The sequence below is a fragment of the Anser brachyrhynchus genome (genome assembly GCF_964034855.1).
Source record: "Anser brachyrhynchus genome assembly, chromosome: 17".
Taxonomy (NCBI): domain Eukaryota; kingdom Metazoa; phylum Chordata; class Aves; order Anseriformes; family Anatidae; genus Anser; species Anser brachyrhynchus.
The window spans coordinates 14,400,493-14,464,339 of NC_137710.1; the positions used below are offsets into that span (position 1 = coordinate 14,400,493).

At 50.2% G+C, this 63,847-nt stretch overlaps 1 protein-coding gene across 2 annotated transcripts; it reads left to right on the forward strand.

The window, feature by feature from the left end:
* Positions 1–43,668: 43,668 nt before the first annotated feature.
* LOC308179205 (uncharacterized protein) lies at positions 43,669–47,470 on the forward strand. 2 transcript variants are annotated; one of them, XM_080559023.1, is made up of 2 exons: positions 43,669–47,123; positions 47,364–47,470. In XM_080559023.1, exon 1 carries the CDS (start codon positions 43,673–43,675, stop codon positions 46,724–46,726), a length of 3,054 nt encoding a protein of 1,017 aa, XP_080415149.1. In that variant the 5' UTR covers positions 43,669–43,672; the 3' UTR covers positions 46,727–47,123; positions 47,364–47,470. The 2 variants fall into 2 exon arrangements, 1 of the variants encoding a protein (XP_080415149.1); XR_013940279.1 differs by lacking the exon at positions 43,669–47,123 and adding an exon at positions 47,190–47,227.
* The last annotated feature ends 16,377 nt before the right edge of the window (positions 47,471–63,847 follow it).

Here is a 63,847-nt window from a genome sequence, read left to right on the forward strand (position 1 = left end):
GATTTTTTCTTTGTGGATCCTAAACTCGGATCCCTCTAGGCTAGCTAACAGAGAATTTTGCCTAATTCAGAGGTTGCTACATGCCCGGTAGCTACCTTTGCCTCCACCACATTGTACTTATGCAAAATTCTGTGTTACCTGCACAAGTTCTGGAAAAGCAGGACACCCGTATGGGGGATCTACCTGAAGTCTGGCCAAATTGGGAAGTACGTGCATGCCCAGTAGCTACCCGTTCCTCCTCCCAGGCATACTTGGTGAAAGTTTTGGGGCTCTTCCAGAGAGAGAGGGACTTGTGGATTCGGTCCGCAGACCCCTTCAGGCTACGTACCCGACAACATTGGCCAATTTTGGAGGGAGGTGCATGCCAAGAGGCTTCTCTTGCCTCTGGCTCATCTTGGTTGCCAAAACTTTGTGGCTACCTCCACATACAGATTTAGTTTGGGATCCTCTCCTCAGATCGCTTCAGGGGAGGTACCTGACAACTTTGGCCAGTTTTCGAGGGAGATATCTGCCTGGGTACCTTCACTTCCCTTCGCTCATCTTGTTTTGCAAAACTTCTGGGCTAGCTCCAAATACACAACTGCTTGTCAATACCAGCTGAAGACCCCTCCGCGTTAAGTTCCTCACAATTTTGGCTCTACTTTGGAGGTAGCTGCATGCCTGCTGGCTACCATTGCCTCCTCCAGGGAAGCTTCTGCAAATGTTTGGGATTCTGCCTGAGAAACATTTAGCTCTGGGTACCGGCTGCAAAGCCCTTCAGGGTAGGGACACCACAAGTTCGGCCAAGTTTAGAGGGAAGTGTATGCCTGGTAGCTACCCTTGCCTTCTCACCTCGGCATGCTTCTAGAAAAAAGACTTGGCTTCCTCCAAGAGAGATTTTTTCTTTGTGGATCCTAAACTCGGATCCCTCTAGGCTAGCTAACAGAGAATTTTGCCTAATTCAGAGGTTGCTACATGCCCGGTAGCTACCTTTGCCTCCACCACATTGTACTTATGCAAAATTCTGTGTTACCTGCACAAGTTCTGGAAAAGCAGGACACCCGTATGGGGGATCTACCTGAAGTCTGGCCAAATTGGGAAGTACGTGCATGCCCAGTAGCTACCCGTTCCTCCTCCCAGGCATACTTGGTGAAAGTTTTGGGGCTCTTCCAGAGAGAGAGGGACTTGTGGATTCGGTCCGCAGACCCCTTCAGGCTACGTACCCGACAACATTGGCCAATTTTGGAGGGAGGTGCATGCCAAGAGGCTTCTCTTGCCTCTGGCTCATCTTGGTTGCCAAAACTTTGTGGCTACCTCCACATACAGATTTAGTTTGGGATCCTCTCCTCAGATCGCTTCAGGGGAGGTACCTGACAACTTTGGCCAGTTTTCGAGGGAGCTACCTGCCTGGGTACCTTCACTTCCCTTCGCTCATCTTGTTTTGCAAAACTTCTGGGCTAGCTCCAAATACACAACTGCTTGTCAATACCAGCTGAAGACCCCTCCGCGTTAAGTCCCTCACAATTTTGGCTCTACTTTGGAGGTAGCTGCATGCCTGCTGGCTACCATTGCCTCCTCCAGGGAAGCTTCTGCAAATGTTTGGGATTCTGCCTGAGAAACATTTAGCTGTGGGTACCGGCTGCAAAGCCCTTCAGGGTAGGGACACCACAAGTTCGGCCAAGTTTAGAGGGAAGTGTATGCCTGGTAGCTACCCTTGCCTTCTCACCTCGGCATGCTTCTAGAAAAAAGACTTGGCTTCCTCCAAGAGAGATTTTTTCTTTGTGGATCCTAAACTCGGATCCCTCTAGGCTAGCTAACAGAGAATTTTGCCTAATTCAGAGGTTGCTACATGCCCGGTAGCTACCTTTGCCTCCACCACATTGTACTTATGCAAAATTCTGTGTTACCTGCACAAGTTCTGGAAAAGCAGGACACCCGTATGGGGGATCTACCTGAAGTCTGGCCAAATTGGGAAGTACGTGCATGCCCAGTAGCTACCCGTTCCTCCTCCCAGGCATACTTGGTGAAAGTTTTGGGGCTCTTCCAGAGAGAGAGGGACTTGTGGATTCGGTCCGCAGACCCCTTCAGGCTACGTACCCGACAACATTGGCCAATTTTGGAGGGAGGTGCATGCCAAGAGGCTTCTCTTGCCTCTGGCTCATCTTGGTTGCCAAAACTTTGTGGCTACCTCCACATACAGATTTAGTTTGGGATCCTCTCCTCAGATCGCTTCAGGGGAGGTACCTGACAACTTTGGCCAGTTTTCGAGGGAGCTACCTGCCTGGGTACCTCCACTTCCCTTCGCTCATCTTGTTTTGCAAAACTTCTGGGCTAGCTCCAAATACACAACTGCTTGTCAATACCAGCTGAAGACCCCTCCGCGTTACGTCCCTCTCAACTTTGGCCCTACTTTGGACGTAGCTGCATGCCTGCTAGCAACCATCGCTTCCTCCACAAAAGTTTCTCAAAATGTATGGGATTCTGCCTGGGACACATTTAGCTCTGGGTACCAGCTGCAAAGCCCTTCAGGGTAGGGACACCACAAGCTTGGCCAAGTTTACAGGGAAGTGTATGCATGGTAGCTACCCTTGCCTTCTCACCTCGGCATGCTTCTAGAAAAAAGACTTGGCTTCCTCCAAGAGAGATTTTTTCTTTGTGGATCCTAAACTCGGATCCCTCTAGGCTAGCTAACAGAGAATTTTGCCTAATTCAGAGGTTGCTACATGCCCGGTAGCTACCTTTGCCTCCACCACATTGTACTTATGCAAAATTCTGTGTTACCTGCACAAGTTCTGGAAAAGCAGGACACCCGTATGGGGGATCTACCTGAAGTCCGGCCAAATTGGGAAGTACGTGCATGCCCAGTAGCTACCCGTTCCTCCTCCCAGGCATACTTGGTGAAAGTTTTGGGGCTCTTCCAGAGAGAGAGGGACTTGTGGATTCGGTCCGCAGACCCCTTCAGGCTACGTACCCGACAACATTGGCCAATTTTGGAGGGAGGTGCATGCCAAGAGGCTTCTCTTGCCTCTGGCTCATCTTGGTTGCCAAAACTTTGTGGCTACCTCCACATACAGATTTAGTTTGGGATCCTCTCCTCAGATCGCTTCAGGGGAGGTACCTGACAACTTTGGCCAGTTTTCGAGGGAGCTACCTGCCTGGGTACCTTCACTTCCCTTCGCTCATCTTGTTTTGCAAAACTTCTGGGCTAGCTCCAAATACACAACTGCTTGTCAATACCAGCTGAAGACCCCTCCGCGTTAAGTTCCTCACAATTTTGGCTCTACTTTGGAGGTAGCTGCATGCCTGCTGGCTACCATTGCCTCCTCCAGGGAAGCTTCTGCAAATGTTTGGGATTCTGCCTGAGAAACATTTAGCTCTGGGTACCGGCTGCAAAGCCCTTCAGGGTAGGGACACCACAAGTTCGGCCAAGTTTAGAGGGAAGTGTATGCCTGGTAGCTACCCTTGCCTTCTCACCTCGGCATGCTTCTAGAAAAAAGACTTGGCTTCCTCCAAGAGAGATTTTTTCTTTGTGGATCCTAAACTCGGATCCCTCTAGGCTAGCTAACAGAGAATTTTGCCTAATTCAGAGGTTGCTACATGCCCGGTAGCTACCTTTGCCTCCACCACATTGTACTTATGCAAAATTCTGTGTTACCTGCACAAGTTCTGGAAAAGCAGGACACCCGTATGGGGGATCTACCTGAAGTCTGGCCAAATTGGGAAGTACGTGCATGCCCAGTAGCTACCCGTTCCTCCTCCCAGGCATACTTGGTGAAAGTTTTGGGGCTCTTCCAGAGAGAGAGGGACTTGTGGATTCGGTCCGCAGACCCCTTCAGGCTACGTACCCGACAACATTGGCCAATTTTGGAGGGAGGTGCATGCCAAGAGGCTTCTCTTGCCTCTGGCTCATCTTGGTTGCCAAAACTTTGTGGCTACCTCCACATACAGATTTAGTTTGGGATCCTCTCCTCAGATCGCTTCAGGGGAGGTACCTGACAACTTTGGCCAGTTTTCGAGGGAGCTACCTGCCTGGGTACCTTCACTTCCCTTCGCTCATCTTGTTTTGCAAAACTTCTGGGCTAGCTCCAAATACACAACTGCTTGTCAATACCAGCTGAAGACCCCTCCGCGTTACGTCCCTCACAATTTTGGCTCTACTTTGGAGGTAGCTGCATGCCTGCTGGCTACCATTGCCTCCTCCAGGGAAGCTTCTACAAATGTTTGGGATTCTGCCTGAGAAACATTTAGCTCTGGGTACCGGCTGCAAAGCCCTTCAGGGTAGGGACACCACAAGGTTGGCCAAGTTTACAGGGAAGTGTATGCCTGGTAGCTACCCTTGCCTTCTCACCTCGGCATGCTTCTAGAAAAAAGATTTGGCTTCCTCCAAGAGAGATTTTTTCTTTGAGGATCCTAAACCCGGATCCCTCTAGGCTAGGTAACAGAGAATTCTGGCTAATTTGGACGTTGGTACATGCCCGCTAGCTACCTTTGCCTCCACCACATTTTACTTAGGGAAAATTTTTCCTTACCTGCATTACTTCTGGAAAAGCAGCTTACCTGTCTGGTATTTGTTACCTGCCTGTGTCTGCATGTCCTGTAGCTCTCACGGATTAGCTCAAATTGCACGGAGCTTCCCCAGGTTTTTCTCCATTTGTTGAGGTCTGGTCCTGTTTGCCCCTTAAGGCTCCTTCCAAGCATCTCATTGAGCCTTTCCTTTTCGCATTCTCTGAACACAGCTGAAACCTCGGCTTGCTGCCTCAAACTCCTCCAAGGCTGTTGCTCTAGTTCGTTTGTGTCCATTGGTGTAGGTTCCCAACCCTGCAACAATGGAATAGACAGTGTTTGTTTCCTTTTGTTTTGTTTGGGTGTTTCTTTGCATTACGACCTTTTCTTTCTTTGGTCTTTCCTTCAATCCTACCACTTTTGTTAGTTTGAATCCTCCTCTTAGTTTTGTTGTTTCTTTGCTTTTTTCAAACATCAGCACCCCACCCCATATTCCTTGTGCACCGCCTCCCTCATAGAATCCTACAATGCCTGGGGTTGGAAGGGACCTTAAAGACCATCCAGCTCGAGCCCACCTGCACTGGTGCCCCAGGACCCTGTTGGGAGCCGCACGTCTGGGCTGGGGCCAGCTCTGCCTTGGGGGTGACTGAGGCTGTGCCTGTCAGCCCTGCACTGGGACATGGCGGTTGCCTAGCACCACTCTGGGTCACAATATGCACTGCCCCTCACAGCACAGGGCTGCCATGTGGTCACGGTCCCTGTCCTTGGCTTCCCAAGGAGCTGCGTCCCCATGCTTGGTCCTGAGCGAGGTGCTGCATGTGCGAGTCCAGGAGTCCCCAAGTGCCACAGGGCGGACTTCTCTCTCTTTCCCCTGGAGATGAACACTCTCTTTTGGTTCCACCATACCTCTGCCCCTGAGAAGCTCCACAGCCAGGACGTCCATGGCCCAGCTCTCTCAAGCTCACGGCTGGGCTGTCCTGCCCCAGGGGGTCCTGACAGGTGCCTGGAGCACACTGGAAAAGTTGGGCCTACATGCCTTAGTCCTGAACAAAAGCAGCATACCCAGGCTGTGCCAAACCCTCTTTGGGCATCAGAACAGAATCTTGAAGTCTGCGGTGCCCAGAGTGAAACCTTTTTCTTCATTCTTTATAAAATGAACATTAAAGTTAACTCTTAAAAAGATAAGGAGCTTGAGGAAGTACATACTAAACATAGAAGATTATAATACTCAATTTTTTGCCCAAATTATGCTCATTGTCATCCCAGGGCGGGACAGATAAGCTTAGGATATAAAAGTGTTAGCAGGTAGTGGTAAAAAAATTCATGACAGCAAAACCCTAGAGTGAGGAAAAAGGGAGAGCTGGGGGGAGCGGGTGGGGAGAGGGCAGAAGGAATAATTGAAAACCTAGAAGAGGCAGTCGATGTTCTGTGCTCCTTCTCCACCAAGACAGGGACACCTCCTTGGTAAGCTCTGCACCTTCACCTTCACTTTGGTGAGGAATACCTGCGATAGCATTTATACGTTAAATAAACATATTAACTGCCTATAGGGTTAGTGGCATAGATTCATTTTAGCTGCCTATTGGGTCAGTGGAATAGACCCACAAGAAAGAGGACAATCCCTTCTCATGAAGACCTCAGGGTTCTCCCATTTGGCTGCATCTGTTCAAAAACCAGCCTGCATACAAGCGATGCAGGAGAAGGATCTCTTACGGAGATCCCCAAAGCTAGCCCTGATTCAGCTGGCAAGGTTAACTCCCCCTTATCTGTGGCCTCCCAGACACCATAAAGACACACGTAGCTAGTGTCCAAGACCACATACAAACTGCCTGTGCTAGGAATGCTGCCCTGGAATGCCACACAGCTGGCTGATCTTCTTTGCCAAACCTTTGTGGCTACCTCCACATACAGATTTAGTTTGGGATCCTCTCCTCAGATCGCTTCAGGGGAGGTACCTGACAACTTTGGCCAGTTTTCGAGGGAGCTACCTGCCTGGGTACCTTCACTTCCCTTCGCTCATCTTGTTTTGCAAAACTTCTGGGCTAGCTCCAAATACACAACTGCTTGTCAATACCAGCTGAAGACCCCCCCGCGTTAAGTCCCTCACAATTTTGGCTCTACTTTGGAGGTAGCTGCATGCCTGCTGGCTACCATTGCCTCCTCCAGGGAAGCTTCTGCAAATGTTTGGGATTCTGCCTGAGAAACATTTAGCTCTGGGTACCGGCTGCAAAGCCCTTCAGGGTAGGGACACCACAAGTTCGGCCAAGTTTAGAGGGAAGTGTATGCCTGGTAGCTACCCTTGCCTTCTCACCTCGGCATGCTTCTAGAAAAAAGACTTGGCTTCCTCCAAGAGAGATTTTTTCTTTGTGGATCCTAAACTCGGATCCCTCTAGGCTAGCTAACAGAGAATTTTGCCTAATTCAGAGGTTGCTACATGCCCGGTAGCTACCTTTGCCTCCACCACATTGTACTTATGCAAAATTCTGTGTTACCTGCACAAGTTCTGGAAAAGCAGGACACCCGTATGGGGGATCTACCTGAAGTCTGGCCAAATTGGGAAGTACGTGCATGCCCAGTAGCTACCCGTTCCTCCTCCCAGGCATACTTGGTGAAAGTTTTGGGGCTCTTCCAGAGAGAGAGGGACTTGTGGATTCGGTCCGCAGACCCCTTCAGGCTACGTACCCGACAACATTGGCCAATTTTGGAGGGACGTGCATGCCAAGAGGCTTCTCTTGCCTCTGGCTCATCTTGGTTGCCAAAACTTTGTGGCTACCTCCACATACAGATTTAGTTTGGGATCCTCTCCTCAGATCGCTTCAGGGGAGGTACCTGACAACTTTGGCCAGTTTTCGAGGGAGATATCTGCCTGGGTACCTTCACTTCCCTTCGCTCATCTTGTTTTGCAAAACTTCTGGGCTAGCTCCAAATACACAACTGCTTGTCAATACCAGCTGAAGACCCCTCCGCGTTAAGTTCCTCACAATTTTGGCTCTACTTTGGAGGTAGCTGCATGCCTGCTGGCTACCATTGCCTCCTCCAGGGAAGCTTCTGCAAATGTTTGGGATTCTGCCTGAGAAACATTTAGCTGTGGGTACCGGCTGCAAAGCCCTTCAGGGTAGGGACACCACAAGTTCGGCCAAGTTTAGAGGGAAGTGTATGCCTGGTAGCTACCCTTGCCTTCTCACCTCGGCATGCTTCTAGAAAAAAGACTTGGCTTCCTCCAAGAGAGATTTTTTCTTTGTGGATCCTAAACTCGGATCCCTCTAGGCTAGCTAACAGAGAATTTTGCCTAATTCAGAGGTTGCTACATGCCCGGTAGCTACCTTTGCCTCCACCACATTGTACTTATGCAAAATTCTGTGTTACCTGCACAAGTTCTGGAAAAGCAGGACACCCGTATGGGGGATCTACCTGAAGTCTGGCCAAATTGGGAAGTACGTGCATGCCCAGTAGCTACCCGTTCCTCCTCCCAGGCATACTTGGTGAAAGTTTTGGGGCTCTTCCAGAGAGAGAGGGACTTGTGGATTCGGTCCGCAGACCCCTTCAGGCTACGTACCCGACAACATTGGCCAATTTTGGAGGGAGGTGCATGCCAAGAGGCTTCTCTTGCCTCTGGCTCATCTTGGTTGCCAAAACTTTGTGGCTACCTCCACATACAGATTTAGTTTGGGATCCTCTCCTCAGATCGCTTCAGGGGAGGTACCTGACAACTTTGGCCAGTTTTCGAGGGAGCTACCTGCCTGGGTACCTTCACTTCCCTTCGCTCATCTTGTTTTGCAAAACTTCTGGGCTAGCTCCAAATACACAACTGCTTGTCAATACCAGCTGAAGACCCCTCCGCGTTAAGTCCCTCACAATTTTGGCTCTACTTTGGAGGTAGCTGCATGCCTGCTGGCTACCATTGCCTCCTCCAGGGAAGCTTCTGCAAATGTTTGGGATTCTGCCTGAGAAACATTTAGCTCTGGGTACCGGCTGCAAAGCCCTTCAGGGTAGGGACACCACAAGTTCGGCCAAGTTTAGAGGGAAGTGTATGCCTGGTAGCTACCCTTGCCTTCTCACCTCGGCATGCTTCTAGAAAAAAGACTTGGCTTCCTCCAAGAGAGATTTTTTCTTTGTGGATCCTAAACTCGGATCCCTCTAGGCTAGCTAACAGAGAATTTTGCCTAATTCAGAGGTTGCTACATGCCCGGTAGCTACCTTTGCCTCCACCACATTGTACTTATGCAAAATTCTGTGTTACCTGCACAAGTTCTGGAAAAGCAGGACACCCGTATGGGGGATCTACCTGAAGTCTGGCCAAATTGGGAAGTACGTGCATGCCCAGTAGCTACCCGTTCCTCCTCCCAGGCATACTTGGTGAAAGTTTTGGGGCTCTTCCAGAGAGAGAGGGACTTGTGGATTCGGTCCGCAGACCCCTTCAGGCTACGTACCCGACAACATTGGCCAATTTTGGAGGGAGGTGCATGCCAAGAGGCTTCTCTTGCCTCTGGCTCATCTTGGTTGCCAAAACTTTGTGGCTACCTCCACATACAGATTTAGTTTGGGATCCTCTCCTCAGATCGCTTCAGGGGAGGTACCTGACAACTTTGGCCAGTTTTCGAGGGAGCTACCTGCCTGGGTACCTCCACTTCCCTTCGCTCATCTTGTTTTGCAAAACTTCTGGGCTAGCTCCAAATACACAACTGCTTGTCAATACCAGCTGAAGACCCCTCCGCGTTACGTCCCTCTCAACTTTGGCCCTACTTTGGACGTAGCTGCATGCCTGCTAGCAACCATCGCTTCCTCCACAAAAGTTTCTCAAAATGTATGGGATTCTGCCTGGGACACATTTAGCTCTGGGTACCAGCTGCAAAGCCCTTCAGGGTAGGGACACCACAAGCTTGGCCAAGTTTACAGGGAAGTGTATGCATGGTAGCTACCCTTGCCTTCTCACCTCGGCATGCTTCTAGAAAAAAGACTTGGCTTCCTCCAAGAGAGATTTTTTCTTTGTGGATCCTAAACTCGGATCCCTCTAGGCTAGCTAACAGAGAATTTTGCCTAATTCAGAGGTTGCTACATGCCCGGTAGCTACCTTTGCCTCCACCACATTGTACTTATGCAAAATTCTGTGTTACCTGCACAAGTTCTGGAATAGCAGGACACCCGTATGGGGGATCTACCTGAAGTCCGGCCAAATTGGGAAGTACGTGCATGCCCAGTAGCTACCCGTTCCTCCTCCCAGGCATACTTGGTGAAAGTTTTGGGGCTCTTCCAGAGAGAGAGGGACTTGTGGATTCGGTCCGCAGACCCCTTCAGGCTACGTACCCGACAACATTGGCCAATTTTGGAGGGAGGTGCATGCCAAGAGGCTTCTCTTGCCTCTGGCTCATCTTGGTTGCCAAAACTTTGTGGCTACCTCCACATACAGATTTAGTTTGGGATCCTCTCCTCAGATCGCTTCAGGGGAGGTACCTGACAACTTTGGCCAGTTTTCGAGGGAGCTACCTGCCTGGGTACCTTCACTTCCCTTCGCTCATCTTGTTTTGCAAAACTTCTGGGCTAGCTCCAAATACACAACTGCTTGTCAATACCAGCTGAAGACCCCTCCGCGTTAAGTTCCTCACAATTTTGGCTCTACTTTGGAGGTAGCTGCATGCCTGCTGGCTACCATTGCCTCCTCCAGGGAAGCTTCTGCAAATGTTTGGGATTCTGCCTGAGAAACATTTAGCTCTGGGTACCGGCTGCAAAGCCCTTCAGGGTAGGGACACCACAAGTTCGGCCAAGTTTAGAGGGAAGTGTATGCCTGGTAGCTACCCTTGCCTTCTCACCTCGGCATGCTTCTAGAAAAAAGACTTGGCTTCCTCCAAGAGAGATTTTTTCTTTGTGGATCCTAAACTCGGATCCCTCTAGGCTAGCTAACAGAGAATTTTGCCTAATTCAGAGGTTGCTACATGCCCGGTAGCTACCTTTGCCTCCACCACATTGTACTTATGCAAAATTCTGTGTTACCTGCACAAGTTCTGGAAAAGCAGGACACCCGTATGGGGGATCTACCTGAAGTCTGGCCAAATTGGGAAGTACGTGCATGCCCAGTAGCTACCCGTTCCTCCTCCCAGGCATACTTGGTGAAAGTTTTGGGGCTCTTCCAGAGAGAGAGGGACTTGTGGATTCGGTCCGCAGACCCCTTCAGGCTACGTACCCGACAACATTGGCCAATTTTGGAGGGAGGTGCATGCCAAGAGGCTTCTCTTGCCTCTGGCTCATCTTGGTTGCCAAAACTTTGTGGCTACCTCCACATACAGATTTAGTTTGGGATCCTCTCCTCAGATCGCTTCAGGGGAGGTACCTGACAACTTTGGCCAGTTTTCGAGGGAGCTACCTGCCTGGGTACCTTCACTTCCCTTCGCTCATCTTGTTTTGCAAAACTTCTGGGCTACTCCAAATACACAACTGCTTGTCAATACCAGCTGAAGACCCCTCCGCGTTACGTCCCTCACAATTTTGGCTCTACTTTGGAGGTAGCTGCATGCCTGCTGGCTACCATTGCCTCCTCCAGGGAAGCTTCTACAAATGTTTGGGATTCTGCCTGAGAAACATTTAGCTCTGGGTACCGGCTGCAAAGCCCTTCAGGGTAGGGACACCACAAGGTTGGCCAAGTTTAGAGGGAAGTGTATGCCTGGTAGCTACCCTTGCCTTCTCACCTCGGCATGCTTCTAGAAAAAAGATTTGGCTTCCTCCAAGAGAGATTTTTTCTTTGAGGATCCTAAACCCGGATCCCTCTAGGCTAGGTAACAGAGAATTCTGGCTAATTTGGACGTTGGTACATGCCCGCTAGCTACCTTTGCCTCCACCACATTTTACTTAGGGAAAATTTTTCCTTACCTGCATTACTTCTGGAAAAGCAGCTTACCTGTCTGGTATTTGTTACCTGCCTGTGTCTGCATGTCCTGTAGCTCTCACGGATTAGCTCAAATTGCATGGAGCTTCCCCAGGTTTTTCTCCATTTGTTGAGGTCTGGTCCTGTTTGCCCCTTAAGGCTCCTTCCAAGCATCTCATTGAGCCTTTCCTTTTTGCATTCTCTGAACACAGCTGAAACCTCGGGTTGCTGCCTCAAACTCCTCCAAGGCTGTTGCTCTAGTTCGTTTGTGTCCATTGGTGTAGGTTCCCAACCCTGCAACAATGGAATAGACAGTGTTTGTTTCCTTTTGTTTTGTTTGGGTGTTTCTTTGCATTACGACCTTTTCTTTCTTTGGTCTTTCCTTCAATCCTACCACTTTTGTTACTTTGAATCTCCTCTTAGTTTTGTTGTTTCTTTGCTTTTTCCAAACATCAGCACCCCACCCCATATTCCTTGTGCACCGCCTCCCTCATAGAATCCTACAATGCCTGGGGTTGGAAGGGACCTTAAAGACCATCCAGCTCGAGCCCACCTGCACTGGTGCCCCAGGACCCTGTTGGGAGCCGCACGTCTGGGCTGGGGCCAGCTCTGCCTTGGGGGTGACTGAGGCTGTGCCTGTCAGCCCTGCACTGGGACATGGCGGTTGCCTAGCACCACTCTGGGTCACAATATGCACTGCCCCTCACAGCACAGGGCTGCCATGTGGTCACGGTCCCTGTCCTTGGCTTCCCAAGGAGCTGCGTCCCCATGCTTGGTCCTGAGCGAGGTGCTGCATGTGCGAGTCCAGGAGTCCCCAAGTGCCACAGGGCGGACTTCTCTCTCTTTCCCCTGGAGATGAACACTCTCTTTTGGTTCCACCATACCTCTGCCCCTGAGAAGCTCCACAGCCAGGACGTCCATGGCCCAGCTCTCTCAAGCTCACGGCTGGGCTGTCCTGCCCCAGGGGGTCCTGACAGGTGCCTGGAGCACACTGGAAAAGTTGGGCCTACATGCCTTAGTTCTGAACAAAAGCAGCGTACCCAGGCTGTGCCAAACCCTCTTTGGGCATCAGAACAGAATCTTGAAGTCTGCGGTGCCCAGAGTGAAACCTTTTTCTTCATTCTTTATAAAATGAACATTAAAGTTAACTCTTAAAAAGATAAGGAGCTTGAGGAAGTACATACTAAACATAGAAGATTATAATACTCAATTTTTTGCCCAAATTATGCTCATTGTCATCCCAGGGTGGGACAGATAAGCTTAGGATATAAAAGTGTTAGCAGGTAGTGGTAAAAAAATTCATGACAGCAAAACCCTAGAGTGAGGAAAAAGGGAGAGCTGGGGGGAGCGGGTGGGGAGAGGGCAGAAGGAATAATTGAAAACCTAGAAGAGGCAGTCGATGTTCTGTGCTCCTTCTCCACCAAGACAGGGACACCTCCTTGGTAAGCTCTGCACCTTCACCTTCACTTTGGTGAGGAATACCTGCGATAGCATTTATACGTTAAATAAACATATTAACTGCCTATAGGGTTAGTGGCATAGATTCATTTTAGCTGCCTATTGGGTCAGTGGAATAGACCCACAAGAAAGAGGACAATCCCTTCTCATGAAGACCTCAGGGTTCTCCCATTTGGCTGCATCTGTTCAAAAACCAGCCTGCATACAAGCGATGCAGGAGAAGGATCTCTTACGGAGATCCCCAAAGCAAGCCCTGATTCAGCTGGCAAGGTTAACTCCCCCTTACCTGTGGCCTCCCAGACACCATAAAGACACACGTAGCTAGTGTCCAAGACCACATACAAACTGCCTGTGCTAGGAATGCTGCCCTGGAATGCCACACAGCTGGCTGATCTTCTTTGCCAAACCTTTGTGGCTACCTCCACATACAGATTTAGTTTGGGATCCTCTCCTCAGATCGCTTCAGGGGAGGTACCTGACAACTTTGGCCAGTTTTCGAGGGAGCTACCTGCCTGGGTACCTTCACTTCCCTTCGCTCATCTTGTTTTGCAAAACTTCTGGGCTAGCTCCAAATACACAACTGCTTGTCAATACCAGCTGAAGACCCCCCCGCGTTAAGTCCCTCACAATTTTGGCTCTACTTTGGAGGTAGCTGCATGCCTGCTGGCTACCATTGCCTCCTCCAGGGAAGCTTCTGCAAATGTTTGGGATTCTGCCTGAGAAACATTTAGCTCTGGGTACCGGCTGCAAAGCCCTTCAGGGTAGGGACACCACAAGTTCGGCCAAGTTTAGAGGGAAGTGTATGCCTGGTAGCTACCCTTGCCTTCTCACCTCGGCATGCTTCTAGAAAAAAGACTTGGCTTCCTCCAAGAGAGATTTTTTCTTTGTGGATCCTAAACTCGGATCCCTCTAGGCTAGCTAACAGAGAATTTTGCCTAATTCAGAGGTTGCTACATGCCCGGTAGCTACCTTTGCCTCCACCACATTGTACTTATGCAAAATTCTGTGTTACCTGCACAAGTTCTGGAAAAGCAGGACACCCGTATGGGGGATCTACCTGAAGTCTGGCCAAATTGGGAAGTACGTGCATGCCCAGTAGCTACCCGTTCCTCCTCCCAGGCATACTTGGTGAAAGTTTTGGGGCTCTTCCAGAGAGAGAGGGACTTGTGGATTCGGTCCGCAGACCCCTTCAGGCTACGTACCCGACAACATTGGCCAATTTTGGAGGGAGGTGCATGCCAAGAGGCTTCTCTTGCCTCTGGCTCATCTTGGTTGCCAAAACTTTGTGGCTACCTCCACATACAGATTTAGTTTGGGATCCTCTCCTCAGATCGCTTCAGGGGAGGTACCTGACAACTTTGGCCAGTTTTTGAGGGAGCTACCTGCCTGGGTACCTTCACTTCCCTTCGCTCATCTTGTTTTGCAAAACTTCTGGGCTAGCTCCAAATACACAACTGCTTGTCAATACCAGCTGAAGACCCCTCCGCGTTACGTCCCTCTCAACTTTGGCCCTACTTTGGACGTAGCTGCATGCCTGCTAGCAACCATCGCTTCCTCCACAAAAGTTTCTCAAAATGTATGGGATTCTGCCTGAGACACATTTAGCTCTGGGTACCAGCTGCAAAGCCCTTCAGGGTAGGGACACCACAAGCTTGGCCAAGTTTACAGGGAAGTGTATGCCTGGTAGCTACCCTTGCCTTCTCACCTCGGCATGCTTCTAGAAAAAAGATTTGGCTTCCTCCAAGAGAGATTTTTTCTTTGAGGATCCTAAACCCGGATCCCTCTAGGCTAGGTAACAGAGAATTCTGGCTAATTTGGACGTTGGTACAGGCCCGCTAGCTACCTTTGCCTCCACCACATTTTACTTACGGAAAATTTTTCCTTACCTGCGTTAGTTCTGGAAAAGCAGCTTACCTGTCTGGTATTTGTTACCTGCCTGTGTCTGCATGTCCTGTAGCTCTCACGGATTAGCTCAAATTGCACGGAGCTTCCCCAGGTTTTTCTCCATTTGTTGAGGTCTGGTCCTGTTTGCCCCTTAAGGCTCCTTCCAAGCATCTCATTGAGCCTTTCCTTTTCGCATTCTCTGAACACAGCTGAAACCTCGGCTTGCTGCCTCAAACTCCTCCAAGGCTGTTGCTCTAGTTCGTTTGTGTCCATTGGTGTAGGTTCCCAACCCTGCAACAATGGAATAGACAGTGTTTGTTTCCTTTTGTTTTGTTTGGGTGTTTCTTTGCATTACGACCTTTTCTTTCTTTGGTCTTTCCTTCAATCCTACCACTTTTGTTACTTTGAATCTCCTCTTAGTTTTGTTGTTTCTTTGCTTTTTCCAAACATCAGCACCCCACCCCATATTCCTTGTGCATCGCCTCCCTCATAGAATCCTACAATGCCTGGGGTTGGAAGGGACCTTAAAGACCATCCAGCTCGAGCCCACCTGCACTGGTGCCCCAGGACCCTGTTGGGAGCCGCATGTCTGGGCTGGGGCCAGCTCTGCCTTGGGGGTGACTGAGGCTGTGCCTGTCAGCCCTGCACTGGGACATGGCGGTTGCCTAGCACCACTCTGGGTCACAATATGCACTGCCCCTCACAGCACAGGGCTGCCATGTGGTCACGGTCCCTGTCCTTGGCTTCCCAAGGAGCTGCGTCCCCATGCTTGGTCCTGAGCGAGGTGCTGCATGTGCGAGTCCAGGAGTCCCCAAGTGCCACAGGGCGGACTTCTCTCTCTTTCCCCTGGAGATGAACACTCTCTTTTGGTTCCACCATACCTCTGCCCCTGAGAAGCTCCACAGCCAGGACGTCCATGGCCCAGCTCTCTCAAGCTCACGGCTGGGCTGTCCTGCCCCAGGGGGTCCTGACAGGTGCCTGGAGCACACTGGAAAAGTTGGGCCTACATGCCTTAGTTCTGAACAAAAGCAGCATACCCAGGCTGTGCCAAACCCTCTTTGGGCATCAGAACAGAATCTTGAAGTCTGCGGTGCCCAGAGTGAAACCTTTTTCTTCATTCTTTATAAAATGAACATTAAAGTTAACTCTCAAAAAGATAAGGAGGTTGAGGAAGTACATACTAAACATAGAAGATTATAATACTCAATTTTTAGCCCAAATTATGCTCATTGTCATCCCAGGGCGGGACAGATAAGCTTAGGATATAAAAGTGTTAGCAGGTAGTGGTAAAAAAATTCATGACAGCAAAACCCTAGAGTGAGGAAAAAGGGAGAGCTGGGGGGAGCGGGTGGGGAGAGGGCAGAAGGAATAATTGAAAACCTAGAAGAGGCAGTCGATGTTCTGTGCTCCTTCTCCACCAAGACAGGGACACCTCCTTGGTAAGCTCTGCACCTTCACCTTCACTTTGGTGAGGAATACCTGCGATAGCATTTATACGTTAAATAAACATATTAACTGCCTATAGGGTTAGTGGCATAGATTCATTTTAGCTGCCTATTGGGTCAGTGGAATAGACCCACAAGAAAGAGGACAATCCCTTCTCATGAAGACCTCAGGGTTCTCCCATTTGGCTGCATCTGTTCAAAAACCAGCCTGCATACAAGCGATGCAGGAGAAGGATCTCTTACGGAGATCCCCAAAGCTAGCCCTGATTCAGCTGGCAAGGTTAACTCCCCCTTACCTGTGGCCTCCCAGACACCATAAAGACACACGTAGCTAGTGTCCAAGACCACATACAAACTGCCTGTGCTAGGAATGCTGCCCTGGAATGCCACACAGCTGGCTGATCTTCTTTGCCAAACCTTTGTGGCTACCTCCACATACAGATTTAGTTTGGGATCCTCTCCTCAGATCGCTTCAGGGGAGGTACCTGACAACTTTGGCCAGTTTTCGAGGGAGCTACCTGCCTGGGTACCTTCACTTCCCTTCGCTCATCTTGTTTTGCAAAACTTCTGGGCTAGCTCCAAATACACAACTGCTTGTCAATACCAGCTGAAGACCCCTCCGCGTTAAGTCCCTCACAATTTTGGCTCTACTTTGGAGGTAGCTGCATGCCTGCTGGCTACCATTGCCTCCTCCAGGGAAGCTTCTGCAAATGTTTGGGATTCTGCCTGAGAAACATTTAGCTCTGGGTACCGGCTGCAAAGCCCTTCAGGGTAGGGACACCACAAGTTCGGCCAAGTTTAGAGGGAAGTGTATGCCTGGTAGCTACCCTTGCCTTCTCACCTCGGCATGCTTCTAGAAAAAAGACTTGGCTTCCTCCAAGAGAGATTTTTTCTTTGTGGATCCTAAACTCGGATCCCTCTAGGCTAGCTAACAGAGAATTTTGCCTAATTCAGAGGTTGCTACATGCCCGGTAGCTACCTTTGCCTCCACCACATTGTACTTATGCAAAATTCTGAGTTACCTGCACAAGTTCTGGAAAAGCAGGACACCCGTATGGGGGATCTACCTGAAGTCTGGCCAAATTGGGAAGTACGTGCATGCCCAGTAGCTACCCGTTCCTCCTCCCAGGCATACTTGGTGAAAGTTTTGGGGCTCTTCCAGAGAGAGAGGGACTTGTGGATTCGGTCCGCAGACCCCTTCAGGCTACGTACCCGACAACATTGGCCAATTTTGGAGGGAGGTGCATGCCAAGAGGCTTCTCTTGCCTCTGGCTCATCTTGGTTGCCAAAACTTTGTGGCTACCTCCACATACAGATTTAGTTTGGGATCCTCTCCTCAGATCGCTTCAGGGGAGGTACCTGACAACTTTGGCCAGTTTTTGAGGGAGCTACCTGCCTGGGTACCTTCACTTCCCTTCGCTCATCTTGTTTTGCAAAACTTTTGGGCTAGCTCCAAATACACAACTGCTTGTCAATACCAGCTGAAGACCCCCCCGCGTTAAGTCCCTCACAAGTTTGGCTCTACTTTGGAGGTAGCTGCATGCCTGCTGGCTACCATTGCCTCCTCCAGGGAAGCTTCTGCAAATGTTTGGGATTCTGCCTGAGAAACATTTAGCTCTGGGTACCGGCTGCAAAGCCCTTCAGGGTAGGGACACCACAAGTTCGGCCAAGTTTAGAGGGAAGTGTATGCCTGGTAGCTACCCTTGCCTTCTCACCTCGGCATGCTTCTAGAAAAAAGACTTGGCTTCCTCCAAGAGAGATTTTTTCTTTGTGGATCCTAAACTCGGATCCCTCTAGGCTAGCTAACAGAGAATTTTGCCTAATTCAGAGGTTGCTACATGCCCGGTAGCTACCTTTGCCTCCACCACATTGTACTTATGCAAAATTCTGTGTTACCTGCACAAGTTCTGGAAAAGCAGGACACCCGTATGGGGGATCTACCTGAAGTCTGGCCAAACTGGGAAGTACGTGCATGCCCAGTAGCTACCCGTTCCTCCTCCCAGGCATACTTGGTGAAAGTTTTGGGGCTCTTCCAGAGAGAGAGGGACTTGTGGATTCGGTCCGCAGACCCCTTCAGGCTACGTACCCGACAACATTGGCCAATTTTGGAGGGAGGTGCATGCCAAGAGGCTTCTCTTGCCTCTGGCTCATCTTGGTTGCCAAAACTTTGTGGCTACCTCCACATACAGATTTAGTTTGGGATCCTCTCCTCAGATCGCTTCAGGGGAGGTACCTGACAACTTTGGCCAGTTTTCGAGGGAGCTACCTGCCTGGGTACCTTCACTTCCCTTCGCTCATCTTGTTTTGCAAAACTTCTGGGCTAGCTCCAAATACACAACTGCTTGTCAATACCAGCTGAAGACCCCTCCGCGTTAAGTTCCTCACAATTTTGGCTCTACTTTGGAGGTAGCTGCATGCCTGCTGGCTACCATTGCCTCCTCCAGGGAAGCTTCTGCAAATGTTTGGGATTCTGCCTGAGAAACATTTAGCTCTGGGTACCGGCTGCAAAGCCCTTCAGGGTAGGGACACCACAAGTTCGGCCAAGTTTAGAGGGAAGTGTATGCCTGGTAGCTACCCTTGCCTTCTCACCTCGGCATGCTTCTAGAAAAAAAGACTTGGCTTCCTCCAAGAGAGATTTTTTCTTTGTGGATCCTAAACTCGGATCCCTCTAGGCTAGCTAACAGAGAATTTTGCCTAATTCAGAGGTTGCTACATGCCCGGTAGCTACCTTTGCCTCCACCACATTGTACTTATGCAAAATTCTGTGTTACCTGCACAAGTTCTGGAAAAGCAGGACACCCGTATGGGGGATCTACCTGAAGTCTGGCCAAATTGGGAAGTACGTGCATGCCCAGTAGCTACCCGTTCCTCCTCCCAGGCATACTTGGTGAAAGTTTTGGGGCTCTTCCAGAGAGAGAGGGACTTGTGGATTCGGTCCGCAGACCCCTTCAGGCTACGTACCCGACAACATTGGCCAATTTTGGAGGGAGGTGCATGCCAAGAGGCTTCTCTTGCCTCTGGCTCATCTTGGTTGCCAAAACTTTGTGGCTACCTCCACATACAGATTTAGTTTGGGATCCTCTCCTCAGATCGCTTCAGGGGAGGTACCTGACAACTTTGGCCAGTTTTCGAGGGAGCTACCTGCCTGGGTACCTTCACTTCCCTTCGCTCATCTTGTTTTGCAAAACTTTTGGGCTAGCTCCAAATACACAACTGCTTGTCAATACCAGCTGAAGACCCCCCCGCGTTAAGTCCCTCACAAGTTTGGCTCTACTTTGGAGGTAGCTGCATGCCTGCTGGCTACCATTGCCTCCTCCAGGGAAGCTTCTGCAAATGTTTGGGATTCTGCCTGAGAAACATTTAGCTCTGGGTACCGGCTGCAAAGCCCTTCAGGGTAGGGACACCACAAGTTCGGCCAAGTTTAGAGGGAAGTGTATGCCTGGTAGCTACCCTTGCCTTATCACCTCGGCATGCTTCTAGAAAAAAGACTTGGCTTCCTCCAAGAGAGATTTTTTCTTTGTGGATCCTAAACTCGGATCCCTCTAGGCTAGCTAACAGAGAATTTTGCCTAATTCAGAGGTTGCTACATGCCCGGTAGCTACCTTTGCCTCCACCACATTGTACTTATGCAAAATTCTGTGTTACCTGCACAAGTTCTGGAAAAGCAGGACACCCGTATGGGGGATCTACCTGAAGTCTGGCCAAATTGGGAAGTACGTGCATGCCCAGTAGCTACCCGTTCCTCCTCCCAGGCATACTTGGTGAAAGTTTTGGGGCTCTTCCAGAGAGAGAGGGACTTGTGGATTCGGTCCGCAGACCCCTTCAGGCTACGTACCCGACAACATTGGCCAATTTTGGAGGGAGGTGCATGCCAAGAGGCTTCTCTTGCCTCTGGCTCATCTTGGTTGCCAAAACTTTGTGGCTACCTCCACATACAGATTTAGTTTGGGATCCTCTCCTCAGATCGCTTCAGGGGAGGTACCTGACAACTTTGGCCAGTTTTCGAGGGAGCTACCTGCCTGGGTACCTTCACTTCCCTTCGCTCATCTTGTTTTGCAAAACTTTTGGGCTAGCTCCAAATACACAACTGCTTGTCAATACCAGCTGAAGACCCCCCCGCGTTAAGTCCCTCACAATTTTGGCTCTACTTTGGAGGTAGCTGCATGCCTGCTGGCTACCATTGCCTCCTCCAGGGAAGCTTCTGCAAATGTTTGGGATTCTGCCTGAGAAACATTTAGCTCTGGGTACCGGCTGCAAAGCCCTTCAGGGTAGGGACACCACAAGTTCGGCCAAGTTTAGAGGGAAGTGTATGCCTGGTAGCTACCCTTGCCTTCTCACCTCGGCATGCTTCTAGAAAAAAGACTTGGCTTCCTCCAAGAGAGATTTTTTCTTTGTGGATCCTAAACTCGGATCCCTCTAGGCTAGCTAACAGAGAATTTTGCCTAATTCAGAGGTTGCTACATGCCCGGTAGCTACCTTTGCCTCCACCACATTGTACTTATGCAAAATTCTGTGTTACCTGCACAAGTTCTGGAAAAGCAGGACACCCGTATGGGGGATCTACCTGAAGTCTGGCCAAATTGGGAAGTACGTGCATGCCCAGTAGCTACCCGTTCCTCCTCCCAGGCATACTTGGTGAAAGTTTTGGGGCTCTTCCAGAGAGAGAGGGACTTGTGGATTCGGTCCGCAGACCCCTTCAGGCTACGTACCCGACAACATTGGCCAATTTTGGAGGGAGGTGCATGCCAAGAGGCTTCTCTTGCCTCTGGCTCATCTTGGTTGCCAAAACTTTGTGGCTACCTCCACATACAGATTTAGTTTGGGATCCTCTCCTCAGATCGCTTCAGGGGAGGTACCTGAAACTTTGGCCAGTTTTTGAGGGAGCTACCTGCCTGGGTACCTTCACTTCCCTTCGCTCATCTTGTTTTGCAAAACTTTTGGGCTAGCTCCAAATACACAACTGCTTGTCAATACCAGCTGAAGACCCCCCCGCGTTAAGTCCCTCACAATTTTGGCTCTACTTTGGAGGTAGCTGCATGCCTGCTGGCTACCATTGCCTCCTCCAGGGAAGCTTCTGCAAATGTTTGGGATTCTGCCTGAGAAACATTTAGCTCTGGGTACCGGCTGCAAAGCCCTTCAGGGTAGGGACACCACAAGTTCGGCCAAGTTTAGAGGGAAGTGTATGCCTGGTAGCTACCCTTGCCTTCTCACCTCGGCATGCTTCTAGAAAAAAGACTTGGCTTCCTCCAAGAGAGATTTTTTCTTTGTGGATCCTCAACTCGGATCCCTCTAGGCTAGCTAACAGAGAATTTTGCCTAATTCAGAGGTTGCTACATGCCCGGTAGCTACCTTTGCCTCCACCACATTGTACTTATGCAAAATTCTGTGTTACCTGCACAAGTTCTGGAAAAGCAGGACACCCGTATGGGGGATCTACCTGAAGTCTGGCCAAATTGGGAAGTACGTGCATGCCCAGTAGCTACCCGTTCCTCCTCCCAGGCATACTTGGTGAAAGTTTTGGGGCTCTTCCAGAGAGAGAGGGACTTGTGGATTCGGTCCGCAGACCCCTTCAGGCTACGTACCCGACAACATTGGCCAATTTTGGAGGGAGGTGCATGCCAAGAGGCTTCTCTTGCCTCTGGCTCATCTTGGTTGCCAAAACTTTGTGGCTACCTCCACATACAGATTTAGTTTGGGATCCTCTCCTCAGATCGCTTCAGGGGAGGTACCTGACAACTTTGGCCAGTTTTCGAGGGAGCTACCTGCCTGGGTACCTTCACTTCCCTTCGCTCATCTTGTTTTGCAAAACTTTTGGGCTAGCTCCAAATACACAACTGCTTGTCAATACCAGCTGAAGACCCCCCCGCGTTAAGTCCCTCACAAGTTTGGCTCTACTTTGGAGGTAGCTGCATGCCTGCTGGCTACCATTGCCTCCTCCAGGGAAGCTTCTGCAAATGTTTGGGATTCTGCCTGAGAAACATTTAGCTCTGGGTACCGGCTGCAAAGCCCTTCAGGGTAGGGACACCACAAGTTCGGCCAAGTTTAGAGGGAAGTGTATGCCTGGTAGCTACCCTTGCCTTCTCACCTCGGCATGCTTCTAGAAAAAAGACTTGGCTTCCTCCAAGAGAGATTTTTTCTTTGTGGATCCTAAACTCGGATCCCTCTAGGCTAGCTAACAGAGAATTTTGCCTAATTCAGAGGTTGCTACATGCCCGGTAGCTACCTTTGCCTCCACCACATTGTACTTATGCAAAATTCTGTGTTACCTGCACAAGTTCTGGAAAAGCAGGACACCCGTATGGGGGATCTACCTGAAGTCTGGCCAAACTGGGAAGTACGTGCATGCCCAGTAGCTACCCGTTCCTCCTCCCAGGCATACTTGGTGAAAGTTTTGGGGCTCTTCCAGAGAGAGAGGGACTTGTGGATTCGGTCCGCAGACCCCTTCAGGCTACGTACCCGACAACATTGGCCAATTTTGGAGGGAGGTGCATGCCAAGAGGCTTCTCTTGCCTCTGGCTCATCTTGGTTGCCAAAACTTTGTGGCTACCTCCACATACAGATTTAGTTTGGGATCCTCTCCTCAGATCACTTCAGGGGAGGTACCTGACAACTTTGGCCAGTTTTCGAGGGAGCTACCTGCCTGGGTACCTTCACTTCCCTTCGCTCATCTTGTTTTGCAAAACTTCTGGGCTAGCTCCAAATACACAACTGCTTGTCAATACCAGCTGAAGACCCCTCCGCGTTAAGTTCCTCACAATTTTGGCTCTACTTTGGAGGTAGCTGCATGCCTGCTGGCTACCATTGCCTCCTCCAGGGAAGCTTCTGCAAATGTTTGGGATTCTGCCTGAGAAACATTTAGCTCTGGGTACCGGCTGCAAAGCCCTTCAGGGTAGGGACACCACAAGTTCGGCCAAGTTTAGAGGGAAGTGTATGCCTGGTAGCTACCCTTGCCTTCTCACCTCGGCATGCTTCTAGAAAAAAAGACTTGGCTTCCTCCAAGAGAGATTTTTTCTTTGTGGATCCTCAACTCGGATCCCTCTAGGCTAGCTAACAGAGAATTTTGCCTAATTCAGAGGTTGCTACATGCCCGGTAGCTACCTTTGCCTCCACCACATTGTACTTATGCAAAATTCTGTGTTACCTGCACAAGTTCTGGAAAAGCAGGACACCCGTATGGGGGATCTACCTGAAGTCTGGCCAAATTGGGAAGTACGTGCATGCCCAGTAGCTACCCGTTCCTCCTCCCAGGCATACTTGGTGAAAGTTTTGGGGCTCTTCCAGAGAGAGAGGGACTTGTGGATTCGGTCCACAGACCCCTTCAGGCTACGTACCCGACAACATTGGCCAATTTTGGAGGGAGGTGCATGCCAAGAGGCTTCTCTTGCCTCTGGCTCATCTTGGTTGCCAAAACTTTGTGGCTACCTCCACATACAGATTTAGCTTGGGATCCTCTCCTCAGATCGCTTCAGGGGAGGTACCTGACAACTTTGGCCAGTTTTCGAGGGAGCTACCTGCCTGGGTACCTTCACTTCCCTTCGCTCATCTTGTTTTGCAAAACTTCTGGGCTAGCTCCAAATACACAACTGCTTGTCAATACCAGCTGAAGACCCCTCCGCGTTAAGTCCCTCACAATTTTGGCTCTACTTTGGAGGTAGCTGCATGCCTGCTGGCTACCATTGCCTCCTCCAGGGAAGCTTCTGCAAATGTTTGGGATTCTGCCTGAGAAACATTTAGCTCTGGGTACCGGCTGCAAAGCCCTTCAGGGTAGGGACACCACAAGTTCGGCCAAGTTTAGAGGGAAGTGTATGCCTGGTAGCTACCCTTGCCTTCTCACCTCGGCATGCTTCTAGAAAAAAGACTTGGCTTCCTCCAAGAGAGATTTTTTCTTTGTGGATCCTCAACTCGGATCCCTCTAGGCTAGCTAACAGAGAATTTTGCCTAATTCAGAGGTTGCTACATGCCCGGTAGCTACCTTTGCCTCCACCACATTGTACTTATGCAAAATTCTGTGTTGCCTGCACCAGTTCTGGAAAAGCAGGACACCCGTATGGGGGATCTACCTGAAGTCTGGCCAAATTGGGAAGTACGTGCATGCCCAGTAGCTACCCGTTCCTCCTCCCAGGCATACTTGGTGAAAGTTTTGGGGCTCTTCCAGAGAGAGAGGGACTTGTGGATTCGGTCCGCAGACCCCTTCAGGCTACGTACCCGACAACATTGGCCAATTTTGGAGGGAGGTGCATGCCAAGAGGCTTCTCTTGCCTCTGGCTCATCTTGGTTGCCAAAACTTTGTGGCTACCTCCACATACAGATTTAGTTTGGGATCCTCTCCTCAGATCGCTTCAGGGGAGGTACCTGACAACTTTGGCCAGTTTTTGAGGGAGCTACCTGCCTGGGTACCTTCACTTCCCTTCGCTCATCTTGTTTTGCAAAACTTCAGGGCTAGCTCCAAATACACAACTGCTTGTCAATACCAGCTGAAGACCCCCCCGCGTTAAGTCCCTCACAAGTTTGGCTCTACTTTGGAGGTAGCTGCATGCCTGCTGGCTACCATTGCCTCCTCCAGGGAAGCTTCTGCAAATGTTTGGGATTCTGCCTGAGAAACATTTAGCTCTGGGTACCGGCTGCAAAGCCCTTCAGGGTAGGGACACCACAAGTTCGGCCAAGTTTAGAGGGAAGTGTATGCCTGGTAGCTACCCTTGCCTTCTCACCTCGGCATGCTTCTAGAAAAAAGACTTGGCTTCCTCCAAGAGAGATTTTTTCTTTGTGGATCCTAAACTCGGATCCCTCTAGGCTAGCTAACAGAGAATTTTGCCTAATTCAGAGGTTGCTACATGCCCGGTAGCTACCTTTGCCTCCACCACATTGTACTTATGCAAAATTCTGTGTTACCTGCACAAGTTCTGGAAAAGCAGGACACCCGTATGGGGGATCTACCTGAAGTCTGGCCAAATTGGGAAGTACGTGCATGCCCAGTAGCTACCCGTTCCTCCTCCCAGGCATACTTGGTGAAAGTTTTGGGGCTCTTCCAGAGAGAGAGGGACTTGTGGATTCGGTCCGCAGACCCCTTCAGGCTACGTACCCGACAACATTGGCCAATTTTGGAGGGAGGTGCATGCCAAGAGGCTTCTCTTGCCTCTGGCTCATCTTGGTTGCCAAAACTTTGTGGCTACCTCCACATACAGATTTAGTTCGGGATCCTCTCCTCAGATCGCTTCAGGGGAGGTACCTGACAACTTTGGCCAGTTTTCGAGGGAGCTACCTGCCTGGGTACCTTCACTTCCCTTCGCTCATCTTGTTTTGCAAAACTTTTGGGCTAGCTCCAAATACACAACTGCTTGTCAATACCAGCTGAAGACCCCTCCGCGTTAAGTCCCTCACAATTTTGGCTCTACTTTGGAGGTAGCTGCATGCCTGCTGGCTACCATTGCCTCCTCCAGGGAAGCTTCTGCAAATGTTTGGGATTCTGCCTGAGAAACATTTAGCTCTGGGTACCGGCTGCAAAGCCCTTCAGGGTAGGGTCACCACAAGTTCGGCCAAGTTTAGAGGGAAGTGTATGCCTGGTAGCTACCCTTGCCTTCTCACCTCGGCATGCTTCTAGAAAAAAGACTTGGCTTCCTCCAAGAGAGATTTTTTCTTTGTGGATCCTAAACTCGGATCCCTCTAGGCTAGCTAACAGAGAATTTTGCCTAATTCAGAGGTTGCTACATGCCCGGTAGCTACCTTTGCCTCCACCACATTGTACTTATGCAAAATTCTGTGTTACCTGCACAAGTTCTGGAAAAGCAGGACACCCGTATGGGGGATCTACCTGAAGTCTGGCCAAATTGGGAAGTACGTGCATGCCCAGTAGCTACCCGTTCCTCCTCCCAGGCATACTTGGTGAAAGTTTTGGGGCTCTTCCAGAGAGAGAGGGACTTGTGGATTCGGTCCGCAGACCCCTTCAGGCTACGTACCCAACAACATTGGCCAATTTTGGAGGGAGGTGCATGCCAAGAGGCTTCTCTTGCCTCTGGCTCATCTTGGTTGCCAAAACTTTGTGGCTACCTCCACATACAGATTTAGCTTGGGATCCTCTCCTCAGATCGCTTCAGGGGAGGTACCTGACAACTTTGGCCAGTTTTCGAGGGAGCTACCTGCCTGGGTACCTTCACTTCCCTTCGCTCATCTTGTTTTGCAAAACTTTTGGGCTAGCTCCAAATACACAACTGCTTGTCAATACCAGCTGAAGACCCCCCCGCGTTAAGTTCCTCACAAGTTTGGCTCTACTTTGGAGGTAGCTGCATGCCTGCTGGCTACCATTGGCTCCTCCAGGGAAGCTTCTGCAAATGTTTGGGATTCTGCCTGAGAAACATTTAGCTCTGGGTACCGGCTGCAAAGCCCTTCAGGGTAGGGACACCACAAGTTCGGCCAAGTTTAGAGGGAAGTGTATGCCTGGTAGCTACCCTTGCCTTCTCACCTCGGCATGCTTCTAGAAAAAAGACTTGGCTTCCTCCAAGAGAGATTTTTTCTTTGTGGATCCTAAACTCGGATCCCTCTAGGCTAGCTAACAGAGAATTTTGCCTAATTCAGAGGTTGCTACATGCCCGGTAGCTACCTTTGCCTCCACCACATTGTACTTATGCAAAATTCTGTGTTACCTGCACAAGTTCTGGAAAAGCAGGACACCCGTATGGGGGATCTACCTGAAGTCTGGCCAAATTGGGAAGTACGTGCATGCCCAGTAGCTACCCGTTCCTCCTCCCAGGCATACTTGGTGAAAGTTTTGGGGCTCTTCCAGAGAGAGAGGGACTTGTGGATTCGGTCCGCAGACCCCTTCAGGCTACGTACCCGACAACATTGGCCAATTTTGGAGGGAGGTGCATGCCAAGAGGCTTCTCTTGCCTCTGGCTCATCTTGGTTGCCAAAACTTTGTGGCTACCTCCACATACAGATTTAGTTTGGGATCCTCTCCTCAGATCGCTTCAGGGGAGGTACCTGACAACTTTGGCCAGTTTTCGAGGGAGCTACCTGCCTGGATACCTTCACTTCCCTTCGCTCATCTTGTTTTGCAAAGCTTTTGGGCTAGCTCCAAATACACAACTGCTTGTCAATACCAGCTGAAGACCCCTCCGCGTTAAGTTCCTCACAAGTTTGGCTCTACTTTGGAGGTAGCTGCATGCCTGCTGGCTACCATTGCCTCCTCCAGGGAAGCTTCTGCAAATGTTTGGGATTCTGCCTGAGAAACATTTAGCTCTGGGTACCGGCTGCAAAGCCCTTCAGGGTAGGGACACCACAAGTTCGGCCAAGTTTAGAGGGAAGTGTATGCCTGGTAGCTACCCTTGCCTTCTCACCTCGGCATGCTTCTAGAAAAAAGACTTGGCTTCCTCCAAGAGAGATTTTTTCTTTGTGGATCCTCAACTCGGATCCCTCTAGGCTAGCTAACAGAGAATTTTGCCTAATTCAGAGGTTGCTACATGCCCGGTAGCTACCTTTGCCTCCACCACATTGTACTTATGCAAAATTCTGTGTTACCTGCACAAGTTCTGGAAAAGCAGGACACCCGTATGGGGGATCTACCTGAAGTCTGGCCAAATTGGGAAGTACGTGCATGCCCAGTAGCTACCCGTTCCTCCTCCCAGGCATACTTGGTGAAAGTTTTGGGGCTCTTCCAGAGAGAGAGGGACTTGTGGATTCGGTCCGCAGACCCCTTCAGGCTACGTACCCGACAACATTGGCCAATTTTGGAGGGAGGTGCATGCCAAGAGGCTTCTCTTGCCTCTGGCTCATCTTGGTTGCCAAAACTTTGTGGCTACCTCCACATACAGATTTAGTTTGGGATCCTCTCCTCAGATCGCTTCAGGGGAGGTACCTGACAACTTTGGCCAGTTTTCGAGGGAGCTACCTGCCTGGATACCTTCACTTCCCTTCGCTCATCTTGTTTTGCAAAACTTCTGGGCTAGCTCCAAATACACAACTGCTTGTCAATACCAGCTGAAGACCCCTCCGCGTTAAGTTCCTCACAAGTTTGGCTCTACTTTGGAGGTAGCTGCATGCCTGCTGGCTACCATTGCCTCCTCCAGGGAAGCTTCTGCAAATGTTTGGGATTCTGCCTGAGAAACATTTAGCTCTGGGTACCGGCTGCAAAGCCCTTCAGGGTAGGGACACCACAAGTTCGGCCAAGTTTAGAGGGAAGTGTATGCCTGGTAGCTACCCTTGCCTTCTCACCTCGGCATGCTTCTAGAAAAAAGACTTGGCTTCCTCCAAGAGAGATTTTTTCTTTGTGGATCCTCAACTCGGATCCCTCTAGGCTAGCTAACAGAGAATTTTGCCTAATTCAGAGGTTGCTACATGCCCGGTAGCTACCTTTGCCTCCACCACATTGTACTTATGCAAAATTCTGTGTTACCTGCACAAGTTCTGGAAAAGCAGGACACCCGTATGGGGGATCTACCTGAAGTCTGGCCAAATTGGGAAGTACGTGCATGCCCAGTAGCTACCCGTTCCTCCTCCCAGGCATACTTGGTGAAAGTTTTGGGGCTCTTCCAGAGAGAGAGGGACTTGTGGATTCGGTCCGCAGACCCCTTCAGGCTACGTACCCGACAACATTGGCCAATTTTGGAGGGAGGTGCATGCCAAGAGGCTTCTCTTGCCTCTGGCTCATCTTGGTTGCCAAAACTTTGTGGCTACCTCCACATACAGATTTAGTTTGGGATCCTCTCCTCAGATCGCTTCAGGGGAGGTACCTGACAACTTTGGCCAGTTTTCGAGGGAGCTACCTGCCTGGGTACCTTCACTTCCCTTCGCTCATCTTGTTTTGCAAAACTTCTGGGCTAGCTCCAAATACACAACTGCTTGTCAATACCAGCTGAAGACCCCTCCGCGTTAAGTTCCTCACAAGTTTGGCTCTACTTTGGAGGTAGCTGCATGCCTGCTGGCTACCATTGCCTCCTCCAGGGAAGCTTCTGCAAATGTTTGGGATTCTGCCTGAGAAACATTTAGCTCTGGGTACCGGCTGCAAAGCCCTTCAGGGTAGGGACACCACAAGTTCGGCCAAGTTTAGAGGGAAGTGTATGCCTGGTAGCTACCCTTGCCTTCTCACCTCGGCATGCTTCTAGAAAAAAGACTTGGCTTCCTCCAAGAGAGATTTTTTCTTTGTGGATCCTCAACTCGGATCCCTCTAGGCTAGCTAACAGAGAATTTTGCCTAATTCAGAGGTTGCTACATGCCCGGTAGCTACCTTTGCCTCCACCACATTGTACTTATGCAAAATTCTGTGTTACCTGCACAAGTTCTGGAAAAGCAGGACACCCGTATGGGGGATCTACCTGAAGTCTGGCCAAATTGGGAAGTACGTGCATGCCCAGTAGCTACCCGTTCCTCCTCCCAGGCATACTTGGTGAAAGTTTTGGGGCTCTTCCAGAGAGAGAGGGACTTGTGGATTCGGTCCGCAGACCCCTTCAGGCTACGTACCCGACAACATTGGCCAATTTTGGAGGGAGGTGCATGCCAAGAGGCTTCTCTTGCCTCTGGCTCATCTTGGTTGCCAAAACTTTGTGGCTACCTCCACATACAGATTTAGTTTGGGATCCTCTCCTCAGATCGCTTCAGGGGAGGTACCTGACAACTTTGGCCAGTTTTCGAGGGAGCTACCTGCCTGGATACCTTCACTTCCCTTCGCTCATCTTGTTTTGCAAAACTTCTGGGCTAGCTCCAAATACACAACTGCTTGTCAATACCAGCTGAAGACCCCTCCGCGTTAAGTTCCTCACAAGTTTGGCTCTACTTTGGAGGTAGCTGCATGCCTGCTGGCTACCATTGCCTCCTCCAGGGAAGCTTCTGCAAATGTTTGGGATTCTGCCTGAGAAACATTTAGCTCTGGGTACCGGCTGCAAAGCCCTTCAGGGTAGGGACACCACAAGTTCGGCCAAGTTTAGAGGGAAGTGTATGCCTGGTAGCTACCCTTGCCTTCTCACCTCGGCATGCTTCTAGAAAAAAGACTTGGCTTCCTCCAAGAGAGATTTTTTCTTTGTGGATCCTCAACTCGGATCCCTCTAGGCTAGCTAACAGAGAATTTTGCCTAATTCAGAGGTTGCTACATGCCCGGTAGCTACCTTTGCCTCCACCACATTGTACTTATGCAAAATTCTGTGTTACCTGCACAAGTTCTGGAAAAGCAGGACACCCGTATGGGGGATCTACCTGAAGTCTGGCCAAATTGGGAAGTACGTGCATGCCCAGTAGCTACCCGTTCCTCCTCCCAGGCATACTTGGTGAAAGTTTTGGGGCTCTTCCAGAGAGAGAGGGACTTGTGGATTCGGTCCGCAGACCCCTTCAGGCTACGTACCCGACAACATTGGCCAATTTTGGAGGGAGGTGCATGCCAAGAGGCTTCTCTTGCCTCTGGCTCATCTTGGTTGCCAAAACTTTGTGGCTACCTCCACATACAGATTTAGTTTGGGATCCTCTCCTCAGATCGCTTCAGGGGAGGTACCTGACAACTTTGGCCAGTTTTCGAGGGAGCTACCTGCCTGGGTACCTTCACTTCCCTTCGCTCATCTTGTTTTGCAAAACTTCTGGGCTAGCTCCAAATACACAACTGCTTGTCAATACCAGCTGAAGACCCCTCCGCGTTAAGTTCCTCACAAGTTTGGCTCTACTTTGGAGGTAGCTGCATGCCTGCTGGCTACCATTGCCTCCTCCAGGGAAGCTTCTGCAAATGTTTGGGATTCTGCCTGAGAAACATTTAGCTCTGGGTACCGGCTGCAAAGCCCTTCAGGGTAGGGACACCACAAGTTCGGCCAAGTTTAGAGGGAAGTGTATGCCTGGTAGCTACCCTTGCCTTCTCACCTCGGCATGCTTCTAGAAAAAAGACTTGGCTTCCTCCAAGAGAGATTTTTTCTTTGTGGATCCTCAACTCGGATCCCTCTAGGCTAGCTAACAGAGAATTTTGCCTAATTCAGAGGTTGCTACATGCCAGGTAGCTACCTTTGCCTCCACCACATTGTACTTATGCAAAATTCTGTGTTACCTGCACAAGTTCTGGAAAAGCAGGACACCCGGATGGGGGATCTACCTGAAGTCTGGCCAAATTGGGAAGTACGTGCATGCCCAGTAGCTACCCGTTCCTCCTCCCAGGCATACTTGGTGAAAGTTTTGGGGCTCTTCCAGAGAGAGAGGGACTTGTGGATTCGGTCCGCAGACCCCTTCAGGCTACGTACCCGACAACATTGGCCAATTTTGGAGGGACGTGCATGCCAAGAGGCTTCTCTTGCCTCTGGCTCATCTAGGTTGCCAAAACTTTGTGGCTACCTCCACATACAGATTTAGTTTGGGATCCTCTCCTCAGATCGCTTCAGGGGAGGTACCTGACAACTTTGGCCAGTTTTCGAGGGAGCTACCTGCCTGGGTACCTTCACTTCCCTTCGCTCATCTTGTTTTGCAAAACTTTTGGGCTAGCTCCAAATACACAACTGCTTGTCAATACCAGCTGAAGACCCCCCCGCGTTAAGTCCCTCACAAGTTTGGCTCTACTTTGGAGGTAGCTGCATGCCTGCTGGCTACCATTGCCTCCTCCAGGGAAGCTTCTGCAAATGTTTGGGATTCTGCCTGAGAAACATTTAGCTCTGGGTACCGGCTGCAAAGCCCTTCAGGGTAGGGACACCACAAGTTCGGCCAAGTTTAGAGGGAAGTGTATGCCTGGTAGCTACTCTTGCCTTCTCACCTCGGCATGCTTCTAGAAAATAGACTTGGCTTCCTCCAAGAGAGATTTTTTCTTTGTGGATCCTAAACTCGGATCCCTCTAGGCTAGCTAACAGAGAATTTTGCCTAATTCAGAGGTTGCTACATGCCCGGTAGCTACCTTTGCCTCCACCACATTGTACTTATGCAAAATTCTGTGTTACCTGCACAAGTTCTGGAAAAGCAGGACACCCGTATGGGGGATCTACCTGAAGTCTGGCCAAATTGGGAAGTACGTGCATGCCCAGTAGCTACCCGTTCCTCCTCCCAGGCATACTTGGTGAAAGTTTTGGGGCTCTTCCAGGGAGAGAGGGACTTGTGGATTCGGTCCGCAGACCCCTTCAGGCTACGTACCCGACAACATTGGCCAATTTTGGAGGGAGGTGCATGCCAAGAGGCTTCTCTTGCCTCTGGCTCATCTTGGTTGCCAAAACTTTGTGGCTACCTCCACATACAGATTTAGTTTGGGATCCTCTCCTCAGATCGCTTCAGGGGAGGTACCTGACAACTTTGGCCAGTTTTCGAGGGAGCTACCTGCCTGGGTACCTTCACTTCCCTTTGCTCATCTTGTTTTGCAAAACTTTTGGGCTAGCTCCAAATACACAACTGCTTGTCAATACCAGCTGAAGACCCCTCCGCGTTACGTCCCTCTCAACTTTGGCCCTACTTTGGACGTAGCTGCATGCCTGCTAGCAACCATCGCTTCCTCCACAAAAGTTTCTCAAAATGTATGGGATTCTGCCTGAGACACATTTAGCTCTGGGTACCAGCTGCAAAGCCCTTCAGGGTAGGGACACCACAAGTTCGGCCAAGTTTACAGGGAAGTGTATGCATGGTAGCTACCCTTGCCTTCTCACCTCGGCATGCTTCTAGAAAAAAGATTTGGCTTCCTCCAAGAGAGATTTTTTCTTTGAGGATCCTAAACCCGGATCCCTCTAGGCTAGGTAACAGAGAATTCTGGCTAATTTGGACGTTGGTACAGGCCCGCTAGCTACCTTTGCCTCCACCACATTTTACTTAGGGAAAATTTTTCCTTACCTGCGTTAGTTCTGGAAAAGCAGCTTACCTGTCTGGTATTTGTTACCTGCCTGTGTCTGCATGTCCTGTAGCTCTCACGGATTAGCTCAAATTGCACGGAGCTTCCCCAGGTTTTTCTCCATTTGTTGAGGTCTGGTCCTGTTTGCCCCTTAAGGCTCCTTCCAAGCATCTCATTGAGCCTTTCCTTTTCGCATTCTCTGAACACAGCTGAAACCTCGGCTTGCTGCCTCAAACTCCTCCAAGGCTGTTGCTCTAGTTCGTTTGTGTCCATTGGTGTAGGTTCCCAACCCTGCAACAATGGAATAGACAGTGTTTGTTTCCTTTTGTTTTGTTTGGGTGTTTCTTTGCATTACGACCTTTTCTTTCTTTGGTCTTTCCTTCAATCCTACCACTTTTGTTAGTTTGAATCCTCCTCTTAGTTTTGTTGTTTCTTTGCTTTTTTCAAACATCAGCACCCCACCCCATATTCCTTGTGCACCGCCTCCCTCATAGAATCCTACAATGCCTGGGGTTGGAAGGGACCTTAAAGACCATCCAGCTCGAGCCCACCTGCACTGGTGCCCCAGGACCCTGTTGGGAGCCGCACGTCTGGGCTGGGGCCAGCTCTGCCTTGGGGGTGACTGAGGCTGTGCCTGTCAGCCCTGCACTGGGACATGGCGGTTGCCTAGCACCACTCCGGGTCACAATATGCACTGCACCTCACAGCACAGGGCTGCCATGTGGTCACGGTCCCTGTCCTTGGCTTCCCAAGGAGCTGCGTCCCCATGCTTGGTCCTGAGCGAGGTGCTGCATGTGCGAGTCCAGGAGTCCCCAAGTGCCACAGGGCGGACTTCTCTCTCTTTCCCCTGGAGATGAACACTCTCTTTTGGTTCCACCATACCTCTGCCCCTGAGAAGCTCCACAGCCAGGACGTCCATGGCCCAGCTCTCTCAAGCTCACGGCTGGGCTGTCCTGCCCCAGGGGGTCCTGACAGGTGCCTGGAGCACACTGGAAAAGTTGGGCCTACATGCCTTAGTTCTGAACAAAAGCAGCATACCCAGGCTGTGCCAAACCCTCTCTGGGCATCAGAACAGAATCTTGAAGTCTGCGGTGCCCAGAGTGAAACCTTTTTCTTCATTCTTTATAAAATGAACATTAAAGTTAACTCTTAAAAAGATAAGGAGCTTGAGGAAGTACATACTAAACATAGAAGATTATAATACTCAATTTTTTGCCCAAATTATGCTCATTGTCATCCCAGGGTGGGACAGATAAGCTTAGGATATAAAAGTGTTAGCAGGTAGTGGTAAAAAAATTCATGACAGCAAAACCCTAGAGTGAGGAAAAAGGGAGAGCTGGGGGGAGCGGGTGGGGAGAGGGCAGAAGGAATAATTGAAAACCTAGAAGAGGCAGTCGATGTTCTGTGCTCCTTCTCCACCAAGACAGGGACACCTCCTTGGTAAGCTCTGCACCTTCACCTTCACTTTGGTGAGGAATACCTGCGATAGCATTTATACGTTAAATAAACATATTAACTGCCTATAGGGTTAGTGGCATAGATTCATTTTAGCTGCCTATTGGGTCAGTGGAATAGACCCACAAGAAAGAGGACAATCCCTTCTCATGAAGACCTCAGGGTTCTCCCATTTGGCTGCATCTGTTCAAAAACCAGCCTGCATACAAGCGATGCAGGAGAAGGATCTCTTACGGAGATCCCCAAAGCAAGCCCTGATTCAGCTGGCAAGGTTAACTCCCCCTTACCTGTGGCCTCCCAGACACCATAAAGACACACGTAGCTAGTGTCCAAGACCACATACAAACTGCCTGTGCTAGGAATGCTGCCCTGGATGCCACACAGCTGGCTGATCTTCTTTGCCAAAACTTTGTGGCTACCTCCACATACAGATTTAGTTTGGGATCCTCTCCTCAGATCGCTTCAGGGGAGGTACCTGACAACTTTGGCCAGTTTTCGAGGGAGCTACCTGCCTGGGTACCTTCACTTCCCTTCGCTCATCTTGTTTTGCAAAACTTCTGGGCTAGCTCCAAATACACAACTGCTTGTCAATACCAGCTGAAGACCCCCCCGCGTTAAGTCCCTCACAAGTTTGGCTCTACTTTGGAGGTAGCTGCATGCCTGCTGGCTACCATTGCCTCCTCCAGGGAAGCTTCTGCAAATGTTTGGGATTCTGCCTGAGAAACATTTAGCTCTGGGTACCGGCTGCAAAGCCCTTCAGGGTAGGGACACCACAAGTTCGGCCAAGTTTAGAGGGAAGTGTATGCCTGGTAGCTACCCTTGCCTTCTCACCTCGGCATGCTTCTAGAAAAAAGACTTGGCTTCCTCCAAGAGAGATTTTTTCTTTGTGGATCCTCAACTCGGATCCCTCTAGGCTAGCTAACAGAGAATTTTGCCTAATTCAGAGGTTGCTACATGCCCGGTAGCTACCTTTGCCTCCACCACATTGTACTTATGCAAAATTCTGTGTTGCCTGCACAAGTTCTGGAAAAGCAGGACACCCGTATGGGGGATCTACCTGAAGTCTGGCCAAATTGGGAAGTACGTGCATGCCCAGTAGCTACCCGTTCCTCCTCCCAGGCATACTTGGTGAAAGTTTTGGGGCTCTTCCAGAGAGAGAGGGACTTGTGGATTCGGTCCGCAGACCCCTTCAGGCTACGTACCCGACAACATTGGCCAATTTTGGAGGGAGGTGCATGCCAAGAGGCTTCTCTTGCCTCTGGCTCATCTTGGTTGCCAAAACTTTGTGGCTACCTCCACATACAGATTTAGTTTGGGATCCTCTCCTCAGATCGCTTCAGGGGAGGTACCTGACAACTTTGGCCAGTTTTCGAGGGAGCTACCTGCCTGGGTACCTTCACTTCCCTTCGCTCATCTTGTTTTGCAAAACTTTTGGGCTAGCTCCAAATACACAACTGCTTGTCAATACCAGCTGAAGACCCCCCCGTGTTAAGTCCCTCACAATTTTGGCTCTACTTTGGAGGTAGCTGCATGCCTGCTGGCTACCATTGCCTCCTCCAGGGAAGCTTCTGCAAATGTTTGGGATTCTGCCTGAGAAACATTTAGCTCTGGGTACCGGCTGCAAAGCCCTTCAGGGTAGGGACACCACAAGTTCGGCCAAGTTTAGAGGGAAGTGTATGCCTGGTAGCTACCCTTGCCTTCTCACCTCGGCATGCTTCTAGAAAATAGACTTGGCTTCCTCCAAGAGAGATTTTTTCTTTGTGGATCCTAAACTCGGATCCCTCTAGGCTAGCTAACAGAGAATTTTGCCTAATTCAGAGGTTGCTACATGCCAGGTAGCTACCTTTGCCTCCACCACATTGTACTTATGCAAAATTCTGTGTTACCTGCACAAGTTCTGGAAAAGCAGGACACCCGTATGGGGGATCTACCTGAAGTCTGGCCAAATTGGGAAGTACGTGCATGCCCAGTAGCTACCTGTTCCTCCTCCCAGGCATACTTGGTGAAAGTTTTGGGGCTCTTCCAGAGAGAGAGGGACTTGTGGATTCGGTCCGCAGACCCCTTCAGGCTACGTACCCGACAACATTGGCCAATTTTGGAGGGAGGTGCATGCCAAGAGGCTTCTCTTGCCTCTGGCTCATCTTGGTTGCCAAAACTTTGTGGCTACCTCCACATACAGATTTAGTTTGGGATCCTCTCCTCAGATCGCTTCCGGGGAGGTACCTGACAACTTTGGCCAGTTTTCGAGGGAGCTACCTGCCTGGGTACCTTCACTTCCCTTCGCTCATCTTGTTTTGCAAAACTTTTGGGCTAGCTCCAAATACACAACTGCTTGTCAATACCAGCTGAAGACCCCCCCGCGTTAAGTCCCTCACAAGTTTGGCTCTACTTTGGAGGTAGCTGCATGCCTGCTGGCTACCATTGCCTCCTCCAGGGAAGCTTCTGCAAATGTTTGGGATTCTGCCTGAGAAACATTTAGCTCTGGGTACCGGCTGCAAAGCCCTTCAGGGTAGGGACACCACAAGTTCGGCCAAGTTTAGAGGGAAGTGTATGCCTGGTAGCTACCCTTGCCTTCTCACCTCGGCATGCTTCTAGAAAAAAGACTTGGCTTCCTCCAAGAGAGATTTTTTCTTTGTGGATCCTAAACTCGGATCCCTCTAGGCTAGCTAACAGAGAATTTTGCCTAATGCAGAGGTTGCTACATGCCCGGTAGCTACCTTTGCCTCCACCACATTGTACTTATGAAAAATTCTGTGTTGCCTGCACCAGTTCTGGAAAAGCAGGACACCCGTATGGGGGATCTACCTGAAGTCTGGCCAAATTGGGAAGTACGTGCATGCCCAGTAGCTACCCGTTCCTCCTCCCAGGCATACTTGGTGAAAGTTTTGGGGCTCTTCCAGAGAGAGAGGGACTTGTGGATTCGGTCCGCAGACCCCTTCAGGCTACGTACCCGACAACATTGGCCAATTTTGGAGGGAGGTGCATGCCAAGAGGCTTCTCTTGCCTCTGGCTCATCTTGGTTGCCAAAACTTTGTGGCTACCTCCACATACAGATTTAGTTTGGGATCCTCTCCTCAGATCGCTTCAGGGGAGGTACCTGACAACTTTGGCCAGTTTTCGAGGGAGCTACCTGCCTGGGTACCTTCACTTCCCTTCGCTCATCTTGTTTTGCAAAACTTCTGGGCTAGCTCCAAATACACAACTGCTTGTCAATACCAGCTGAAGACCCCTCCGCGTTAAGTTCCTCACAATTTTGGCTCTACTTTGGAAGTAGCTGCATGCCTGCTGGCTACCATTGCCTCCTCCAGGGAAGCTTCTGCAAATGTTTGGGATTCTGCCTGAGAAACATTTAGCTCTGGGTACCGGCTGCAAAGCCCTTCAGGGTAGGGACAACACAAGTTCGGCCAAGTTTAGAGGGAAGTGTATGCCTGGTAGCTACCCTTGCCTTCTCACCTCGGCATGCTTCTAGAAAAAAGACTTGGCTTCCTCCAAGAGAGATTTTTTCTTTGTGGATCCTCAACTCGGATCCCTCTAGGCTAGCTAACAGAGAATTTTGCCTAATTCAGAGGTTGCTACATGCCCGGTAGCTACCTTTGCCTCCACTACATTGTACTTATGCAAAATTCTGTGTTACCTGCACAAGTTCTGGAAAAGCAGGACACCCGTATGGGGGATCTACCTGAAGTCTGGCCAAATTGGGAAGTACGTGCATGCCCAGTAGCTACCCGTTCCTCCTCCCAGGCATACTTGGTGAAAGTTTTGGGGCTCTTCCAGAGAGAGAGGGACTTGTGGATTCGGTCCGCAGACCCCTTCAGGCTACGTACCCGACAACATTGGCCAATTTTGGAGGGAGGTGCATGCCAAGAGGCTTCTCTTGCCTCTGGCTCATCTTGGTTGCCAAAACTTTGTGGCTACCTCCACATACAGATTTAGTTTGGGATCCTCTCCTCAGATCGCTTCAGGGGAGGTACCTGACAACTTTGGCCAGTTTTCGAGGGAGCTACCTGCCTGGGTACCTTCACTTCCCTTCGCTCATCTTGTTTTGCAAAACTTCTGGGCTAGCTCCAAATACACAACTGCTTGTCAATACCAGCTGAAGACCCCTCCGCGTTAAGTCCCTCACAATTTTTGCTCTACTTTGGAGGTAGCTGCATGCCTGCTGGCTACCATTGCCTCCTGCAGGGAAGCTTCTGCAAATGTTTGGGATTCTGCCTGAGAAACATTTAGCTCTGGGTACCGGCTGCAAAGCCCTTCAGGGTAGGGACACCACAAGTTCGGCCAAGTTTAGAGGGAAGTGTATGCCTGGTAGCTACCCTTGCCTTCTCACCTCGGCATGCTTCTAGAAAAAAAGACTTGGCTTCCTCCAAGAGAGATTTTTTCTTTGTGGATCCTAAACTCGGATCCCTCTAGGCTAGCTAACAGAGAATTTTGCCTAATTCAGAGGTTGCTACATGCCCGGTAGCTACCTTTGCCTCCACCACATTGTACTTATGCAAAATTCTGTGTTACCTGCACAAGTTCTGGAAAAGCAGGACACCCGTATGGGGGATCTACCTGAAGTCTGGCCAAACTGGGAAGTACGTGCATGCCCAGTAGCTACCCGTTCCTCCTCCCAGGCATACTTGGTGAAAGTTTTGGGGCTCTTCCAGAGAGAGAGGGACTTGTGGATTCGGTCCGCAGACCCCTTCAGGCTACGTACCCGACAACATTGGCCAATTTTGGAGGGAGGTGCATGCCAAGAGGCTTCTCTTGCCTCTGGCTCATCTTGGTTGCCAAAACTTTGTGGCTACCTCCACATACAGATTTAGTTTGGGATCCTCTCCTCAGATCGCTTCCGGGGAGGTACCTGACAACTTTGGCCAGTTTTCGAGGGAGCTACCTGCCTGGGTACCTTCACTTCCCTTCGCTCATCTTGTTTTGCAAAACTTTTGGGCTAGCTCCAAATACACAACTGCTTGTCAACACCAGCTGAAGACCCCCCCGCGTTAAGTCCCTCACAATTTTGGCTCTACTTTGGAGGTAGCTGCATGCCTGCTGGCTACCATTGCCTCCTCCAGGGAAGCTTCTGCAAATGTTTGGGATTCTGCCTGAGAAACATTTAGCTCTGGGTACCGGCTGCAAAGCCCTTCAGGGTAGGGACACCACAAGTTCGGCCAAGTTTAGAGGGAAGTGTATGCCTGGTAGCTACCCTTGCCTTCTCACCTCGGCATGCTTCTAGAAAAAAGACTTGGCTTCCTCCAAGAGAGATTTTTTCTTTGTGGATCCTAAACTCGGATCCCTCTAGGCTAGCTAACAGAGAATTTTGCCTAATTCAGAGGTTGCTACATGCCCGGTAGCTACCTTTGCCTCCACCACATTGTACTTATGCAAAATTCTGTGTTGCCTGCTGTCCTGGTTCCAGTTAGGACAGAGTTAAGTAGCTCATAGTAGCTGGTAGGGTGCTATGTTTTGGATTAGGATGAGAAGAGCGCTGATAACATGCTGATGTTTTAATTGTTGCAGAGCAGTGTTTACACCAGGCCAAGGACTTTTCGGCTTCTTGCTCTGTCCTGCCAGCGAGCAGGCTGGGGGTGCAGCAGGAGCTGGGAGGGGACAGACCCAGGACAGCTGACCCAAACTGGCCAAAGGGGTATTCCACACCATCTGACGTCATGCTAAACAATATATAGGGGTGGCTGGCCGGGGTGGGGGGGCCGGCTGCTCGGGAATAGGCTGGGCATCGGTCAGCGGGTGGTGAGCAATTGCATTGTGCATCACTTGTTTTCTTACACATTATTATTGTTAATACTATTACCATTATCACTATTATTATTATTATTGTTATTATTATTTTCCTGTCTTAATAAACTGTCTTTATCTCAACTCACAGGCTTCACTTTCCCGTTTCTCTCCCCCCATCCCAGAGAGGGAGGGGGGAGGGTGAGCGAACGGCTGTGTGGTGTTTAGCTGCCAGCCGGGTTAAACCACAACAGTCTTTTTGGCGCCCAACGTGGGGCACGAAGGGTTGAGATATCGACAAATCTGACCAGAGTGTGTTAAACTAAAATTGGTATAAGTATTGGACCTGCTTAATAGTTGCTAGTCACGATGTTGATTGCCTTAATCTCCAGTCTGCTGTACCTGTATTCCAAATTGAGTTTTATAGCGCGTTACTTTCTGTATGTGCTCCCTGTTGCACTGTTTATCCTTTCCGGGCCCTGGTTTAAGATTGTTATGGTACTGTGCGGTGTAGCAATGGCTTATGAAATGATGAAATATCTGGTCACGACTTTAACCTGGTATTTGTACTCAGCACTGACATCGACTCTATACTTTGGAACCCATATCTCGGAAACTATTAGCAATTACACCTATTGCCTGTTTTCGTTAGGGAGCCAATCTGTGAAGGGGACAGGGGAAGACATGTTTCCCTACCTGTTCACTCTCCCTTTCTCCTTCACCACCACCCTCTTATCCCCCGAGTTAGTTACGGTGGTTCTCCGAGATGTTGAATATCCTTGGGATACTCAGACCAGCCTGCTCTTGTTGTTATGTCTCCTGAATGCGCTTCAGATTTTGTGGAGGGTTAAACAACTACTTAGGAATCTCATCCGGAGATCTGTCTTGAGGCGGGATAGTTGCGAGTGGCAGGGAGTGTGGGAGGATATGGGCAGGTTTCTAGAGCAGTGGTCACCTCCAGTGTTTTGGACATTCACCCCTGAACAACTGCAAAATCCTAAAAAGCTGGCAGAATGCTTGAAAAAAAGGTGTCATGACTCTGGCAGTTCCAAAGTGACACAAATCACTGTAGCGTGCTGGGGTCTGGCTTGTGCCTATCGAGCTGCAATTGATGTTATTAGCAACCTAGCTCCAGCTCCTGCAGCCGCTCCAGCTGCAGCTCCTGCAGCCGCTCCAGTTCCAGCTCCTGCAGCTACTCCAGCTGCAGCTCCTGCAGCCGCTCCAGTTCCAGCTCCTGCAGCTACTCCAGCTCCAGCTCCTGCAGCCGCTCCAGCTCCAGCTCCTGCAGCCGCTCCAGTTCCAGCTCCTGCAGCTACTCCAGCTCCAGCTCCTGCAGCCGCTCCAGCTCCTGCAGCCGCTCCAGTTCCAGCTCCTGCAGCTACTCCAGCTCCAGCTCCTGCAGCCGTTCCAGTTCCAGCTCCTGCAGCCGCTCCAGCTCCTGCAGCCGCTCCAGCTCCAGCTCCTGCAGCTACTCCAGCTCCAGCTCCTGCAGCCGCTCCAGCTCCTGCAGCTGCTCCAGCTCCAGCTCCTGCAGCCGTTCCGGCTCCTGCAGCCGCTCCAGCTCCAGCTCCTGCAGCCGCTCCAGCTCCAGCCCCTGCAGCCGCTCCAGCTCCTGCAGCTGCCCCAGCTCCTGCAGCTGCCCCAGCTCCTGCAGCTGCCCCAGCTCGTGCAGCTGCTCCCACTCCTGTGGCTGGGTCAGAGAAACGAGCTGTAGCAGTGCAAGTTGACCCCGCAGAGGGTATCCCAACCCCTGTGGCAGACCCTGTGTCTGGGTCAGAGAAACGAGCTGTAGCAGTGCAAGTTGACCCCGCAGAGTGTATTCCAAGCCCTGTGGCAGACCCTGTGTCTGGGTCAGAGAAACGAGCTGTAGCAGTGCAAGTTGACCCCGCAGAGGGTATTCCAACCCCTGTGGCAGACCCTGTGGCTGGGTCAGAGAAACGAGCTGTAGCAGTGCAAGTTGCCCCTGTAGACAAGGTGAAAAAATGGTATAGAGGCTCAGGTCGTTTAAAACGCAGACAGTCTTCTGCTAAGTCTGGGCGAAGTGAAGACGAGGCTGGGCCATCAAAGGTGCAGGAGACTGAAGATGAGGATGAGGATGGCGAAAAATCAACAGTAACTACCCGGACTCCATACCAGCCATCAAAGGTGCAGGAGACTGAAGATGAGGATGAGGATGTCGGAAAATCAACAGTAACTACCCGGACTCTATACCAGCGTGAGCTACGAGATGTGCGAAAAGATTTTGGTCGCTGTATAGGCGAGCAGCTTGTCACCTGGCTGCTCCGGTGCTGGGACACGGGAGCCAATTATGTGGAATTGGAGGGCAAGGAAGCCAGGCGGCTGGGATCCCTTGCTAGGGACGCATGCATTGACAAAGCAATTGGAGATGGAGCACAATCTCGCAGCCTCTGGAGGCGTCTCCTGTCAGCTGTGAAGGAAAGGTATCTCTTCAAGGAAGAACTTGTATGTTTACCAAGCAAATGGACCACCATGGAGAAGGGAATTCAGTACCTGAGGGAATTGGCCGTACGGGAAGTAATTTATAAGGACCTAGATGACGCACAAACATCCACAGATCCAGATGCAGTCCAGTGTACACCACCCATGTGGCGGAAGTTTGTACGGAGTGCCCCATCATCATATGCCAACTCATTGGCAATACTAACCTGGAAAACGGAGGAGAATCCCACAGTGAATGAAGTGACTAAAATACTCCGGCAGTACGAAGGAAATCTCTCCTCTTCCCTAAAGGCCTGTGTCTCAGCTGTGGAGAAACTCTCTGAAGAGGTCCACCAACTTAAAGAGAATTTATCTTCCCCTCCACCTGAACGAACCAGTGTCCACCAGCTAAAAGAGAATGCTTTAGAGAAACTTTCTGAAAAGATCCACCAACTTGAAGAAAGATTATCTTCCCCTTCACCTGAACGAACCAGTGTCCACCAGCTAAAAGAGAATGCTTTGGAGAAACTTTCTGAAAAGATCCACCAACTTGAAGAAAGATTATCTTCCCCTTCACCTGAACGAACCAGTGTCCACCAGCTAAAAGAGAATGCTTTGGAGAAACTTTCTGAAAAGATCCACCAACTTGAAGAAAGATTATCTTCCCCTTCACCTGAACGAACTAGTGTTCACCAGCTAAAAGAGAATACCTTGGAGAAACTTTCTGAAGAGATCCACCAACTTAAAGAGAGTTTATTTTCCTCCCCACCTGTACAAACCAGTGTCTCAGCTATTAGGGGTAAACGTTCATCTATGCAAGGAAGACAATATGGTGGGCACACACACCGCGCCACCCTGTGGTTTTACTTACGTGACCATGGAGAGGACATGAGAAAATGGGATGGAAAATCTACTGCGACCCTAGAGGCACGGGTACGTGAATTGCAAAGGAAAACAATTGGGAAAAAGGAGTTCTCTGAAAGGTTTGCTGCTCCAACTTCCAGCAGGCAGTCCTTTAAACACAGAAATGAAGATTCTGACCAGGACTAGAGGGGCCCTGCCTCCAGCCAGGGGGAGGAAAGGGACAATCGAGTTTATTGGACTGTGTGGATTCGATGGCCTGGCACGTCAGACGCACAGAAGTATAAGGCTTTGGTAGACACCGGTGCACAATGTACTCTAATGCCATCAAGCTATAAAGGGCCAGAGCCCATCTGTATTTATGGTGTGACGGGGGGATCCCAGCAGTTAACTGTATTGGAGGCTGAAGTGAGTCTAACCGGTAATGAGTGGCAAAAGCACCGTATTGTGACTGGCCCAGATGCTCCGTGCATCCTTGGCATAGACTATCTTAGAAGAGGATATTTCAAGGACCCAAAAGGGTTCCGCTGGGCTTTTGGCATAGCTGCTTTGGAGACAGAGGACATTAAACAGTTGTCTACCTTGCCTGGTCTCTCAGAGGACCCTTCTGTTGTGGGGTTGCTGAGGGTTGAAGAACAGCAAGTGCCGATCGCTACCACAACTGTGCACCGGCGGCAATATCGCACCAACCGAGACTCCCTGAGTCCCATCCATAAGCTAATTCGTCAACTGGAGAGCCAAGGAGTGATCAGCAAGACTCATTCACCTTTTAATAGTCCCATATGGCCAGTGCGAAAGTCTAATGGTGAGTGGAGACTAACAGTGGACTATCGTGGCCTGAACGAAGTCACGCCACCACTGAGTGCTGCAGTGCCGGACATGCTAGAACTCCAGTATGAACTGGAATCAAAGGCAGCCAAGTGGTATGCCACAATTGATATCGCTAATGCATTTTTCTCCATCCCTCTAGCAGCACAGTGCAGGCCACAGTTTGCTTTCACTTGGAGGGGAGTCCAATATACTTGGAATCGGCTGCCCCAGGGGTGGAAACACAGCCCTACCATTTGCCATGGACTGATCCAGTCTGCGCTGGAGCAGGGGGAAGCTCCTGAACACCTGCAGTACATCGATGACATCATTGTGTGGGGTGACACTGCAGAAGAAGTTTTCGAGAAAGGGAAGAAAATAGTCCAAATCCTTCTGAAGGCCGGTTTTGCCATAAAACAGAATAAAGTTAAAGGACCTGCACGAGAGATCCAGTTTTTAGGAATAAAATGGCAAGATGGACGCCGTCAAATCCCAATGGATGTGATCAACAAAATAACAGCTATGTCTCCACCAACTAGCAAAAAAGAAACACAAACTTTCCTAGGTGTCGTGGGGTTTTGGAGAATGCATATTCCAAATTACAGTCTGATTGTAAACCCGCTCTACCAAGTAACCCGTAAGAAGAATGCTTTTGAATGGGGCCCTGAGCAACGACAAGCCTTTGAACAAATTAAGCAGGAAATAGTTCATGCAGTAGCCCTCGGGCCAGTCCGAACAGGACCAGATGTAAAGAATGTGCTCTACACCGCAGCCGGAGAGAATGGTCCCACCTGGAGCCTCTGGCAGAAAGAACCTGGGGAAACTCGAGGTCGACCCCTGGGGTTTTGGAGTCGGGGATACAGAGGATCTGAAGCCCGCTATACTCCAACTGAAAAGGAGATATTGGCAGCATATGAAGGAGTTCGATCTGCTTCGGAAGTGGTCGGTACTGAAGCGCAGCTCCTCCTGGCACCCCGACTGCCGGTACTAGGCTGGATGTTCAAAGGAAGGGTCCCCTCTACGCATCATGCAACTGATGCTACATGGAGCAAGTGGGTTGCACTGATTACTCAGCGGGCTCGAATAGGAAACCCCAGTCGCCCAGGAATCTTGGAGGTGATTATGGACTGGCCAGAAGGCAAATACTTTGGGATATCACCAGAGGAGGAGGTGGTTCGTGCTGAAGAAGCCCCCCTGTACAACAAGCTACCGGAAAATGAGAAGAAATATGCCTTGTTCACTGACGGGTCCTGTCGTATTGTGGGAAAGCATCGGAGATGGAAAGCTGCTGTATGGAGTCCTACACGACGAGTTGCAGAAGCTGCTGAGGGAGAAGGTGAATCGAGTCAGTTTGCAGAAGTAAAAGCCATTCAGCTGGCTTTAGATATTGCTGAACGAGAAAAGTGGCCAGTTCTCTATCTCTATACTGATTCATGGATGGTAGCAAATGCCCTGTGGGGGTGGTTACAGCAATGGAAGCAGAACAACTGGCAGCGCAGGGGCAAGCCCATCTGGGCTGCGGCATTGTGGCAAGATATTGCTGCCCGGGTAGAGAACCTGGTTGTAAAGGTACGCCATGTAGATGCTCATGTGCCCAAGAATCGGGCTACTGAAGAACACCAAAACAACCAGCAGGTGGATCAGGCTGCTAAGATTGAAGTGGCTCAGGTGGACCTGGACTGGCAACATAAAGGTGAATTATTTATAGCCCGATGGGCCCATGACACCTCAGGCCATCAAGGTAGAGATGCAACCTACAGATGGGCTCGTGATCGAGGGGTGGACCTGACCATGGACACTATAGCACAGGTTATTCATGACTGTGAAACATGTGCTGCAATCAAGCAAGCCAAACGGTCAAAACCTCTTTGGTATGGAGGACGATGGCTGAAATATAAATATGGAGAGGCCTGGCAGATTGATTACATCACACTCCCTCAAACCCGCAACGGCAAGCGCCACGTACTTACAATGGTGGAAGCAACCACCGGATGGCTGGAAACATATCCTGTGCCCCATGCCACCGCCCGGAACACTATCCTGGGCCTTGAAAAGCAAGTCTTATGGCGACATGGCACCCCAGAGAGAATTGAGTCAGACAACGGGACTCATTTCCGAAACAACCTTATAGACACTTGGGCCAAAGAACATGGTATTGAGTGGGTGTATCACATCCCCTATCATGCACCAGCCTCTGGAAAAGTTGAACGATACAATGGACTGTTGAAGACTACACTGAAAGCAATGGGTGCTGGGACATTCAAAAATTGGGATACACATTTGGCAAAGGCCACCTGGTTAGTCAATACCAGGGGATCTGCCAACCGAGCTGGACCTGCCCAATCAAACCTGTTACGCACTGTAGAAGGGGATAAAGTTCCTGTAGTGCACGTAAGAAACATGCTGGGTAAAACAGTCTGGGCTACTCCTGCCTCAGGAAAAGGCAAACCCATTCGTGGAATTGCTTTTGCTCAGGGACCTGGATGCACTTGGTGGGTAATGCAAAAGAATGGGGAGGTCCGGTGTGTACCTCAAGGGGATTTGATACTGGGTGAGAATAGCCCATGAGTTGAATTGTAGTATGTTAATTATTATATAATAATGTATGTCATCACTACCATGATTGCTATATATCATAGATGAAAATGGTGATTAATTAGAATGTATTGGACAGAGTGTAACCTGAGCATGACATAAATGGTATGGAATAAGGGGTGGATATCTGTCCTGGTTCCAGTTAGGACAGAGTTAAGTAGCTCATAGTAGCTGGTAGGGTGCTATGTTTTGGATTAGGATGAGAAGAGCGCTGATAACATGCTGATGTTTTAATTGTTGCAGAGCAGTGTTTACACCAGGCCAAGGACTTTTCGGCTTCTTGCTCTGTCCTGCCAGCGAGCAGGCTGGGGGTGCAGCAGGAGCTGGGAGGGGACAGACCCAGGACAGCTGACCCAAACTGGCCAAAGGGGTATTCCATACCATCTGACGTCATGCTAAACAATATATAGGGGTGGCTGGCCGGGGTGGGGGGGCCGGCTGCTCGGGAATAGGCTGGGCATCGGTCAGCGGGTGGTGAGCAATTGCATTGTGCATCACTTGTTTTCTTACACATTATTATTGTTAATACTATTACCATTATCACTATTATTATTATTATTGTTATTATTATTTTCCTGTCTTAATAAACTGTCTTTATCTCAACTCACAGGCTTCACTTTCCCGTTTCTCTCCCCCCATCCCAGAGAGGGAGGGGGGAGGGTGAGCGAACGGCTGTGTGGTGTTTAGCTGCCAGCCGGGTTAAACCACAACACCTGCACAAGTTCTGGAAAAGCAGGACACCCGTATGGGGGATCTACCTGAAGTCTGGCCAAATTGGGAAGTACGTGCATGCCCAGTAGCTACCCGTTCCTCCTCCCAGGCATACTTGGTGAAAGTTTTGGGGCTCTTCCAGAGAGAGAGGGACTTGTGGATTCGGTCCGCAGACCCCTTCAGGCTACGTACCCGACAACATTGGCCAATTTTGGAGGGAGGTGCATGCCAAGAGGCTTCTCTTGCCTCTGGCTCATCTTGGTTGCCAAAACTTTGTGGCTACCTCCACATACAGATTTAGTTTGGGATCCTCTCCTCAGATCGCTTCAGGGGAGGTACCTGACAACTTTGGCCAGTTTTCGAGGGAGCTACCTGCCTGGGTACCTTCACTTCCCTTCGCTCATCTTGTTTTGCAAAACTTCTGGGCTAGCTCCAAATACACAACTGCTTGTCAATACCAGCTGAAGACCCCCCCGCGTTAAGTCCCTCACAATTTTGGCTCTACTTTGGACGTAGCTGCATGCCTGCTGGCTACCATTGCCTCCTCCAGGGAAGCTTCTGCAAATGTTTGGGATTCTGCCTGAGAAACATTTAGCTCTGGGTACCGGCTGCAAAGCCCTTCAGGGTAGGGACACCACAAGTTCGGCCAAGTTTAGAGGGAAGTGTATGCCTGGTAGCTACCCTTGCCTTCTCACCTCGGCATGCTTCTAGAAAAAAGACTTGGCTTCCTCCAAGAGAGATTTTTTCTTTGTGGATCCTAAACTCGGATCCCTCTAGGCTAGCTAACAGAGAATTTTGCCTAATTCAGAGGTTGCTACATGCCCGGTAGCTACCTTTGCCTCCACTACATTGTACTTATGCAAAATTCTGTGTTACCTGCACAAGTTCTGGAAAAGCAGGACACCCGTATGGGGGATCTACCTGAAGTCTGGCCAAATTGGGAAGTACGTGCATGCCCAGTAGCTACCCGTTCCTCCTCCCAGGCATACTTGGTGAAAGTTTTGGGGCTCTTCCAGAGAGAGAGGGACTTGTGGATTCGGTCCGCAGACCCCTTCAGGCTACGTACCCGACAACATTGGCCAATTTTGGAGGGACGTGCATGCCAAGAGGCTTCTCTTGCCTCTGGCTCATCTTGGTTGCCAAAACTTTGTGGCTACCTCCACATACAGATTTAGTTTGGGATCCTCTCCTCAGATCGCTTCCGGGGAGGTACCTGACAACTTTGGCCAGTTTTCGAGGGAGCTACCTGCCTGGGTACCTTCACTTCCCTTCGCTCATCTTGTTTTGCAAAACTTTTGGGCTAGCTCCAAATACACAACTGCTTGTCAATACCAGCTGAAGACCCCCCCGCGTTAAGTCCCTCACAAGTTTGGCTCTACTTTGGAGGTAGCTGCATGCCTGCTGGCTACCATTGCCTCCTCCAGGGAAGCTTCTGCAAATGTTTGGGATTCTGCCTGAGAAACATTTAGCTCTGGGTACCGGCTGCAAAGCCCTTCAGGGTAGGGACACCACAAGTTCGGCCAAGTTTAGAGGGAAGTGTATGCCTGGTAGCTACCCTTGCCTTCTCACCTCGGCATGCTTCTAGAAAAAAGACTTGGCTTCCTCCAAGAGAGATTTTTTCTTTGTGGATCCTAAACTCGGATCCCTCTAGGCTAGCTAACAGAGAATTTTGCCTAATTCAGAGGTTGCTACATGCCCGGTAGCTACCTTTGCCTCCACCACATTGTACTTATGCAAAATTCTGTGTTACCTGCACAAGTTCTGGAAAAGCAGGACACCCGTATGGGGGATCTACCTGAAGTCTGGCCAAATTGGGAAGTACGTGCATGCCCAGTAGCTACCCGTTCCTCCTCCCAGGCATACTTGGTGAAAGTTTTGGGGCTCTTCCAGAGAGAGAGGGACTTGTGGATTCGGTCCGCAGACCCCTTCAGGCTACGTACCCGACAACATTGGCCAATTTTGGAGGGAGGTGCATGCCAAGAGGCTTCTCTTGCCTCTGGCTCATCTTGGTTGCCAAAACTTTGTGGCTACCTCCACATACAGATTTAGTTTGGGATCCTCTCCTCAGATCGCTTCAGGGGAGGTACCTGACAACTTTGGCCAGTTTTCGAGGGAGCTACCTGCCTGGGTACCTTCACTTCCCTTCGCTCATCTTGTTTTGCAAAACTTTTGGGCTAGCTCCAAATACACAACTGCTTGTCAATACCAGCTGAAGACCCCCCCGCGTTAAGTCCCTCACAAGTTTGGCTCTACTTTGGAGGTAGCTGCATGCCTGCTGGCTACCATTGCCTCCTCCAGGGAAGCTTCTGCAAATGTTTGGGATTCTGCCTGAGAAACATTTAGCTCTGGGTACCGGCTGCAAAGCCCTTCAGGGTAGGGACACCACAAGTTCGGCCAAGTTTAGAGGGAAGTGTATGCCTGGTAGCTACCCTTGCCTTCTCACCTCGGCATGCTTCTAGAAAAAAGACTTGGCTTCCTCCAAGAGAGATTTTTTCTTTGTGGATCCTAAACTCGGATCCCTCTAGGCTAGCTAACAGAGAATTTTGCCTAATTCAGAGGTTGCTACATGCCCGGTAGCTACCTTTGCCTCCACCACATTGTACTTATGCAAAATTCTGTGTTGCCTGCACCAGTTCTGGAAAAGCAGGACACCCGTATGGGGGATCTACCTGAAGTCTGGCCAAATTGGGAAGTACGTGCATGCCCAGTAGCTACCCGTTCCTCCTCCCAGGCATACTTGGTGAAAGTTTTGGGGCTCTTCCAGAGAGAGAGGGACTTGTGGATTCGGTCCGCAGACCCCTTCAGGCTACGTACCCGACAACATTGGCCAATTTTGGAGGGAGGTGCATGCCAAGAGGCTTCTCTTGCCTCTGGCTCATCTTGGTTGCCAAAACTTTGTGGCTACCTCCACATACAGATTTAGTTTGGGATCCTCTCCTCAGATCGCTTCAGGGGAGGTACCTGACAACTTTGGCCAGTTTTCGAGGGAGCTACCTGCCTGGGTACCTTCACTTCCCTTCGCTCATCTTGTTTTGCAAAACTTTTGGGCTAGCTCCAAATACACAACTGCTTGTCAATACCAGCTGAAGACCCCCCCGCGTTAAGTCCCTCACAAGTTTGGCTCTACTTTGGAGGTAGCTGCATGCCTGCTGGCTACCATTGCCTCCTCCAGGGAAGCTTCTGCAAATGTTTGGGATTCTGCCTGAGAAACATTTAGCTCTGGGTACCGGCTGCAAAGCCCTTCAGGGTAGGGACACCACAAGTTCGGCCAAGTTTAGAGGGAAGTGTATGCCTGGTAGCTACCCTTGCCTTCTCACCTCGGCATGCTTCTAGAAAAAAGACTTGGCTTCCTCCAAGAGAGATTTTTTCTTTGTGGATCCTAAACTCGGATCCCTCTAGGCTAGCTAACAGAGAATTTTGCCTAATTCAGAGGTTGCTACATGCCCGGTAGCTACCTTTGCCTCCACCACATTGTACTTATGCAAAATTCTGTGTTACCTGCACAAGTTCTGGTAAAGCAGGACACCCGTATGGGGGATCTACCTGAAGTCTGGCCAAATTGGGAAGTACGTGCATGCCCAGTAGCTACCCGTTCCTCCTCCCAGGCATACTTGGTGAAAGTTTTGGGGCTCTTCCAGAGAGAGAGGGACTTGTGGATTCGGTCCGCAGACCCCTTCAGGCTACGTACCTGACAACATTGGCCAATTTTGGAGGGACGTGCATGCCAAGAGGCTTCTCTTGCCTCTGGCTCATCTTGGTTGCCAAAACTTTGTGGCTACCTCCACATACAGATTTAGTTTGGGATCCTCTCCTCAGATCGCTTCAGGGGAGGTACCTGACAACTTTGGCCAGTTTTCGAGGGAGCTACCTGCCTGGGTACCTTCACTTCCCTTCGCTCATCTTGTTTTGCAAAACTTCTGGGCTAGCTCCAAATACACAACTGCTTGTCAATACCAGCTGAAGACCCCTCTGCGTTACGTCCCTCTCAACTTTGGCCCTACTTTGGACGTAGCTGCATGCCTGCTAGCAACCATCGCTTCCTCCACAAAAGTTTCTCAAAATGTATGGGATTCTGCCTGAGACACATTTAGCTCTGGGTACCAGCTGCAAAGCCCTTCAGGGTAGGGACACCACAAGGTTGGCCAAGTTTACAGGGAAGTGTATGCCTGGTAGCTACCCTTGCCTTCTCACCTCGGCATGCTTCTAGAAAAAAGATTTGGCTTCCTCCAAGAGAGATTTTTTCTTTGAGGATCCTAAACCCGGATCCCTCTAGGCTAGGTAACAGAGAATTCTGGCTAATTTGGACGTTGGTACAGGCCCGCTAGCTACCTTTGCCTCCACCACATTTTACTTAGGGAAAATTTTTCCTTACCTGCTTTAGTTCTGGAAAAGCAGCTTACCTGTCTGGTATTTGTTACCTGCCTGTGTCTGCATGTCCTGTAGCTCTCACGGATTAGCTCAAATTGCACGGAGCTTCCCCAGGTTTTTTTCCATTTGTTGAGGTCTGGTCCTGTTTGCCCCTTAAGGCTCCTTCCAAGCATCTCATTGAGCCTTTCCTTTTCGCATTCTCTGAACACAGCTGAAACCTCGGGTTGCTGCCTCAAACTCCTCCAAGGCTGTTGCTCTAGTTCGTTTGTGTCCATTGGTGTAGGTTCCCAACCCTGCAACAATGGAATAGACAGTGTTTGTTTCCTTTTGTTTTGTTTGGGTGTTTCTTTGCATTACGACCTTTTCTTTCTTTGGTCTTTCCTTCAATCCTACCACTTTTGTTAGTTTGAATCCTCCTCTTAGTTTTGTTGTTTCTTTGCTTTTTTCAAACATCAGCACCCCACCCCATATTCCTTGTGCACCGCCTCCCTCATAGAATCCTACAATGCCTGGGGTTGGAAGGGACCTTAAAGACCATCCAGCTCGAGCCCACCTGCACTGGTGCCCCAGGACCCTGTTGGGAGCCGCACGTCTGGGCTGGGGCCAGCTCTGCCTTGGGGGTGACTGAGGCTGTGCCTGTCAGCCCTGCACTGGGACATGGCGGTTGCCTAGCACCACTCCGGGTCACAATATGCACTGCACCTCACAGCACAGGGCTGCCATGTGGTCACGGTCCCTGTCCTTGGCTTCCCAAGGAGCTGCGTCCCCATGCTTGGTCCTGAGCGAGGTGCTGCATGTGCGAGTCCAGGAGTCCCCAAGTGCCACAGGGCGGACTTCTCTCTCTTTCCCCTGGAGATGAACACTCTCTTTTGGTTCCACCATACCTCTGCCCCTGAGAAGCTCCACAGCCAGGACGTCCATGGCCCAGCTCTCTCAAGCTCACGGCTGGGCTGTCCTGCCCCAGGGGGTCCTGACAGGTGCCTGGAGCACACTGGAAAAGTTGGGCCTACATGCCTTAGTTCTGAACAAAAGCAGCATACCCAGGCTGTGCCAAACCCTCTCTGGGCATCAGAACAGAATCTTGAAGTCTGCGGTGCCCAGAGTGAAACCTTTTTCTTCATTCTTTATAAAATGAACATTAAAGTTAACTCTTAAAAAGATAAGGAGCTTGAGGAAGTACATACTAAACATAGAAGATTATAATACTCAATTTTTTGCCCAAATTATGCTCATTGTCATCCCAGGGTGGGACAGATAAGCTTAGGATATAAAAGTGTTAGCAGGTAGTGGTAAAAAAATTCATGACAGCAAAACCCTAGAGTGAGGAAAAAGGGAGAGCTGGGGGGAGCGGGTGGGGAGAGGGCAGAAGGAATAATTGAAAACCTAGAAGAGGCAGTCGATGTTCTGTGCTCCTTCTCCACCAAGACAGGGACACCTCCTTGGTAAGCTCTGCACCTTCACCTTCACTTTGGTGAGGAATACCTGCGATAGCATTTATACGTTAAATAAACATATTAACTGCCTATAGGGTTAGTGGCATAGATTCATTTTAGCTGCCTATTGGGTCAGTGGAATAGACCCACAAGAAAGAGGACAATCCCTTCTCAGGAAGACCTCAGGGTTCTCCCATTTGGCTGCATCTGTTCAAAAACCAGCCTGCATACAAGCGATGCAGGAGAAGGATCTCTTACGGAGATCCCCAAAGCAAGCCCTGATTCAGCTGGCAAGGTTAACTCCCCCTTACCTGTGGCCTCCCAGACACCATAAAGACACACGTAGCTAGTGTCCAAGAACACATACAAACTGCCTGTGCTAGGAATGCTGCCCTGGATGCCACACAGCTGGCTGATCTTCTTTGCCAAAACTTTGTGGCTACCTCCACATACAGATTTAGTTTGGGATCCTATCCTCAGATCGCTTCAGGGGAGGTACCTGACAACTTTGGCCAGTTTTCGAGGGAGCTACCTGCCTGGGTACCTTCACTTCCCTTCGCTCATCTTGTTTTGCAAAACTTCTGGGCTAGCTCCAAATACACAACTGCTTGTCAATACCAGCTGAAGACCCCTCCGCGTTAAGTTCCTCACAAGTTTGGCTCTACTTTGGAGGTAGCTGCATGCCTGCTGGCTACCATTGCCTCCTCCAGGGAAGCTTCTGCAAATGTTTGGGATTCTGCCTGAGAAACATTTAGCTCTGGGTACCGGCTGCAAAGCCCTTCAGGGTAGGGACACCACAAGTTCGGCCAAGTTTAGAGGGAAGTGTATGCCTGGTAGCTACCCTTGCCTTCTCACCTCGGCATGCTTCTAGAAAAAAGACTTGGCTTCCTCCAAGAGAGATTTTTTCTTTGTGGATCCTAAACTCGGATCCCTCTAGGCTAGCTAACAGAGAATTTTGCCTAATTCAGAGGTTGCTACATGCCCGGTAGCTACCTTTGCCTCCACCACATTGTACTTATGCAAAATTCTGTGTTACCTGCACAAGTTCTGGAAAAGCAGGACACCCGTATGGGGGATCTACCTGAAGTCTGGCCAAATTGGGAAGTACGTGCATGCCCAGTAGCTACCCGTTCCTCCTCCCAGGCATACTTGGTGAAAGTTTTGGGGCTCTTCCAGAGAGAGAGGGACTTGTGGATTCGGTCCGCAGACCCCTTCAGGCTACGTACCCGACAACATTGGCCAATTTTGGAGGGAGGTGCATGCCAAGAGGCTTCTCTTGCCTCTGGCTCATCTTGGTTGCCAAAACTTTGTGGCTACCTCCACATACAGATTTAGTTTGGGATCCTCTCCTCAGATCGCTTCAGGGGAGGTACCTGACAACTTTGGCCAGTTTTCGAGGGAGCTACCTGCCTGGGTACCTTCACTTCCCTTCGCTCATCTTGTTTTGCAAAACTTCTGGGCTAGCTCCAAATACACAACTGCTTGTCAATACCAGCTGAAGACCCCCCCGCGTTAAGTCCCTCACAATTTTGGCTCTACTTTGGACGTAGCTGCATGCCTGCTGGCTACCATTGCCTCCTCCAGGGAAGCTTCTGCAAATGTTTGGGATTCTGCCTGAGAAACATTTAGCTCTGGGTACCGGCTGCAAAGCCCTTCAGGGTAGGGACACCACAAGTTCGGCCAAGTTTAGAGGGAAGTGTATGCCTGGTAGCTACCCTTGCCTTCTCACCTCGGCATGCTTCTAGAAAAAAGACTTGGCTTCCTCCAAGAGAGATTTTTTCTTTGTGGATCCTAAACTCGGATCCCTCTAGGCTAGCTAACAGAGAATTTTGCCTAATTCAGAGGTTGCTACATGCCCGGTAGCTACCTTTGCCTCCACCACATTGTACTTATGCAAAATTCTGTGTTACCTGCACAAGTTCTGGAAAAGCAGGACACCCGTATGGGGGATCTACCTGAAGTCTGGCCAAATTGGGAAGTACGTGCATGCCCAGTAGCTACCCGTTCCTCCTCCCAGGCATACTTGGTGAAAGTTTTGGGGCTCTTCCAGAGAGAGAGGGACTTGTGGATTCGGTCCGCAGACCCCTTCAGGCTACGTACCCGACAACATTGGCCAATTTTGGAGGGAGGTGCATGCCAAGAGGCTTCTCTTGCCTCTGGCTCATCTTGGTTGCCAAAACTTTGTGGCTACCTCCACATACAGATTTAGTTTGGGATCCTCTCCTCAGATCGCTTCAGGGGAGGTACCTGACAACTTTGGCCAGTTTTCGAGGGAGCTACCTGCCTGGGTACCTTCACTTCCCTTCGCTCATCTTGTTTTGCAAAACTTCTGGGCTAGCTCCAAATACACAACTGCTTGTCAATACCAGCTGAAGACCCCTCCGCGTTAAGTTCCTCACAATTTTGGCTCTACTTTGGAGGTAGCTGCATGCCTGCTGGCTACCATTGCCTCCTCCAGGGAAGCTTCTGCAAATGTTTGGGATTCTGCCTGAGAAACATTTAGCTCTGGGTACCGGCTGCAAAGCCCTTCAGGGTAGGGACACCACAAGTTCGGCCAAGTTTAGAGGGAAGTGTATGCCTGGTAGCTACCCTTGCCTTCTCACCTCGGCATGCTTCTAGAAAAAAGACTTGGCTTCCTCCAAGAGAGATTTTTTCTTTGTGGATCCTAAACTCGGATCCCTCTAGGCTAGCTAACAGAGAATTTTGCCTAATTCAGAGGTTGCTACATGCCCGGTAGCTACCTTTGCCTCCACCACATTGTACTTATGCAAAATTCTGTGTTGCCTGCACAAGTTCTGGAAAAGCAGGACACCCGTATGGGGGATCTACCTGAAGTCTGGCCAAATTGGGAAGTACGTGCATGCCCAGTAGCTACCCGTTCCTCCTCCCAGGCATACTTGGTGAAAGTTTTGGGGCTCTTCCAGAGAGAGAGGGACTTGTGGATTCGGTCCGCAGACCCCTTCAGGCTACGTACCCGACAACATTGGCCAATTTTGGAGGGAGGTGCATGCCAAGAGGCTTCTCTTGCCTCTGGCTCATCTTGGTTGCCAAAACTTTGTGGCTACCTCCACATACAGATTTAGTTTGGGATCCTCTCCTCAGATCGCTTCAGGGGAGGTACCTGACAACTTTGGCCAGTTTTCGAGGGAGCTACCTGCCTGGGTACCTTCACTTCCCTTCGCTCATCTTGTTTTGCAAAACTTTTGGGCTAGCTCCAAATACACAACTGCTTGTCAATACCAGCTGAAGACCCCCCCGCGTTAAGTCCCTCACAATTTTGGCTCTACTTTGGAGGTAGCTGCATGCCTGCTGGCTACCATTGCCTCCTCCAGGGAAGCTTCTGCAAATGTTTGGGATTCTGCCTGAGAAACATTTAGCTCTGGGTACCGGCTGCAAAGCCCTTCAGGGTAGGGACACCACAAGTTCGGCCAAGTTTAGAGGGAAGTGTATGCCTGGTAGCTACCCTTGCCTTCTCACCTCGGCATGCTTCTAGAAAAAAGACTTGGCTTCCTCCAAGAGAGATTTTTTCTTTGTGGATCCTAAACTCGGATCCCTCTAGGCTAGCTAACAGAGAATTTTGCCTAATTCAGAGGTTGCTACATGCCCGGTAGCTACCTTTGCCTCCACCACATTGTACTTATGCAAAATTCTGTGTTACCTGCACAAGTTCTGGAAAAGCAGGACACCCGTATGGGGGATCTACCTGAAGTCTGGCCAAATTGGGAAGTACGTGCATGCCCAGTAGCTACCCGTTCCTCCTCCCAGGCATACTTGGTGAAAGTTTTGGGGCTCTTCCAGAGAGAGAGGGACTTGTGGATTCGGTCCGCAGACCCCTTCAGGCTACGTACCCGACAACATTGGCCAATTTTGGAGGGACGTGCATGCCAAGAGGCTTCTCTTGCCTCTGGCTCATCTTGGTTGCCAAAACTTTGTGGCTACCTCCACATACAGATTTAGTTTGGGATCCTCTCCTCAGATCGCTTCAGGGGAGGTACCTGACAACTTTGGCCAGTTTTCGAGGGAGCTACCTGCCTGGGTACCTTCACTTCCCTTCGCTCATCTTGTTTTGCAAAACTTTTGGGCTAGCTCCAAATACACAACTGCTTGTCAATACCAGCTGAAGACCCCCCCGCGTTAAGTCCCTCACAAGTTTGGCTCTACTTTGGAGGTAGCTGCATGCCTGCTGGCTACCATTGCCTCCTCCAGGGAAGCTTCTGCAAATGTTTGGGATTCTGCCTGAGAAACATTTAGCTCTGGGTACCGGCTGCAAAGCCCTTCAGGGTAGGGACACCACAAGTTCGGCCAAGTTTAGAGGGAAGTGTATGCCTGGTAGCTACCCTTGCCTTCTCACCTCGGCATGCTTCTAGAAAAAAAGACTTGGCTTCCTCCAAGAGAGATTTTTTCTTTGTGGATCCTAAACTCGGATCCCTCTAGGCTAGCTAACAGAGAATTTTGCCTAATTCAGAGGTTGCTACATGCCCGGTAGCTACCTTTGCCTCCACCACATTGTACTTATGCAAAATTCTGTGTTACCTGCACAAGTTCTGGAAAAGCAGGACACCCGTATGGGGGATCTACCTGAAGTCTGGCCAAACTGGGAAGTACGTGCATGCCCAGTAGCTACCCGTTCCTCCTCCCAGGCATACTTGGTGAAAGTTTTGGGGCTCTTCCAGAGAGAGAGGGACTTGTGGATTCGGTCCGCAGACCCCTTCAGGCTACGTACCCGACAACATTGGCCAATTTTGGAGGGAGGTGCATGCCAAGAGGCTTCTCTTGCCTCTGGCTCATCTTGGTTGCCAAAACTTTGTGGCTACCTCCACATACAGATTTAGTTTGGGATCCTCTCCTCAGATCGCTTCAGGGGAGGTACCTGACAACTTTGGCCAGTTTTCGAGGGAGCTACCTGCCTGGGTACCTTCACTTCCCTTCGCTCATCTTGTTTTGCAAAACTTCTGGGCTAGCTCCAAATACACAACTGCTTGTCAATACCAGCTGAAGACCCCTCCGCGTTAAGTCCCTCACAATTTTGGCTCTACTTTGGAGGTAGCTGCATGCCTGCTGGCTACCATTGCCTCCTCCAGGGAAGCTTCTGCAAATGTTTGGGATTCTGCCTGAGAAACATTTAGCTCTGGGTACCGGCTGCAAAGCCCTTCAGGGTAGGGACACCACAAGTTCGGCCAAGTTTAGAGGGAAGTGTATGCCTGGTAGCTACCCTTGCCTTCTCACCTCGGCATGCTTCTAGAAAAAAGACTTGGCTTCCTCCAAGAGAGATTTTTTCTTTGTGGATCCTAAACTCGGATCCCTCTAGGCTAGCTAACAGAGAATTTTGCCTAATTCAGAGGTTGCTACATGCCCGGTAGCTACCTTTGCCTCCACCACATTGTACTTATGCAAAATTCTGTGTTACCTGCACAAGTTCTGGAAAAGCAGGACACCCGTATGGGGGATCTACCTGAAGTCTGGCCAAATTGGGAAGTACGTGCATGCCCAGTAGCTACCCGTTCCTCCTCCCAGGCATACTTGGTGAAAGTTTTGGGGCTCTTCCAGAGAGAGAGGGACTTGTGGATTCGGTCCGCAGACCCCTTCAGGCTACGTACCCGACAACATTGGCCAATTTTGGAGGGAGGTGCATGCCAAGAGGCTTCTCTTGCCTCTGGCTCATCTTGGTTGCCAAAACTTTGTGGCTACCTCCACATACAGATTTAGTTTGGGATCCTCTCCTCAGATCGCTTCAGGGGAGGTACCTGACAACTTTGGCCAGTTTTCGAGGGAGCTACCTGCCTGGGTACCTTCACTTCCCTTCGCTCATCTTGTTTTGCAAAACTTCTGGGCTAGCTCCAAATACACAACTGCTTGTCAATACCAGCTGAAGACCCCTCCGCGTTAAGTTCCTCACAATTTTGGCTCTACTTTGGAGGTAGCTGCATGCCTGCTGGCTACCATTGCCTCCTCCAGGGAAGCTTCTGCAAATGTTTGGGATTCTGCCTGAGAAACATTTAGCTCTGGGTACCGGCTGCAAAGCCCTTCAGGGTAGGGACACCACAAGTTCGGCCAAGTTTAGAGGGAAGTGTATGCCTGGTAGCTACCCTTGCCTTCTCACCTCGGCATGCTTCTAGAAAAAAGACTTGGCTTCCTCCAAGAGAGATTTTTTCTTTGTGGATCCTAAACTCGGATCCCTCTAGGCTAGCTAACAGAGAATTTTGCCTAATTCAGAGGTTGCTACATGCCCGGTAGCTACCTTTGCCTCCACCACATTGTACTTATGCAAAATTCTGTGTTACCTGCACAAGTTCTGGAAAAGCAGGACACCCGTATGGGGGATCTACCTGAAGTCTGGCCAAATTGGGAAGTACGTGCATGCCCAGTAGCTACCCGTTCCTCCTCCCAGGCATACTTGGTGAAAGTTTTGGGGCTCTTCCAGAGAGAGAGGGACTTGTGGATTCGGTCCGCAGACCCCTTCAGGCTACGTACCCGACAACATTGGCCAATTTTGGAGGGAGGTGCATGCCAAGAGGCTTCTCTTGCCTCTGGCTCATCTTGGTTGCCAAAACTTTGTGGCTACCTCCACATACAGATTTAGTTTGGGATCCTCTCCTCAGATCGCTTCAGGGGAGGTACCTGACAACTTTGGCCAGTTTTCGAGGGAGCTACCTGCCTGGGTACCTTCACTTCCCTTCGCTCATCTTGTTTTGCAAAACTTCTGGGCTAGCTCCAAATACACAACTGCTTGTCAATACCAGCTGAAGACCCCTCCGCGTTAAGTTCCTCACAATTTTGGCTCTACTTTGGAGGTAGCTGCATGCCTGCTGGCTACCATTGCCTCCTCCAGGGAAGCTTCTGCAAATGTTTGGGATTCTGCCTGAGAAACATTTAGCTCTGGGTACCGGCTGCAAAGCCCTTCAGGGTAGGGACACCACAAGTTCGGCCAAGTTTAGAGGGAAGTGTATGCCTGGTAGCTACCCTTGCCTTCTCACCTCGGCATGCTTCTAGAAAAAAGACTTGGCTTCCTCCAAGAGAGATTTTTTCTTTGTGGATCCTAAACTCGGATCCCTCTAGGCTAGCTAACAGAGAATTTTGCCTAATTCAGAGGTTGCTACATGCCCGGTAGCTACCTTTGCCTCCACCACATTGTACTTATGCAAAATTCTGTGTTGCCTGCACCAGTTCTGGAAAAGCAGGACACCCGTATGGGGGATCTACCTGAAGTCTGGCCAAATTGGGAAGTACGTGCATGCCCAGTAGCTACCCGTTCCTCCTCCCAGGCATACTTGGTGAAAGTTTTGGGGCTCTTCCAGAGAGAGAGGGACTTGTGGATTCGGTCCGCAGACCCCTTCAGGCTACGTACCCGACAACATTGGCCAATTTTGGAGGGACGTGCATGCCAAGAGGCTTCTCTTGCCTCTGGCTCATCTTGGTTGCCAAAACTTTGTGGCTACCTCCACATACAGATTTAGTTTGGGATCCTCTCCTCAGATCGCTTCAGGGGAGGTACCTGACAACTTTGGCCAGTTTTCGAGGGAGCTACCTGCCTGGGTACCTTCACTTCCCTTCGCTCATCTTGTTTTGCAAAACTTCTGGGCTAGCTCCAAATACACAACTGCTTGTCAATACCAGCTGAAGACCCCCCCTCGTTAAGTCCCTCACAAGTTTGGCTCTACTTTGGAGGTAGCTGCATGCCTGCTGGCTACCATTGCCTCCTCCAGGGAAGCTTCTGCAAATGTTTGGGATTCTGCCTGAGAAACATTTAGCTCTGGGTACCGGCTGCAAAGCCCTTCAGGGTAGGGACACCACAAGTTCGGCCAAGTTTAGAGGGAAGTGTATGCCTGGTAGCTACCCTTGCCTTCTCACCTCGGCATGCTTCTAGAAAAAAGACTTGGCTTCCTCCAAGAGAGATTTTTGCTTTGTGGATCCTAAACTCGGATCCCTCTAGGCTAGCTAACAGAGAATTTTGCCTAATTCAGAGGTTGCTACATGCCCGGTAGCTACCTTTGACTCCACCACATTGTACTTATGCAAAATTCTGTGTTACCTGCACCAGTTCTGGAAAAGCAGGACACCCGTATGGGGGATCTACCTGAAGTCTGGCCAAATTGGGAAGTACGTGCATGCCCAGTAGCTACCCGTTCCTCCTCCCAGGCATACTTGGTGAAAGTTTTGGGGCTCTTCCAGAGAGAGAGGGACTTGTGGATTCGGTCCGCAGACCCCTTCAGGCTACGTACCCGACAACATTGGCCAATTTTGGAGGGAGGTGCATGCCAAGAGGCTTCTCTTGCCTCTGGCTCATCTTGGTTGCCAAAACTTTGTGGCTACCTCCACATACAGATTTAGTTTGGGATCCTCTCCTCAGATCGCTTCAGGGGAGGTACCTGACAACTTTGGCCAGTTTTCGAGGGAGCTACCTGCCTGGGTACCTTCACTTCCCTTCGCTCATCTTGTTTTGCAAAACTTCTGGGCTAGCTCCAAATACACAACTGCTTGTCAATACCAGCTGAAGACCCCCCCGCGTTAAGTCCCTCACAATTTTGGCTCTACTTTGGACGTAGCTGCATGCCTGCTGGCTACCATTGCCTCCTCCAGGGAAGCTTCTGCAAATGTTTGGGATTCTGCCTGAGAAACATTTAGCTCTGGGTACCGGCTGCAAAGCCCTTCAGGGTAGGGACACCACAAGTTCGGCCAAGTTTAGAGGGAAGTGTATGCCTGGTAGCTACCCTTGCCTTCTCACCTCGGCATGCTTCTAGAAAAAAGACTTGGCTTCCTCCAAGAGAGATTTTTTCTTTGTGGATCCTAAACTCGGATCCCTCTAGGCTAGCTAACAGAGAATTTTGCCTAATTCAGAGGTTGCTACATGCCCGGTAGCTACCTTTGCCTCCACCACATTGTACTTATGCAAAATTCTGTGTTACCTGCACAAGTTCTGGAAAAGCAGGACACCCGTATGGGGGATCTACCTGAAGTCTGGCCAAATTGGGAAGTACGTGCATGCCCAGTAGCTACCCGTTCCTCCTCCCAGGCATACTTGGTGAAAGTTTTGGGGCTCTTCCAGAGAGAGAGGGACTTGTGGATTCGGTCCGCAGACCCCTTCAGGCTACGTACCCGACAACATTGGCCAATTTTGGAGGGAGGTGCATGCCAAGAGGCTTCTCTTGCCTCTGGCTCATCTTGGTTGCCAAAACTTTGTGGCTACCTCCACATACAGATTTAGTTTGGGATCCTCTCCTCAGATCGCTTCAGGGGAGGTACCTGACAACTTTGGCCAGTTTTCGAGGGAGCTACCTGCCTGGGTACCTTCACTTCCCTTCGCTCATCTTGTTTTGCAAAACTTCTGGGCTAGCTCCAAATACACAACTGCTTGTCAATACCAGCTGAAGACCCCTCCGCGTTAAGTTCCTCACAATTTTGGCTCTACTTTGGAGGTAGCTGCATGCCTGCTGGCTACCATTGCCTCCTCCAGGGAAGCTTCTGCAAATGTTTGGGATTCTGCCTGAGAAACATTTAGCTCTGGGTACCGGCTGCAAAGCCCTTCAGGGTAGGGACACCACAAGTTCGGCCAAGTTTAGAGGGAAGTGTATGCCTGGTAGCTACCCTTGCCTTCTCACCTCGGCATGCTTCTAGAAAAAAGACTTGGCTTCCTCCAAGAGAGATTTTTTCTTTGTGGATCCTAAACTCGGATCCCTCTAGGCTAGCTAACAGAGAATTTTGCCTAATTCAGAGGTTGCTACATGCCCGGTAGCTACCTTTGCCTCCACCACATTGTACTTATGCAAAATTCTGTGTTACCTGCACAAGTTCTGGAAAAGCAGGACACCCGTATGGGGGATCTACCTGAAGTCTGGCCAAATTGGGAAGTACGTGCATGCCCAGTAGCTACCCGTTCCTCCTCCCAGGCATACTTGGTGAAAGTTTTGGGGCTCTTCCAGAGAGAGAGGGACTTGTGGATTCGGTCCGCAGACCCCTTCAGGCTACGTACCCGACAACATTGGCCAATTTTGGAGGGAGGTGCATGCCAAGAGGCTTCTCTTGCCTCTGGCTCATCTTGGTTGCCAAAACTTTGTGGCTACCTCCACATACAGATTTAGTTTGGGATCCTCTCCTCAGATCGCTTCAGGGGAGGTACCTGACAACTTTGGCCAGTTTTCGAGGGAGCTACCTGCCTGGGTACCTTCACTTCCCTTCGCTCATCTTGTTTTGCAAAACTTCTGGGCTAGCTCCAAATACACAACTGCTTGTCAATACCAGCTGAAGACCCCCCCGCGTTAAGTCCCTCACAATTTTGGCTCTACTTTGGACGTAGCTGCATGCCTGCTGGCTACCATTGCCTCCTCCAGGGAAGCTTCTGCAAATGTTTGGGATTCTGCCTGAGAAACATTTAGCTCTGGGTACCGGCTGCAAAGCCCTTCAGGGTAGGGACACCACAAGTTCGGCCAAGTTTAGAGGGAAGTGTATGCCTGGTAGCTACCCTTGCCTTCTCACCTCGGCATGCTTCTAGAAAAAAGACTTGGCTTCCTCCAAGAGAGATTTTTTCTTTGTGGATCCTAAACTCGGATCCCTCTAGGCTAGCTAACAGAGAATTTTGCCTAATTCA

What these genes read in the sequence shown, in the direction of transcription:
- LOC308179205 (XM_080559023.1), top strand. Translation starts at nt 43,673, where the DNA reads ATGCCATCAAGCTATAAAGGGCCAGAGCCCATCTGTATTTATGGTGTG.